The 54,627-nt window shown below is 43.4% G+C and overlaps 3 protein-coding genes across 5 annotated transcripts; 2 read left to right on the top strand and 1 right to left on the bottom strand.

Moving 5' to 3' along the window:
* Nucleotides 1–900: 900 nt before the first annotated feature.
* On the bottom strand, nucleotides 901–28,251 carry CDC45 (cell division cycle 45). Of its 3 annotated transcripts, XR_009152173.1 has the most exons (19): nucleotides 28,112–28,251; nucleotides 25,157–25,216; nucleotides 24,081–24,173; nucleotides 23,299–23,436; nucleotides 20,613–20,756; nucleotides 19,518–19,573; nucleotides 19,354–19,402; nucleotides 17,750–17,811; nucleotides 17,246–17,296; nucleotides 16,278–16,397; nucleotides 14,161–14,292; nucleotides 12,153–12,251; nucleotides 10,839–11,000; nucleotides 7,499–7,637; nucleotides 6,774–6,857; nucleotides 5,280–5,398; nucleotides 4,966–5,042; nucleotides 3,392–3,553; nucleotides 2,546–2,594 (listed from the first exon to the last, which is right to left on the bottom strand). XR_009152173.1 is itself a non-coding variant. In XM_058157977.1 (18 exons), exons 1-18 carry the CDS (start codon nucleotides 28,178–28,180, stop codon nucleotides 2,530–2,532), a joined length of 1,719 nt encoding a protein of 572 aa, XP_058013960.1. In that variant the 5' UTR covers nucleotides 28,181–28,251; the 3' UTR covers nucleotides 901–2,529. The 3 variants fall into 3 exon arrangements, 2 of the variants coding, with proteins under 2 accessions (XP_058013960.1, XP_058013961.1); XM_058157977.1 differs by lacking the exon at nucleotides 3,392–3,553 and having other exon boundaries at nucleotides 901–2,594; XM_058157978.1 differs by lacking the exons at nucleotides 3,392–3,553; nucleotides 28,112–28,251 and adding an exon at nucleotides 26,883–27,008 and having other exon boundaries at nucleotides 902–2,594.
* On the top strand, nucleotides 28,230–47,919 carry UFD1 (ubiquitin recognition factor in ER associated degradation 1). Its single transcript, XM_058157981.1, has 12 exons — nucleotides 28,230–28,490; nucleotides 30,775–30,907; nucleotides 33,974–34,006; nucleotides 35,035–35,156; nucleotides 36,842–36,972; nucleotides 38,224–38,296; nucleotides 38,494–38,562; nucleotides 41,020–41,085; nucleotides 42,689–42,736; nucleotides 44,368–44,456; nucleotides 46,711–46,792; nucleotides 47,803–47,919. The coding sequence occupies exons 1-12, from the start codon at nucleotides 28,488–28,490 to the stop codon at nucleotides 47,875–47,877; spliced, it is 924 nt and encodes a 307-aa protein (XP_058013964.1). The 5' UTR covers nucleotides 28,230–28,487; the 3' UTR covers nucleotides 47,878–47,919.
* A 2,195-nt stretch (nucleotides 47,920–50,114) lies between these two features.
* Nucleotides 50,115–54,124, top strand: C15H22orf39 (chromosome 15 C22orf39 homolog). Its single transcript, XM_058158387.1, has 3 exons — nucleotides 50,115–50,273; nucleotides 52,214–52,381; nucleotides 53,904–54,124. The coding sequence occupies exons 1-3, from the start codon at nucleotides 50,247–50,249 to the stop codon at nucleotides 54,027–54,029; spliced, it is 321 nt and encodes a 106-aa protein (XP_058014370.1). The 5' UTR covers nucleotides 50,115–50,246; the 3' UTR covers nucleotides 54,030–54,124.
* The last annotated feature ends 503 nt before the right edge of the window (nucleotides 54,125–54,627 follow it).

Consider the following 54,627-nt stretch of genomic DNA (forward strand, 5'->3'; position numbering starts at 1 on the left):
TAGTTCCACCTTAAATATGCAAGCCAGCTGGGTGATTTTCGACTAATCACCAGGAGATGGTGAGTTCTAGTCCTATCTTAGGCAACAGACATGTGGGTGACTTTGGGCTAATCACCAGGAGATGGTGAATTCTAGTCCTGCCTTAAATGTGAAAGCCAGCTGGGTGATTTTGCACTAATCACCAGGAGACAGTGAGTTCTAGTCCCATTTTAGGCAAGAAAGACATGTGAGTGACTTTGAGCTAATCACCAGGAGATAGTGAGTTCTAGTTCCACCTTAAACATGAAAGCCAGCTGGGTGATTTTCGACTAATCACCAGGAGATGGTGAGTTCTAGTCCTATCTTAGGCAAGAAAGACATGTAGGTGATTTTGGGCTAATCACCAGGAGACGGTGAATTCTAGTCCTGCCTTAAACGTGAAAGCCAGCTGGGTGATTTTGGACTAATCACCAGGAGACAGTGAGTTCTAGTCCCCCCCTTAGGCTTTGGACAAATCACTGTCTCAGCCAAATCCATCTCACAGGTTTGTTCTTGTGGGGAAAACAGGAGGAAAGAGTATTAGGTATGTTCGCTGCCTTGAGTTACTTAAAAAGTAATAAAGGTGGAGCAAGTTACAAAAAACATAGGGCTTGACAGGGATAGTCAGGAGAAGTTACTCTTCCGGGAGAATGGATTCTCCCAGTCTCTGAGCTCTGTCCAAGGTCCTGAAATATGTTTTTTAACTCATCCTTGTCTTTGAGTTCCCAGAAGATATCGGTATTGTTTTGTTGTGATACATAGGTACAACACACTAGCGCTGTGTTTCTCAACCTTGGCAACTTGAAGATGGCGGGAGGACTTCATCTCCCAGAATTCCCCAGCCAGCTTGCTAAAGATTGACAGAAAGCATATACAGGTAAGTCCTAACCCACCATCCATTTAATTTCATAATAACAGAGTTGGAAGGGACCTTAGAGGCCTTCTAATCCAACCCCCTGCCCAGGCAGGAAACCCTACACCACTTCAGACAAATGGTTATCCAACGTTTTCTTAAAAATTTCCAGTGTTGGAGCATTCACAACTTCTGGAGGCAAGTTGTTCCACTGATGAATTGTTCTCATTGTCAGGAAATTTCTCCTTCGTTCTAGGTTGCTTCTCTCCTTGGTTAGTTTCCACCCATTGCTTCTTGTCCTTCCCTCAGGTGCTTTGAATAATAGCTTGACTCCCTCTTTTTTGGGGGCAGCCCCTGAGATATTGAAACACTGCTATCATGTCTCCCCTGGTCCTTCTTTTTATTAAACTAGACATACCCAGTTCCTGCAATCGTTCTTCATATGTTTTAGCCTCCAGTCCCCTAACCATCTTTGTTGCTCTTCTCTGCACTCTTTCTAGAGTCTCAGCATCTTTTTTACATGTTGAAGAGTTCCTTTTCCCGTGGGCTTGAACTCCTGTGAATCCTGAAGAAATATTTTCCAGGTTGTTTCCCCCCCCCCACAAGATGGGGTAATAGTTCAAAAAAAAAGGGTGCCCAGAATGAGATGGATCTTTAAGAATGTTTTGAACTTTTCTTAAGGCAGCAGGAGCTATAAAGCTCTTCCAAAGAGGGTAGAGGGCAACCAATGACCCTCTGGGCAATGATGTTGACCCGCTGGAGTGCTGCCCTATCTGCCACTGTGCAACTGGCAAACCGTACACAGGTGCAGTAAGTTCAAATACTCTCTATGGTGCAGCAGTAGAAGATCACCAGCAGTTTTCCATTCACTTGTTGTTTCCTGAGAAGCCTCAGGTAGTATAATCTCCGCTGGGCCTTTTTTTTACCAGGGCTGCAATGTGAGCGCCCCAGGTCACGTCCTCTTTTAGGATAACACCCAGAAAAAAAGAGGAAGTTATAAGAATAGTAATAAGCCACTTCAGTTGATCAAACACTCATAAAAGTGGTTTGCACTCATGAAAGCCGTGGATTTTTTCCCAATATAACCCAACTAGCTGAGTTCACGCAATAAATTTGGCTGGAAACCCATGATTTACAAGCACAGAAATGCTAAGTTACAGATAATTTAAAAAAAAAAAAAAAAGTGGACATAGCACAATTGAGTAACAATTTTTTTTAACGTTTTATCATGTCTTTCAACTAATACCAATACATGTAGAAGCCACATTAAAAGGAAACTTTCCCCTTGTAATTATTTTTTAATGTATTAATGTATTATGATATGATGTTAATGTACAAACAAGATATAAAATGTAAAAATTTATTTCATTACATTTTTCCAAGCGCAAACTGCCATGGGTTACACACTAAAACTCTTAAAAGCGGTTTAAAACAGGCTTACATAAAATCTAGGCAAACTTTTGGTAGACACAAGGTATTTACAGATTCGTATGTACAATATAAAACACATGGATGATAATGCCTCCGTTCCCTTCTACCAAGAAGGGAATATTTTTCCAAATACAGCCAATGCCACAATGTGAAAAATGGTTTAAGTGGCTCTAAAAAATTTTCCCGTAGTGGGAGAGAAACAACCGACGTTCTTCAACAGCTTACCATTAGGATAAAAGAGCAATAAGGGCGTCGAGAAATTTACTCCTGTCTTCCATTTTCAATTCAATTACTAAAATAATAAAGGGAAATAAGTGTCAGAGGGATCATTCATTATCCTGAGTGCACCTTCTGAAGTAGGGGTCTCCAACCTTGGCAACTTTAAGACTTGTGGACTTCAACTCCCAGAGTTCCTCAGCCCAGAGGGGAGGGATATAATATAAATCAGGGGTCCCCAACCTTGGCAACTTTAAGCCTGGTGGACTTCACCCCCCAGCCAGCTTTGCTGGCTGGGGGATTCTGGGAGTTGAAGTCCACCAGGCTTAAAGTTGCCAAGGTTGGGGACCCCTGATATAAATCTTTCCATCCTTCACCGTTCAGTTCAGAACTGAAGAAGCTTCTTGGATGAGAAGTGAAACCTCTTCCAGGAAAAACAAGGTCCACCTGCCATGGATGACTGAAAATCTCCATAGACATTGGCAACGTCAGATCTCTAATAATCAGCAGCCAAATAGCCTTCTGTGTTCTTAAGAATCAATTCAGAATTTAAAGCAGCTTATGCAAATTCATCAAGCGTGGTTAAACACTAAGCTAAGTTGTTTTCCTGCCTGCAACTAAGCAATGGATGGTCTTCATTATGGCTTAGCCAGCAAGGTGAAGTAAAAGTCTCACTGGTCAAACATGAGCAGCTGATTTATAAATACAGGGAGGCACTGTATCAGGGATGGCGAACCTTTTCGCCACCGAATGCTGAAAAGGGAGGGCGCGCATGTGCAACACCAAGTTGCCAAAAAGGGAGCACTTCACGCGCGTCTGGGCCGAGACTAGCAATAGGAGTTGCCCGGGGCGTGCACACACCAGAGAACGTACTTGCAGTTTCTTCAGGTTACTGCTGCACCGCGTGTGCGCCGATCAGCAGATGAGCGCACACTGGAAAATGTACTTCCGCTTTCCGACGCGCGCATGTGTGATGGCCGGCAAGTCTTCAGGTTACTGCCATGCCTGATCAGCTGGCCAGCGCACATGCTCCTGCTGGAAAATGGAAGACCAGCTGTTCCGCTTTCCAGCACTGACGCAAGCCACAAAGGCCGGCTGATTGTCGTGCACACATGTGTGCCAGAAACCCGGAAGAGGAACAGGCGACACGGCTCCGCGTGCCACTTTGGGAACGCGTGCAATAGGTTTGCCATCACGGCACTATATGTTAGCCTCCAGTTTTATCATCGTGTGCTTCATGTACCATCCTATAGGGAAAAGTATACCGTATTTTTCAGAGTATAAGACGCACCTTCCCCCCTCCCAAAAAAAGAGGGTGAAAATCTCGGTGTGTCTTATACTCCGTATGTAGTCCCGCCCAGCTTCTCCAACTGAGGTTTCAGAGGCTGAAAAAAGCATCAGAAATGAAGCTTCAGTAAAGAAGCCTCCAAACAGAACTTCAGAAAAAAAGCCTCCAAATGGAGCTTCAGAAAAAAAGCCTCCAAATGGAGCTTCAGAAAAGAAGCCTCCAAACAGAACTTCAGAAAAAAAGCCTCCAAATGGAGCTTCAGAAAAAAAGCCTCCAAATGAAGCTTCAGAGGCTTTTTTTCTGAAACTGTTTCAGAGGCTTTCAGAGGCAGAAAAAAAAGCAAAAAAAAAAAAAGCAAGGCATAGAACTCACAACCAAGGAACCTGTTGCTAAAATTCACTTCTGGGAACAGCCGATTGGGAGGTGTTGATCCACCTGCCAATCAGCTTTTTTCTTATTTTCCTCCCCAAAAACTAAGGTGCGTCTTATACTCCAAAAAATACAGTCTGTATATATGTGCCTTATAGAAGAAAGCTCCAACGAAGTTTACTCACTAGACATGTCGAAGTGGTTGTGTAAAGTCCGAGAATTGGTGTTTTCGGCAGCTTTTTCAAACGCTCTCCAAAAAGAGGGTGAAAATCTGGGTGTGTCTTATACTCCGTATGTAGCCCCGCCCAGCTTCTCCAACTGAGGTTTCAGAGGCTGAAAAAAGCATCAGAAATGAAGCTTCAGTAAAGAAGCCTCCAAACAGAACTTCAGAAAAAAAGCCTCCAAATGGAGCTTCAGAAAAAAAGCCTCCAAATGGAGCTTCAGAAAAGAAGCCTCCAAACAGAACTTCAGAAAAAAAGCCTCCAAATGGAGCTTCAGAAAAAAAGCCTCCAAATGAAGCTTCAGAGGCTTTTTTTCTGAAACTGTTTCAGAGGCTTTCAGAGGCAGAAAAAAAAGCAAAAAAAAAAAAAGCAAGGCATAGAACTCACAACCAAGGAACCTGTTGCTAAAATTCACTTCTGGGAACAGCCGATTGGGAGGTGTTGATCCACCTGCCAATCAGCTTTTTTCTTATTTTCCTCCCCAAAAACTAAGGTGCGCCTTATACTCCAAAAAATACAGTCTGTATATATGTGCCTTATAGAAGAAAGCTCCAATGAAGTTTACTCACTAGACATATCGAAGTGGTTGTGTAAAGTCCGAGAATTGGTGTTTTCGGCAGCTTTTTCAAACGCTCTCCCAAAAAAGCTAGAAAGAGAGAGAAGAAGGTATCTTGGTGAGATACCTGCAAACTACACGTCCTACCTTTCTGATCTCGCTCGCCACTTATTACTGCTCCCTCCATGCTAGATCCCGTAACATTCCAGAAGTTCCATTCTGCCACGGAAACACTTGCTCTTAGCAGGCCTATCTTCAACACAGCCGAAGTATTTGAGATCAAAGAGACCCTCCCGGAGGTTAGGAATCATTTGGCAAAGCTCTTACTTTTTTTTGTCGGAGCTTTCTGTGTGAGGTGGGGTCCCCACCATGATCACTGTCCCTCGCTCAAGATTCATGGGGGCTGCCATAACCAAGGGCAGAAGTTTGCAGCGCTTGTTTCTGGTCTAAAAAAACAATAATAATAATAATCAGAAAAGGGGCTTAAAAGTCTAAAAGGATTAGAAGGAAGCTCAAAGGCGGAATCCTAAAACCAACGTCCTGGGTTTGGGGTGGCTGGTTTTGTTTGAAGTACAGACGAAGGACAAATTTGAGGATTAAAGCTATCTGAGGAAGATTGCAGATAGAAGAAAACGCTGGAGAAAGATGGGGCCCTTAAGCATCCTTAAACAGACTCCGCTTCCACTGATTGCCGTTGCGCTGTTAAGTCTGAGATATATATATATATATATTTTATCTCCCTTGCTTTTAAAACAAGAGATTGACATACCTCGCCACCATAAAAATAGTTTGGAGCAAGATTAAAATGCTTTAAAGATGCCACCCGCAATACTTATCCGAGTAAGGTTAGCACCAGATTATAGTGGATGGGTAGATGGATGGAAGGAGAATGAGACAGATAGCCTTCAATTTACAACAATTCATTTAGTGACCGTCTGAAGTTACGACAGCGCTGGAAAAAGGGACTTAGGACCATTTTTCACACTTACGACCGTTGCAGCATCCCCAAGGTCGTGCGATTTACGTTCAGGTGATTTGACAACTGGTTCATATTTATGACGGTTGCAGTCTCCTGGGGGGGGGGGCTATCATATGACCCCCTTTTACGACCTACTGACATGACAAGTCAATGGGGGAAACCAGATGCGCTTAACAATCGTGTTACTGATTTAACAACTGCAGGGATTCCTTAACAAACGTGGCAAGAAAAGTTGTAAGTCGGGCAAAACTCACTTTCACAAATTTCTCACTTAGCAAATTTTGGGCTGAATTATGGTCATTCTAATTAGTATACCTGAATACAGGTAAAGGGCTACCTGTATTCAGGTATACTAATTAGAATTTGTAACAACTACGACAACAGCAAAATGACATGCATTTGTAACTGCACAAATGGGGAAAACGTATACAGAAATGATGTTTGTTTCATGTTATTTGCTTGTCATGACAAACATTTGCATGTCATAAGAAAAAAAGAGGCAAGATGTTAAAACAGTTAATGTGCATATTTTTTCTTTCTTTTTAAAGGCATTTGTGGGGTGGATTACAGAAAGGAGATCCAGTAGGAAGCCTGTGATTTTTATCGTTTCACCCTATCCGTATGCAATCTCAAGGAAACTTCCTCTTTACAAAACACTGTGTGTGTGTGTGTGTGTGTTCAGAAAAGCACTGGTGCTGTTTTTTAAAACAAACTTTATGGTGTGTGAGTCGTATCTAGTTGGGGCATTGTTCAGAGTATTTTTGGTTCAGATGGCTTAAATGTCATGCTTCAAAAATAAAGCTCCTAATGGCGGATGCATGGTAAATTAATAGCTTACTTACAGAAGAAACAAAGGATTTAAGGAGGCACTTGGTGAGCAGACATAAGGATATCGGCCTGGAGAATAATTTCACATCTGGAGTACCCTGAAAAAGAAATATTTATAACTAGGTAAATGGATGGCTGGAGAGAAAATTAAGATACATGATGGAGGGAGGGGGAGAGAGAGAGAGATGTAAAGATATGTATGTATATAGGTAGATGATGTATGGATGGATAGAGGTAGATAGGTAGATGATAGCTAGGTAGGTAGGTAAAAAGATAGAGGTAGGTCGGTATAGATAGATGGATGATAGCTAAGTAGGTAGGTAGGTAAGTAGATAGACATGGATGGATATATAGGTAGAGTTAGAGACAGACAGACAAATGATAGATAGATAGATAGGGATGAATATAAAGGTAGAGATACTGTAGATAGATGGATGATAGGTAGGTAGGTAGATGAGAGAGAGAGAGAGAGAGAGAGAGAGAGAGAGAGAGAGAGAGAGAAAGAAAGATAGATATGGATGAATATATAGGTATACTGTGTAGATAGATGGATGATAGGTAGGTAGGTAGGTAGAGACAGACATAGATAGACTTAGAGAGAGAGAGAGAGACAGACAGACACAATAGCTAGCTAGTTAGCTAAATAGATGATAGATATAAATACAGTAGACAGACAGAAACACACAGAGAATAGTATAGAATTGAAAGGAGAAAGGAGTGAGCGCAAGGGGATGTTTACCTCCATGAGGTAGCAGTAGAGGAACGGTCCCTGGTTGATGACAAGGTTGGTGCAGATGCAGCTGGCCACCGTCTGCTGGATGGCGCACAGCTGCTTTTTGGCCAGCTCCAGGCCTTGAAGCAACTGGTCAAGATTACCCCTGCAAGGAGACGCAAAACAAAGGCATTGCTTTTACCCAGAAGGAAAGGCATTCATAAGATTCTTAGGAAACATTTCCCTACTATCCCCTTAGTGGAAAGGTTCATCAGGGGCCAATATTAACTGGACAATATCTACAGGATTAGGTTCAAACCCAACCCTTCTGGAGGAATTGGGAAGAAAACATCCGGAATTTTGCAGAACTCCTACCGTTGGTCAGCAGAGAATAACATACAGGGACGGTGATTTGAATCTCAGCAAAATAGTTTCCGATATTCAATAAACCTGTCCCATTTAGATCATCCCATGACCTTATCAAGGTTTGTTATTGTTGCTTAGATTGCATTTGCAAATGTCTAGCAATCATCAGCACATTTGCCCCTAATTCCCAGTAACAAGTAGCACAACATCCATACAGCAATTAGAACAGAACAGAACAGAACAGAACAGAATAGAATAGGAAATATGGAATGGAATTCTTTATTGGCCAAGTGTGAACCAAGGAATTTGTCTTGGTGCATACGCTCTCAGAGTACATAAAAAGAAAAGTTACCTTCGTCAAGAATTCTAAGGTTCAACACTTAATGATAGTCATAGGGTAGAAATAAGCAATCAGGAAACAATCAATATCAATATAAATCGTAAGGATACAAGCAACAAAGTTACAGTCATACAGTCATAAGTGGAAGGAGATGGGTGGTGGGAACAATGAGAAGATTAATAGTAGTGCAGATTTAGTAAATAGTTTGACAATGTTGAGGGAATTATTTGTTTAGCAGAGTGATGGCCTTCGGGAAAAAACTGTTCTTGTGTCTAGTTGTTCTGGTGTGCAGTGCTCTATAGCGTCATTTTGAGGGTAGGAGTTGAAACAGTTTATGTCCAGGATGTGAGGGGTCTGTAAATATTTTCACAGCCCTCTTTTTTATTCGTGCAGCATACAGGTCCTCAATGGAAGTCAGGTTAGTAGCAACTGCTTTTTTTGCAGTTCTAATTATCCTCTGAAGTCTGTGTCTGTCTTGTTGGGTTGCAGAACCAAACCAGATAGTTATGGAGGTGCAGATGACAGACTAAATAATTCCTCTATAAAATTAGTACACAACATCCCCAAAGTTCCTGTTTTCTCAAATCTTTGCCTTTGGCCTGTCTGCAAAGTTTATTTATATATATTTTAGCATGATGATCTGTTCCTTGTTCTTGTGAACCTCACGTTTCCTATGCACACAATTGCCTTGTTTCCACCCTGAGTAAGCAAGTTTTGAAGATTTTACTAGCTACGCTGGTTTCCCTTCCTTCTTACGCATTAGCAAACGTCTGCAAATAATAATTTTCTATAGAGGCTACAATTTTAGAGGAAGGGGTCTTTTGCCCTTTCCTTCAGTGGCAACCTGAAGATCTGTGAACTTCAAAAAAATCCAGGCTTGGATAAGCTAACACAGTGATGGTTAACCTTTTTTGGTGCAGAGTGCCCAAAGTGTGCGCGCAAACGCATACGCATGTGCCCAGACCCTCAAAATGCAATGCGAGCGTCCCCCCGTGCATGCGCCCTGCCCCCATGCATGTACATGCCCCGTTTTGGGCCTGGAAAGCTTCCTGCACCAACCTGCATCCCCCCCGCCTCTGCGCATGCACGGCAGAAAAACTGAAGACCAGCTGGTCAGCAGTGTTCTGTCTCCTTCCCCACTTCGGAGCCACGAGCTGGCCTTCAGCCAGTGGATTCACGGCTCTTATCAGTCCTGGCAGAGAAATCGCAGCTGCCTGCCAAAGTTCAAACAAATGATTCAAAGAGTAAGACTTCAGCTCTCTTTGAAATGGTTCAGCTAATCTTTTGCTCCCCGTGGAGGGAGAGCAGTCCCAAAGCTCCTTATATATCCTGTGGGGTGGGACTCCTGCCCCACCCTTCCCTTTGATGATGCCGCCTCTCTAATCTTCTGAAGCGCGGGTCAAGCCAAGCTTGATTATTATTATTGTCAGCTGGGTCTGAAGGCGTAGCCTGGGGAAGGGAGGAATCAGGGGATGACGGCCTCATTATGTCCTCCAACTGGTCTGGTTCTGGCTCCTGGAGCTGAACCAAAGGAATCGGTGCTCCCGAGGTAAGCCTTACCGGCCCTTCCCCCTCACTCTCGGAGACACTTTTGGGCATGGGGCCAGGTTCGGGGGCTGGAGTCACAACAGGCAGGAGGCATGCGTGCTAGACATGGGCTAGGGCAACAGCTGGCGTGCCTGCAGAGAGGGCTCTGCGTGCCACCTGTGACATCTGCATGCCACCTGCGTGCCATCATGGAGCTAACACAGTTAAGGAAAAGAAACTAAATAATTTTTGACTGGGGACTTATTTTATCAATGTCTAGCTGATCAGCGGAGCTAGAAACAGGGAAATATATGAAAGGATTAGTGATCCAAGGAAGATACGTTAACTTGGTTAAACAAATAGCATGACTATTACTGTTATTAATATTAATATAATTGATATTAATGTAATGAAGATTGTTGTAAACACTGCGATTGTTATTTCCTAAAATGATCTGCTCCCCGGACAACCCACTGTTCAATTTGAAATTGGAATTTTTTGTACGCTATAAAATAAAATAAAAACTTATTACAAAAAGAAAGAAAGAAAGAAAGAAAGAAAGAAAGAAAGAAAGAAAGAAAGAAAGAAAGAAAGAAAGAAAGAAACTAAATAATTTTTGACTGGGGACTTATTTTATCAATGGCTAGCTGATCAGCGGAGCTAGAAACAGGGAAATATATGAAAGGATTAGTGATCCAAGGAAGATACGTTAACTCGGTTAAACAAATAGCATGACTATTACTGTTATTAATATTAATATAATTGATATTAATGTAATGAATATTGTTGTAAACACTGTGATTGTTATTTCCTAAAATGATCTGCTCCCCGGACAACCCACTGTTCAATTTGAAATTGGAATTTTTTGTACGCTATAAAATAAAATAAAAACTTATTACAAAAAGAAAGAAAGAAAGAAAGAAAGAAAGAAAGAAAGAAAGAAAGAAAGAAAGAAAGAAAGAAAGAATGAATGAATGAATGAATGAATTCAGGCTTGCCTGGCTGGGGAATTCTGGGAATTGAAGTATGGACATCTTTCAAGTTTGCCAGAGTTGAGAATACTGTCCCATTTCCTAACCCAGCTTCTTCAATATACGCTAGGATTACAAGGAGAGGGAGAGGAATGTACATTACCTGGAAAGACTATCCAAAGCCTTGATAAAATTATCCGTTTGGCTCTCCTCCTTTTCCACGTTCTCCATCAACGCCGCCGTGGCATACACAATGTCACTGGCTAAAAACTTGTTTTTAAAACCAAAATGGACACTGAAGGTTTGCACTCTCAGATCCTTCATTCTGAAAAACAAAGGAGGGAGTCACTGGAGGTGTTCAAGCAACTTAACCGCACACTTTGGAAAGCTGTAGTGTTTGGCTTTTTGTATTAAATTACATCTTTTAACTTATAATTTATATCTTTTACAATTGTTAAGCAGCCCAAAGTTACCCCAAGGTAAGACGGCCTATACATTTTACCAATAAATACATACTGTATTTTTCGGTGTATAAGATGCTCTTTCCACCCCCCAAAAGTGGGTGGAAATGTCTGTGCGTCTTATACAGCGAATGTTATGGAAGCCCTGCCTGCCTGCCGGCCCCCACCCTTTGACCTGTCTCCCAGCAGTTTGCCTCCTTGCAGCAAACAGCCAATAGCCCGGTCAGGTTCAGCACCGCCTGATTTAGCATGAGCAGCTGATTGGCGGTTGGATCTGCCTCCCGGAATACTGCTTATCAGCTGTTCCAGGCGCCGGGGATCGCCGCTGCCCATCGCCACCTGGAACAGCCTTCTTGAAAGACAGTACTCAAGAAAAATATCTAAATGAATGGAAGAATTGGATTGATTATATTCAAAATAGATATCAGATTAAGAAATTTCAGATTGCCTTTGAATGAAGGACGTTGTTTTTGATTTTAATGGAAGAAGTCAGGATATGTGAGAGAAGGATTATAATTGTGTTAGATTTTAAAAATTTAATGTATGACTGTTTGTTTAATGAACTATACCTTGTGTTTGCTCCGGGAAGTCGGGGGGGGGGGTTGGAGGGGGGGAAGGAGGGGGAGGGGGGGAAATTTAATTGTTGTAAAACTTTTTCAATAAAAAGAAAAGAAAAAAAGAAAATGGGACACGCAGAAGCCAAAAATGGGGCATGCAGAGGCAGCAATGGGCGGCGACGATCCCTACAGCCTGGAACAGCTGATAGGCAGTATTCCGGGAGGCAGATCCAACCGCCAATCAGCTGGTCGCTGATTGCTGTCGCAGTCTGCCTGCTGCCAGGAGGCAAATTGCTGGTAGGCAGAGGCAGATTCCCACCCCCCCTTGTTTTCCTCCCCAAAAGCTAGGTGCATCTTATAGTCCGGAGCGTTTTATTGTCCGAAAACTATGGAATATGAGAAAATCAGTTCAGAATTCTGTATCGTTAAAAAAAAAGAAAAGAAAAGAGGTATCTTTACCCAAACTTATTTGCAGACTCCTCAATGATTTCCCGAAGATTCTCTTTCAAGGATATGTCCATGGAATTAAATTTCTGTTTGACTTGCTTTAAAGGCAAGCTTTAAAAAAACAAAAACAAAATCAGGAATTAAGTACCTGGGGAAGGATGGGAGGAGCACTTCCCAAAAGAGTCATCTGAATTAAGACACTGCCAATCTCTTCCTGCTTACCCGCTAAGTACAGCTGGTCCTCGATTTACAAGGTCATTTAGTGACCATTCTAAGTGACGGCATTGAAAAAAAAAATGACTCGTGACCCCTTTTCACACTTGCAATTGCAGCATCCTTACGGTCACATGACCAAAATTCAGACGCTAGGCAGCTGACTCGTATTTATGACGGTTGCAGTGTCCCAGGGTCACGTAACCACGTTTCGTAACCTTCTGACAAGCAAAGGCATTGGGGAAGCCAGATTCACTTAACAACCGGGTTACTAACTGCAAGGGATTCACTTTAACAAGTGGGGCAAGAAAGGTCGTAAAAGGGGTCAAAATTCACTTAACAAATGTTTCGCTCAGCAACAGAAATTTTGGGCTCAATTGTCGCCTTAAGTCAAGGACTACCTGCATTGCTAGTTTCTAAGAATGATGCCTTTTATTTGAATATTGGAAACTATTCTACTCATCCCTGTATTTTCTGCTGACCAATGGTAGGAATTTTGCAAAACTCTGGATATTTTCTTTCTAAATTACTAAGTCTGCACTACTATTAATCTTCTCATCGTTCCCATCACCAATCTCCTTCCATTTATGACTGCATGACTGTAACTTTGTTGCTTGTATCCTTACAATTTATATGGATATTGTTTCCTGATTGCTTATTTGTACCCTATGACTATCATTAAGTGTTGTATCATTGTTACATTTGTACCCTATGACTATCGTTAAGTGTGGTACTTTATGATTCTTGATGAAGGTATCTTTTCTTTTATGTACGCTGAGAGCATATGCACCAAAGACAAATTCCTTGAATGTCCAATCACACTTGGCTAATAAAATTCTATTCTATTCTATTCACTACAGAAATGTTGGATTTGAACCTAGAATCTCCTGCATGCAGAGGTTGTGAAAGAACAGAGGCTTTGGATAACCCAGTGATACCAAGCTGACTTTGCTTTCAACTCTGGTACATAAGTCTTGGCAACAAACTTGGCAGCTTTAAGACTTGTGCACTTCAACTTCCAACCATAAGGAGTTGAAGTCCACAAGTCTTAAAGTTGCCAAGGAGACCCCCTACTCTACAGTAGTGGCCAAAATTGTGGGGACCTTTTGGGAAAAGTGTATCTTTGAAGTTTGATGGCTAATAACACCACTTTTTTGGGGGGGGGGAGAGTTTCAAGATAATCCTATTCCAGTGCTGGAATGGCCTGGGAATAGCCCAGACATTCACCCAATTGAAAATCTAGGGAGCCGACTAAAGAAACTTGTTAGTCAGAAGCGACCCATCAATAAAACTAGTTAATCGAAGCCATCCTTCAATCTTGGATTCACATTAGAACAGCTGCAGAACTCAAAGACTTGGTTTACTCCATGGGAAGACGTTGTAAGGCCGTAATTCATGCTAAAGGTTACCCAACTAAGGATTAACTAAGGTGGTGATCATTTTTGTATATCTCGTTTTTTCTATGTGTTTCACTTTTCTTCCTTATATGATAACGGCTATTCTAATAGCAAATCCTTCCTAAAAGTTATTGCATTACATTCTTGATTAAATTATTTTTCCATGGGTATATAATTTTATGGTACTACTCCCACCCAAAAAAGTGGTATTATTAGCTAGTTTTAGAAAATACACTTTTCCCAAAAGGTTCCCACAATGTTGGCCACTACTGTAGTGTTACTACTACGCTACCCGTGCTCTTAATTCCTTCAGCAACACCACCCGTGGCCTTTTATAGAGATCTCCTGATCATCATGATTTAGACTTTTTTTCTTTCTTTTTCGGTATCCAACTCTCCCGATTAACTCACCCCATATCAGCCAAGAATTCTTGCAGCCTCTTCTGGCCTTGAACAGACCAAAGCTTGAAGCTGGCAGATGTGTAACAAGTATTGCAGAGACTTTCGTAGAGAGACCAGTGCTGATAAAGAGCAAGGCACAAGCTAAGGCCATCAAGGATTAAGGGTGAATAATTGGGATTGGAGCGCTACAGTGCGGTGGCCGAGAGGTGGAGCTCTCGCCTCACAATCAGGAGGCTGTGAGTTCGATCCTAGGTAGAGGGGGATCTTTTTCTCTCTCTGGGCACACTGAGAATATATCTGCTGAACAAAAACTCCGTATTGGCGACAGGAAGCGCATCCGGCCATTAAAATACTCCGCTTGCTCCATTCCGGTTGCCCAGACTCCACCCCGCAAGGGATGATGGGGCCGTTAAAAGATGACAATGGATTGGGATTGCAATGCTTATTTCCCCTCGTCTGTTATTTTCTTCCCCAGATATGCAACTAGGTTGGCTTATGCAGATTAAACAAGGTTTGATACTTCTAGAAAATATTGACAGCCTGTTATTGGAGTTTAGAATTCTTATAGCCTCACGAACAAAACTTAGGTCTGTTCCCCTCTAGTATTTCTGATGCGGAAATTAAAGCAGAAAAGCAAGGGGGAAGCCAGATATATTTCTCAACCGTTTTACTAATTTAACAACCATGGTAGGGAAGGCCGTGGGATGGGGCAAGATTCATTTAGTGGCTGTCTCGCTTAGCAACAGAAATTTTGGGATCAGTTGCGGTCATAAGTTGAGGACTATCTGTATTCTCTGCCCTTCGAAACCTGGAGTTGGCCTGCTTAATAAAGGCCGTATTCCAGTATTTGGGGGGCTGCCACAAAGAGGAGAGGGTCAATTTATTTTCCAAAGCACCAGAAGGCAAGACGAGAAACAATGGATGGAAACTAATGAAGGAGAGAAGCAACTGGGAATTAAGGAGAAACTTCCTAACAGCAAGGACAATTAACCAGTGGAACAGCTTGCCACCAGAAGTTATGGGTGCTCCATCACTGGACAGCCACTTGTCTGAAATGGCATATGGTTTCCTGCTTGAGCAGGGGGTTGGACTAGAAGACCTCCAAGGTCCCTTCCAGCCCTGTTCTGATTGGAATTGAAGGCCTGTCGGAAAGCATTGGAACATTTTTCCGGCCCCCCTTTAAAATATTCTGAACCACAATCCACTTTTGCTCATAATTTGCTGCTATACGGTATGATTAGTGATCCACTCCTATGTGCTTTCTCTCTGTCTCGTTTTTTTTGTGAAGACAGAAGCACCAAGAAGCGTTATCTTGGGTTTCCTAGGCCACAATTAGTAATGATAGCAATAGCCCTTAGACTTATATACCGCTTCATAGTGCTTTTACAGCCCTCTCTAAGCGGTTTACAGAGTAAAGAGTCAGCCTTTGGCCCACAACAATCTGGGTCCTCATTTTTACCAACCTCGGAAGGATGGAAGGCTGAATCAACCTGGAGCTTGTCAGGATCGAACTGCTGGCAGTGGGCAGAGTTAGCCTGCAATACTGCATTTTAATCACTGTGCCACCATGGCTCTTAGATAGATATATACGTATGATGGATAGATAGATAATAGACAGACAGACAGACAAATAGCAATAGCACTTAAACTTATATACCGCTTTGTAGTGCTTTTACAGCCCTCTCTAAGCTATTTACAGTCAGCCTCTTGCCCCCAATAATCTGGGTTCCTCATTTTACCGACCTCGGAAGGATGGAAGACTGAGTCAACCTCGAGCTGGTGAGATTTGAACTGCGGAACTGCAGCTAGCAGTCAGCTGAGGTAGCCTGCGGTGCTGCACTCTAATCACTGCACCACCTGGCTCATAACGAAGTTGGAACCAAGGGACTCTCAATCAAATACCGCTTAAAAACTAGGACTAGATTTGGAAACCGGAACGACAGAGAAAAGGTGGACCGAAAGAGAGAAGACGCCAAGGCCACACGCTCAGAAGCTGCAAGCTCGGGGGTGGGTGGGAGGCTTGGCCCCCATCACAATCTGGGCCAATGACTTCGCAGTGAAAATTCAATTTGTGTCAAGTTGCAGCTGAAGTCCTGGACAATTTCCATCACCCTTTGGAAGGATACTCATATTCGAAGGCGATTCTCATGCAGTCGATTGAAAGGGAGTTATCTTCATCCCCGTTGCGATGGTTATGCCGGGTGACGTGACGCTGGAGAGTTCCGACGTCTGTCACATACTTCATTCTTCCATTAAAGAAAAATAAAGGCAACATGTTATTGATCGATGGCGGTAATAGCTCCCTCGCCTCTTTTTCTACTGTTGTGGTCCTCCAGCAGCCCATAGAGCTAGCAGAGGAGTTGGCTGGGGAGGACAATGAGCCAGTCCTGGACTCTGGGGAAGGGCCAGACAAGGGCTCTGTGTCGGAGGCAAAGATGGGGCCAGGGCTATCTGGGAGCAATGTGCGGACTCCGGAGCCTCCAGAGACGAAGAGCAGAGAGGCAGAGGAACAAGAGGAGCCTATTCCTAGTGCAAGCATGCGAAGAGCTGCAAGAAGGCAAGAGCAGCTAAAGCAAAAGAAATGACTCAGGAGTAAGGCCAGGAGATGATTGGCCCCTCCCATAAGGCTTAAAAGAGCAGCAATGGCTCTTGGGCTCTTTGTAGGAAAACAATGTTGCTACAATTGTTTCTAGTTTGGGGTCTCTTGTTTCTGAACTTCATGGGGCTTTGCCAAGAAAAGCCTTCGGCAGGGTGCCAAAGAGGACAAAGGTTTGTGATAAGGCGGAAGGACTTTTTCTGAAGGACTTTGTTTTAGAATAAACTTGGACTAAGCTGAGAATGAAGTAATTCGCAGCTGTTCAAATAAAATACGTTTGTTTAGGACTGATTGTGTTTGGTAATAACTACTTGGGCCTAGGTCACAACATCTACCTCGAAGCTCAGGAAGTGAAAATGTTTTCTGGGAAAATGTTAAAGAAAGAGATTATTTTGGAAAGATTTCAGCCCCATACTGAACAAATTCTTGGCTCAAGAAACACCATGAAATTCATGGGAGGAGCAAACTGTTTAAAGGAGGTGTCAACTTTTCACTTACTGAGTGATTCTGTCTTGGATCCACTGGTCTGTTAGTCCAACAACAGCCCACCTTAAAAAAAGAAAAAGAATCGAGACTTGCACTTATTTCTTTTTCCTGCATAGGAAGTCCTCAACTTATTTAGTGACCATTCTCATTTAGTGACCATTCAAAGTTACAACGGTACTGGAAAAAGTGACTTAGGATCGTTTTTCAGTTATGACCTTTGCAGCATCTCCATGATCTCGAGATCAAAATTCAGATGCTTGGCAACTTATGACCCCTGCTGTGTTCTAAGGTCATGTGACCAACACCCACCCACCCACAGGAAGTGATCATATGACTCTGGGACACAATAGTGTTCTATATTCAAGAAAGATAAATCCTTCCCAATATCCAGTCGAAGAGCCGAAGAAGCTCCTTGGATGAGAAGCGAAACGTCTTCAAAGAAAATAAAACAAAAAATCCAGTTGAAAAAAAAGCACCTTTGGGACAATTAGCAACGTCACAAACAAGACTACCTACCACAGCATATCGTTCAAGTCTTTGGACATTATCCACGCCAAATCAAACATCACCATGGCAGACTGTAAAAGGGGAAATGATGAAGTGATCAGCGTAAAAAGAAACTGTTTGGAACCGCCAAGAAAGCAGATCTTCCACAGCCAGAAAAGTAAATTCGGCACCGTGCGTCGTCCGAGTCTCATCTTTTTCCATTGCTCATAATTAAGAATAGAACCTGAACCAACAGGTTAAAATTTTTAACTTAAAAGCTGGCAGGGTTTGGGGATGATAGGTAGTCCTCAGCTTACAACCACAATTGAGCTCAACGTTTATGATTCTAAACAAGAGGGTTATTACCGTATTTTTCAGAGTATAAGGTGAACCTTTCCCCCCCGCCCCAAAGAGGGTGAAAATCTGGATGCGTTTTATACTCCAAATGTAGCCCTGCCTAGCTTCTCAAACGGAGGTTTCAGAGGCTGAAAAAAGCATCAGAAACAGAGCTTCAGAAAAGAAGCCCCCAAACAGAGCTTCAGAAAAGAAGCCACCAAACAGAGCTTCAGAGGCTTTTTTTCTGAAGTTCTGTTTTGGAGGCTTTCAGGGGCAGAAAAAGGTTTTTGGAGTTTCAGAGGCAGAAAAAAACAAAGCAAAAAAAAAAGCAAGGCACAGAGCTCACAACCAAGGAACCTGTTGCTAAAATTCACCTCTGGGAACAGCTGATTGGGGGTATTCCGGGAGGCCGATCCCACCTGCCAATCAGCCTTTTTTCTTATTTTTCTCCTCCAAAACTAAGGTGCGTCTTATACTCCGAAAAATACAGTAAGTGAATTTTGCCCCATGTTAGGACCTTTCTTGCCACAGTTGTTAAATGAATCACTGTGGTCGTTAAGTTAGCCACTTGGTTACATGAATCCGGCTTTTCCATTAACTCTGCTTGTCGCAAAAGAGGGATCACGTGACAACACACTGCAACGGTCATAAACACGATTCCGTTGCCAGAGCTTCCCAATTTTGATCGCACGACCATGGGGATGCTACAATGGTCGGTCGTGTGCAAAATGGTTTTCACTGCTATTGCAACGTCGAACGGTGGCTAAATGAACTGTTTTACGTTGAGGACTATTCGTATAGGGAACTTCAAAAACCCAGGTGGATTTGCATAGAAGATACAAAACCTTTCAGTTAGCTTTCTAGAAATTAAGAAACCTTATCATGCAATCTGCTACGAGTCCCTTGGACTGCAAGGCGATCCAACCAGTCAGTCCTAGAGGAGATCAACCCTGACTGCTCTCTAGAAGGTTAGATCCTGAAGAGGAAACTCAAATACTTTGGCCACCTAATGAGAAGGAAGGATTCCCTGGTGAAGAGCCTAATGCTGGGAACGATGGAGGGCAAAAGAAGAAGGGTACAGCAGAGAACGAGGTGGCTGGATGGAGTCACCGAAGCAGTCGGCGTGAGCTTAAATGGTCTCCAGAGGATGGTAAAGGACAGGAAGGCCTGGAGGAACATTGTCCATGGGGTCACGATGGGTCGGACACGACTTCGCAACCAACAACAAAATCATGCAATAACCCATTTACTTAAAAAAAGCAAAGAATCGTACTGCGAAGAGGAGATTCAATACGTACTGATGTCCCGTGATATTCGTATTGTTCGTAGTCAAAAAGAATTTCTTGCCTAAATTTAATAAAATAAAATAAAAAAGGGGGGGGGGGAGAGAAATCAGCAACATTTTTTTCTGCTATGATCATAAACAGAAATATCCAGTAAGCAGATAGCTTGGGTCGCGTACCTGCGGGCCTCCCACTCTCTTCTTTCGCGTCTTTTCATTGTTCTTTCGACCACTTCCTATGGAGAGATTACAATAAACAATGATCAACGCCTAGGGAAAATATCCTAAAAATTAAATATAATTGATTCAATGTCGACAACAAGTGGAACATTTGACAATGAAACAATTAACTTAAAAAACAGCAATGACACATTCCTTTAAAGGTAAGGATTACAACTTGAGTTAGTTTCAAACGATACAAAATAGCCATGAACCAAAACAAGGGAGCAAATTTTTTAAAAAATCACTTTTACTTCCTGAAAGAGACTCGTATACTTTTTTGTGTCTTCCTTTTCTTAGTAGTCACTGTTAAATTACCTTAATCTAACTAAAATATGACTTTCCTTTAATTGCTACCAACCTGCCTTCCATTGAGGACCTGTATACTGCACAAGTCAAAAAGAGGGCTGTGAAAATATTTACACACCCCTCATATCCTGGACATAAACTGTTTCAACTCCTACCCTCAAAATGACGCTATAGAGCACTGCACACCAGAACAACTAGACACAAGGACAGTTTCTTCCCCGAATGCCATCACTCTGCTAAACAAATAATTCCCTCAACACTGTCAAACTATTCACTAAATCTGCACTACTATTAATCGTCTCATCGTTCCCACCACCTTCCACTTATAACTGTAACTTTGTTGCTTGTATCTTTACGATTTATATTGATACTGATTGTTTCCTGATTGCTTATTTGAACCCTATGACTATCATTAAGTGTTATACCTTATGATTCTTGATGAAGGTATCTTTTCTTTTATGTACACTGAGAGCACATGCACCAAGACAAATTCCTTGTGTGTCCAATCACATTTGGCTAATAAAAAATTCTATTCTATTCTATTCTATTCTATTCTATTCTATTCTATTGACTATCATTAAGTGTTGTACCTTATGATTCTTGATGAAGGTATCTTTTCTTTTATGTACACCGAGAGCATATGCACCAAGACAAATTCCTTGTGTGTCCAATCACATTTGGCTAATAAAAAATTCTATTCTATTCTATTCTACTCTAAAATGCCATTTTAACTTGCTCAAATCTAACCTCTTCAAATCGTCTACGTTTTCCTGCAGGCTCTGATCCAGCGCTTTCATTTCCAGAATCCTCCTCTTCCTCCTCTTCCTCCCTGAAAATATCATCATAGGCAGGGATCTCGAGGTCATCATCTTGCTTGACCAAGAGTTTGACCTAGAAACATTTAAATAAAACTGTAAAAACCCGGCAATGATCTTGGTGAAAGACAGGAATTACGTCACACGTCATGGACAATTTTAGACCACATAGTAAAATATTTTACATGATATTAAATTTAATATTTGCAAGGGGTCCTTGGTGCTCTCTGAGCTTGTTTGTTTGCTTGCAGACCTTTCATTGCCCTAATTTGGTAACGTCACCAAGTGCTACTTTAAAATTTGCAGTAAAAAATTTTCATCTCCACTTTTCCTCCAGTTGCATGATTGCCATTACAGTGGAAAACTGATCACTGGTATTTTTTTTTTAAATCCGACCTTTATCATTTTTAACCATTTGGAAGGTGGTGAACCTACCTAATGCTGGTAGTCCTCAACTTACAACGGTTCATTTTGTGACTGTTCAAAAGTTACAGCGGGACGGGAAAAAAGGGACTTGCGACCGTTTTTCACAGCTACGACCTTTGCGGCATCCCCACGATCACATGATCAAAGTTCAGATGCTTGGCAGCTGACTCATATTTAGAACTGTTGCTGTATCCCCAAAATCATGCGACCCCCTTTTTGTGACCTTCCGGCAAAATCAAGGGGGAAGCCAGATTCCCTTAACAACCGTGTTACTAACTTATCAACTGCCATGACTCATTTAACAACTGTGGCAAGAAAGGTCGTAAAATGGGGCAAAACTCTCTCAACAAATGTCTCACTTGGCAACATAAATTCTGGACTCAATTGTGGTCATAAGTTGAGGATGACCTGTAATCCCCAGACAAGAAAGTCTTGAGTTTTTATACCCTGTACTTTGTTCTGGGAAGTCTCGGGGGGTGGGAGGGGGGGAGATGAAGGATCAATGTAAAGGAATGATTGAAGATATGTAATTAAGAAATAGAAATAATTTGAAATGAAAGCGGGGCTGCTCAGCTGCCATTTCAGAAGGGAATGGAGAGGGAGAGGAGGGAGTGAAGGAAGAAAGTAGGTAGGAAAGAGAGAGGTAGAAAAAGGGGAAAGGAGAGGAAGAAGAAAGGGGAAAGAGAGAGGGTTAGAAAGGGTGGAAGAGAAGAGTAGGGAAAGAGGAGAGGACGTAGAAAAGTGAAGGAGAGGAAGGATGAAGAAAGTAGAAGAAAGTAGAGAAGGGAGGAGGAAAGGTTTGTTAAGGAAGGAAGTGGTAGCTGGGCAGGTCCGAATAAGTAACAAATGAAAGTTAATGATTAATGTTGAATAAGAGATTGTATATTGAATATGGAAAATGAAAATAAAACTTTTTACCAAAAAAAAAAAAAAGAAAGTCTTGAGTTTAAAAACAAAAGGGGCCTCTGTGACTCAGACTGGTAAGACAGTCTGTTATTAACAGCAGCTGCCTGCAATTACTGCAGGTTCAAGTCCCACCAGGCCCAAGGTTGACTCAGCCTTCCGTCCTTTATAAGGTAGGTAAAATGAGGACCCAGATTGTTGAGGGCAATAAGTTGACTTTGTATATAAATATACAAATATTTGTATATTTATATACAAATGTTATATATTGCTAACATAGTGTAAGTGTAAGCCGCCCTGAGTCTTCGGAGAAGGGCGGGATATAAATGCAAATAAATGCAAATAATAATAAAAAAAAACATAGACAAGGGGCGACTGTAAATTTCCAAAAACTGGTAATAAAGTCAGCATCCTCATTGCTCAGATAATAGCAGAGGATCCACAAATGAAAAATCCCCACAATCCTGTAGAGGACTTAACATTATAAGAACAAACCCCAGGAAACTGGGCCTCATTTATAACGTCAATGTTTTATTTTATTTTTGTCAAAGAGGAGAACTTACTTGCGTCTCATTGTAAATGTTCACTACATTGATAGGTCTATGAGTATCGCAGACAAAGAACAGGGTATCATCTTCGGGTTGAAGGATTTCCAGCAAGTCAGTGTTGGCCCCGCAGTTTAGGAGCACAAAATACTTGAACTGTAAATAAAAGCAAGGAGGTTGTGGAAATAAATCTGCATGAAAGGTTGATAATATAGCTAAATATTATCATGTAATATATCATATAAATATGCCTGCAGGAAAACAGAGGGGCCTCTGTGGCTCGGACTGCTAAGACAGTCTGTTATTAACATAGCTTCTTGCAATTACTACAGGTTCAAGTCCCACCAGGCCCAAGATTGACTCAGCCTTCCATCCTTTATAAGGTAGGTAAAATGAGGACCCAGATTGTTTGGGCAATAAGTTGACTTTGTATATAATATACAAATGGATGAAGACTATTGCTTGACATAGTGTAAGCCTGAGTCTTCAGAGAAGGGCGGGATATAAATGCAAATAAATGCAAATAATAATAAAAAAAAACATAGACAAGGGGCGACTGTAAATTTCCAAAAACTGGTAATAAAGTCAGCATCCTCATTGCTCAGATAATAGCAGAGGATCCACAAATGAAAAATCCCCACAATCTTGTAGAGGACTTAACATTATAAGAACAAACCCCAGGAAACTGGGCCTCATTTATAACGTCAATGTTTTATTTTATTTTTGTCAAAGAGGAGAACTTACTTGAGTCTCATTGTAAATGTTCACTACATTGATAGGTCTATGAGTATCGCAGACAAAGAACAGGGTATCATCTTCGGGTTGAAGGATTTCCAGCAAGTCAGTGTTGGCCCCGCAGTTTAGGAGCACAAAATACTTGAACTGTAAATAAAAGCAAGCAGGTTGTGGAAATAAATTTGCATGAAAGGTTGATAATATAGCTAAATATTATCATGTAATATATCATATAAATATGCCTGCAGGAAAACAGAGGGGCCTCTGTGGCTCAGACTGGTAAGACAGTCTGTTATTAACAGCAGCTGCTTGCAATTACTGCAGGTTCAAGCCCCACCAGGCCCAAGATTGACTCAGTCTTCCATCCTTTATAAGGTAGGTAAAATGAGGACCCAGATTGTTGGGGGCAATAAAAGTTGACTTTGTATATAATATATAAATGGATGAAGACTATTGCTTGACATAGTGTAAGCCGCCCTGAGTCTTCGGAGAAGGGCGGGATATAAATGCAAATATAAAAAAAAAATTAGCTGAGTAGCTAAACTCTTGGGAATAGATACAAACAATTGTCCTTCAAGAAAAGTTTAAAAATTGCTATTATTAAAAAAATATATCAGAATTTTAAAAAGATCTTATTTAAGCTCCACTTAGGATAATAGGAGTTTCTAAACAAAATGTAGATAATGTACAGTAGATGCAAGAGAAGATATTGTATTTCATTCCCTTTATTTGTTTATATATATATAAATATATACACACACATATCCCATTTATTATTATTTTTTCTTTACCTGATCCTTATGTTCTAGAAATGCTGTTTCCAGTTCTTGCCATCCAGATACTGGGACTAATGTATATTGCACATGATCACACTGGAATAAAGCCTGGAGAAAAAAGATTTAAAAGCAAAGGCTAATACTGTAGCTTCACTTTAGATGAGCATAGCAACAACAGCTTCCAAACAAGTTTTTTTTAAGCAACTGTACATTTAAACATTATATTTAAAAACCAACAAGGTAGAATTGTAGAGCTTTAGTAATCGCTCATGTTGTTTAACACACTAATTTTGTATTTTTACTATATTTAAGATAAATAATTTATAGGCTGGAGGGAAGTTGGCATTTTATCATGGAAATCATAATCATCAAAATCATGCAAGGATAATTTTCTTTTCCCGTCCTATAAAGTTGTTTCACTGACATAACTTTGATAGAATAGAATATAAACTGTTTCAACTCCTACCCTCCAAACGACGCTATAGAGCATTGCACACCAGAACTAGACACAAGAACAGTTTTTTCCCAAATGCCATCACTCTGCTAAACAAATAATTCCATCAACACTGTCAAACTATTTACTGAATCTGCATTACCATTACTATTAATCTTCTCATCGTTCCCATCACCCATCTCCTCCCACTTTTGACTGTACGACTGTAACTTTGTTGCTTGTATCCTTACGATTTATACTGATATTGTTTCCTAGTATGATTTGATTGCTTATTTGTATCCTAAGACTATCATTAAGTGTTGTACCTTATGATTCTTGATGAAAGTATCTTTTCTTTTATGTACACTGAGAGCATATGCACCAAAGAGAAATTCCTTGTGTGTCCAATCACACTTGGCCAATAAAAAATTCTATTCTATTCTATTCTGAAAACCATGTATTTTTTAGAAAATAAGGCAAACTCCCTCAATTACCTCACCCCCCAGCCATTGCCCCTAATTAACGTGCATGAAGGATACTGATAGTATATTCATTTATTTGGAAATAATATTCATTGCATGCTTATTTACAGTTCTTTTACCCGACTGCACAATATTTTGTCACTTGTACACTCAAAACACTTGAAGGGCAGACTTACTTGGAGGATTTTACAAGCACATAATGCATCTATGTCTGAAGCTACCAAAAGCAGCACCCGCTGTAAAAGAAAAAAATAGATGGTAATTACAGGGAGTCCTCAACCTACCACCACAACTAAGCCCAAAATTTATAGTTGCTAAGAGAGACACTTGTTAAGCGAGTTTTACAATTTTTCTTGCCACCTTCGTTGAGCGAATCATTGCAGTTGTTAAGTTAGTAAGTTAGTTAGACTCCCTGGAGAAGAGCCTAATGCTGGGAAAGATTGAGGGCAAAAGAAGAAGGGGATGGCAGAGAAGGAGGTGGCTGGATGGAGTCACTGAAACAGTAGGCATGCGCTTAAATGGACTCCAGAGGATGGTAGAGAACAGGAAGGCCAGGAGGACCATTGTCCATGGGGTCGCAATGGGTAGGACACGTCTTCGCAACTAACAACAACAAAAGTTAGTAATACGGCTGTTAAGTGAATCTGGTTTCCCCATTGACTTTGCTTGTCAGAAGGTCGCAAAAGTTGATCACATGATGATCCCAGGACACTGCAACCGTCATAAATGTGAGTCAGCTGTCAAGCATTCGAATGTCAATCATCTGACCAATCGAGATGCTGCAACGGTCATAAGCGTGAAAAAAAACGGTCGGTGCTGTTGTAACTTTGAATGGTCACTAAGTGGACTGTTGTAAAATGAGGACTACCTGTACCAGGTTGGTTTAGCTGCCTTCCCTAGTTGGGAGCAGCAGATCCCTTAATCCCTCTCCAATCTAGTCCAGGGGTCTCCAACCTTGGCAACTTAAGACCTGTGGACTTCAACTCCCAGAATTCTGGGAATTGAAGTCCACAGGTCTTAAAGTTGCCAAGGTTGGAGACCCCTTATCTAGTCAATTTCATCTTCACCTCCATAGTTTCAAGGGCTTTGCTTATACTTCCACAAAGCCAGTTCTGAAAAGTTTTCCCTCCATTTCAGACCTTTGGCTCCCCCAGTGGGATCCCGCTGGCCACTCTCTAACCCCAACGTACTACAATGCCTATCCTCCCCAGCCACCCTAAAACCCCGAAATGGAAAAACACACACACACACCAAGTCCATCTCCACCACCCACCCTGGCAGGAGGCCTATTCCACCGCCCTACCAGATAAGCCCGCAGTCATGGGTGGAATACAATACCCATCCTCCCCAGCCCCGAAAACCCTGAAGTGGGGGAAACCTTCTTCCCAGGCCCGGCTCCTCCCAGGCCTCAGCAGCTGAGTTCTGTATAACAGCCCAACCAGAGGAGCCCAAAGCTTGTTCATGGTGGATTACATGTCCCATCCTCCACAGCCACCAGTCCTTCCCCCCACCCCACACCCTCCATCCCCAAACAAATCCCTGTGCAGGTCCATCTGCCTCATCCCGACCCAGTAAACCCCTGAAACAACCCAGCCTGGGGGCAACAAAGGTGAACTACAACCCCCAGGCTGGACTACAACGTCCATCCTCCCCAGCCACGACTCTGGCTCTTCCCCTCTTTTAGCATTGGAAAGGGAAACACTCAGAATCTGCCCAGGCCCAACTTGTCTCGTCCCCCCACCCGTCGTCCCTGCAGCAGTGTTAGCTTGCACAACAGCCCGATCGGGTAGGCCCATGGGGGGGGGAAGCGAAGCTTTCTCAACGCCGCGGACTACAAGCCCCATGCTCCTCAGCCGCCGTCCTCAAGCCTCCTCCTCCCGACCCCGAAAGGCGCCCCCTCACCTGTCCCACGACCACCTCGTAAAACTCCTTCCGAAAGTCTGTCAGGAACATGACCGGCCGGAAAAGCAATAATGGCGGCGAAGAGCGAGAAGAAAGACCCGCTTCAAGGAAGGCGCCAAAGCAGCGCCTTTCCCACATTGGCCGGGACTCTCCGGAAACCGACCAATCGGAAGCCGAGGATATCGCTCTGACGTTATGGATGGGCGGGATCACACCTTTTTTTTTTAGTCCCGCCCTCTTCCCGCCCTTTGTCTCAAAGACGCCGAGCGGAGAGAAAGGGGGATACGGTCTTTATAGTTTCAGAGAGAGACTTCCGGCTCTCAAAAAAAAAAAAGCATCATTCCATACGTGCGGGGCGAAGAGGGTGGAAATACGGTAGGTGTTTATATAGAATCGCAGGAGTGGAGGAGGGGTCCCGTTTTCCCCCAAGGCTTGAAATAATTACATGAGAATACATAGAAAGAAATAGATTTTTTTTATTTTTATTTATTTATTTGTCAAGCATATATAAGATAACAGATAAAAGCATAATTTGAATACATGAAAAGGATACGAGTAAAAAGGGACACTAGGGAAAAAAGGGAATTTTTGGGGTGGACAGAGATCTGTTAGGTTAAGACTTTTGTCCTTAATAAATAAATAAAGATTTCTCTTTTTGTTTCTACACTTTTATGCCTTCTATTGTGCTCAAAATTATTTATATTCTGAGCGGCACAATGTACAATAACCCTCGACAGTACTCCTTGAAGAACGGTGGTAAGTCATATTTTTCAATAACTTTGGTCACTAAATGAAGCGCTGTAAACCAAGGACTATCTGTATAAAGAGGTTTCTGATGCATTGCCTCCTTTCACTAATCAATTATTATCCCCATCCATTTTCCTATTCCTACCCGCAGCGTCTAAACAGGACCCGTAGTAGATATTGCAACGCAAGACTTCTTAACTCTTGGGCCAGGAGGGTCACCCATCATTTTTTTTTCCCTTTTCAGAAGCAAAACAAAAAACAGAGCCAGCATAGTAAGGGCAAACTGATGGTCGCCATCTTTGATGAGGGCATTCCCTGCCTTATAACGTTCCCCGCTCTCTGTCTGAGTTGATAAAACCCCTAAAAACAACTTTAGAGTCGCCCTATGAGGAAAGCCGTAATACGGACGCTACTCTACTTCGAGCATCTCAAAGGAGACTCGGCTGCGTTAAGGTCGAGGGAAAACAAGTAGATTGTTTTACCGTTCCGCTTGAGTCGGTTTGCGCATAGCCGGAAAGAAAACATCGACGGACCGATGGCGCGAACTGCATTCTGGGAGCTGTAGTCTCCGCTTTTTTAAACTAAAGCTTCCTGCCCACTCTTCCCCGCAGAAGTGACTTATACTTCGAAGAGAGAAAAGGGGTTCGATCCCCGTTTGCTCCCCAGCCAGGAAGGCCGGATTTTTGGGGGAGACCCCGCGTGGCGAGGCCTGGGCCTAGGCCGAAGAGCGGCCCCTCCATCCGCCGCGAGAGGCTTCCTAGCCGGGCGAAGAGCGGAGAAGAGGCTCGGCGGCTGCCGGTTTTTTCGCGGGGGGACCTTGGCCGGCTGCGAGGGGAGGCAGGAGGAGACGTCGCCACCATGGTACAGGCCTCGGGATCCTCCCCCTCCCCGGAGTCGAGGGAGGGCCAGATGTTGGCAGGGAGGGAAAATGCAGACTCATCTGGCCGGGAAGGAGCTTGGCTGTCAGAAGCTGACAGGGAATGGACTACAAATCCCATGTGGGGGGGTGGACTACCTGCCTCATGGGCTACAAATCCCACCCAGGGTTTGTGGGGTACAGAAATCCCATCCTGGCAGGGTGGGTTTCAAACCACATCTGGATGGGTTGGACTACAAATCCCAGGCAGGTGTCATGGGCTAAAAATCCCACCAGGGTTTGTGGGGTACAGAAATCCCATCCTGGCAGGGTGGGTTTCAAACCACATCTGGATGGGGTGGACTACAAATCCCATGCGGGCGGGGTGGACTGCAAAACCCCCAGGCAGGTGCCATGGGCTACAAATCCCACCCAGGGTTTGTGGGGTAGAGAAATCCCATCCTGGCAGGGTGGGTTTCAAACCACATCTTGGTGGGATGGACTACAAACCCCATCCAGGGGTTGTGAGTACAAAACCCATTCCTGGCAGGCTGGGTTACAGGAGAGGTGGACTACAAAACCTAAGCAGGCAGGATGGACTATAAACCTAACCCAGAGGTTGTGAGCTAGGAAACCCCATTCAGAAAGGGCGACTACAAAGCCCATGCAGGCAGATTGGGCTACAAACCCCTTTGGGGTGGCTCAGTAGGTGAGTGAAGCTACAAAACCTATGCAGGCAAAGTGGACTACAAATCCCCCTAGAAGCAGAATGGATTGCAAATTCACTTGGGCATGGTGGATTACAAAATCCATGCAGCTGGTGTGGACTACAAACCCCATCCTGGGGCTATAGACCTGCAGGTGGGGCAGGCTATAAGCACATCTGTGGCAGAGACAAGATGGGATTTCTATTAAGGTTTCAACAGGAGGAATAAAATGGGTGTTGATCCCAGTTCTGTCCAATTTATTCTGATACAAGGAATCCTCGAGTTACAACAATTCATTTAGTGACTGTTCAAAGTTACAACAGCCCTGAAAAATGTGTCTTATAACCATTTTTCACAGTTACGACCTTTGCAGCATCCTTCTGATCATAGGATCCAATTTCAGCTGTTGGGCAACTGACTCATATTTATGACAGTTGCAGTGTCCCAGGGTCACGTGCTCCCCTATTGTGACCTCTTGACAAGCAAAGTCGATGGGGATTCACTTAACAACTAGGTTACTAACTTTATCAACTCCAGTGATTCATTTAACTGTGGCAAGAAAGGTGGTAAGATGGGTTAAAACTCACTTAACAAATGTCTTACTTAATAACAGAAATTTTGGGCTTGGCTACTATCTGTATTTGTTTGCTCGTTTGTAAAATTTATTGGCCGCCCATCTTACTTCAAGGTAACTCTGGGCGGCTTACAGTTGTAAAAGATTTAAAAAAAAAGATATAAATTAAAAACATAAATTAACGGTGGCAAGATTGGCATTTGCGCAATGTTGGAGACGCTCAAATACACCCTCTGAAGAGTTAATAATTAGAAAAATATTGTGTTGCGCCGAGATGGACAAAATGACACTTGAACTGAAAGGATGGACGGATTTGGATTTTTATGTAATATGGGAGAAATGATATAATTGGGTCGAAAATAGGGGAAATGGAATAATAACAGATAGTAGAATTAGTAAGAATTAGAAATTCCAATTAGAATTAGTAATATAATTTATTTAAATTATATAGAGTATAAAAGGTAAAGGTAAAGGTTCCCCTTGCACATACGTGCTTGTCGTTCCCGACTCTAGGGGGCGGTGCTCATCTCTGTTTCAAAGCCGAAGAGCCAGCGCTGTCCGAAGATGTCTTCGTGGTCATGTGGCCGGCATGACTCAATGACAAAGGCGCGCAGAACGCTGTTTCCTAATCACCAAAGGTGGTCCCTATTGTTCTACTTGCATTTTTTACCTGCTTTCGAACTGCTAGGTTGGCAGAAGCTGGGACAAGTCACGGGAGCTCACCCTGTTACGCGGCAGCACTAGGGATTCGAACCGCTGAGCTGCCGACCTTTCGATCGACAAGCTCAGCGTCTTACCCACTAAGCCACCTTTTATATAGAATATAGGAGAACACTAATGGGATGATATGTAAATGGTCACAGTCATGCACAAGAGTTGAATGAAAATTGTTTCATTGTTAAAATTTAATAAAATTTATAATAATAAAAACATAAATTAGTAGAATTGGTTATGGCCAATAGATTGTGCTCGTCTTAACGCCTCCTGTCTTTCTCTTTTTCCTTCCAGTTTTCTTTCAACATGTTTGACCACCCCATTCCCCGCGTCTTCCAGAACCGCTTCTCCACCCAATACCGCTGTTTCTCCGTCTCCATGCTTGCTGGCCCTAATGACCGATCCGATGTAGAGAAGGGCGGAAAAAGTATGTGTCGTTTGGCTTTGTTTTCAGTTTGATTTACCGTAACTTCCCTCTTTGGCAGGCTAAAATAGCAATGATTTTGGTCCATAGGTCAGCGGTCACCAACTGGTGGTCCATGGACCACTGGTGGTCCACGAGAAAATTTTGGGTGTCTGCAGAAAAAATATTTGCATTTTTTATCTTGCACTAAATCAGGGGTCCTCAAACTACGGCCCCTGGGCTGGATACGTGCAATGAACGTTTGTGTTGCTGCAGAGAGTCTCCCCCTTCAGGGTCTTCTTGTGGGTCAGAGGGGGGCAGGAATTTCGACTTGGGGTCTGCTTCAGCCTCTTGGTGTGGGGCTTTGGGCAAAAGCTGGAGGGAAGGATGCTCTTTGCTGGTAGCAAAGAGCCAGTTCCAGTCGGACTGCATCATGGCCTGGAACTGGCTGACCATCTCAGCCCGCTGAGCCTCCAGGCACCAGTACCTGGCCTTGCACTCCTGTAAGTCTTCCTTCTGCTTGGAAAACCTATGCTCATAGTCCTCAGTGAGGTGCTTCTGGTGAGCCTCCTTGATCAGATCCAATTTGAACTGAGCTGTTTTGCCAACTCTTTGTCATGGTGGCTGCTTAGCTCCAACAACTGCTTCCTGTTGGGGCCCTAAGGATCCTGGGCGAGGAGGCGAGGAGTGGCTGGGAGGGGAGGGTCGAGTAGTGGCTGGCGAGGTGCTCCTCGATGTGAGTGACATCGAGCTGGCCACGCCCACCCAGTCACATGATCACCTAGCCATGCTCACCCAGGTGGTCATTAGTCAGATCATATTAGTGGTCCGCGGGATTTAAAATTATGAATTTAGTGGTCCCTGAGGTCCGAAAGGTTGGTGACCCCTGCCATAGGTGATGGAGGGAGAGGAGGAGGAAGAAGAAGAGGATAAACCCACCTTTATTCTGGAACCATCTTTCACAAGAAACTTGCCCGATGAACTTAATAAATATAGCCATGCATTATTTATCGAGCTCGTCTTCGGCTTCTCTTAAAAAGCACTTTGTTTTCCAAGCCTCTCAAAAGTTTGGTTTCTAACTATTTTATTCACACCGAGTCTGTGGAAAGCCTCAGTGCTTCCAATCTTTTTTTAAAAAAAAATAACCTGGAGACAACATGGTTATGAATCATTAATAACTGTCTCTTCCCTTGTTTAATTTGCTTTTTTAAAAAAAATAAAAAATGGACCAGATCAGCTTGTACTCAATACAGCAGCCAAAGCTTGTAAATCTGTTTACAGGACAGTGTTTGCTAGAAAAATGTGATTTATCTCTTTCAACGTGTTTGGATAACCTGGTCTCGTGCTCTGGTTAAAAGAGTCATCGTTTCTTCACGAGTCTGTACCTGTTTGCCAGCTGGCTGGGCGGATCCCTTAGTTGTTGTCTTGTGGGAACATCCTGTTTTACCCGATCATCTTATAGGGAGCCTCATGTTTACATCATGACCTAAACCAGGGGTCACCAACCTTTCGGACCTCAGGGGCCACTAAATTCGTAATTTTAAATCCCGCGGACCGCTAATATGATCTGCCTAATGACTGCCTGGGTGGGCGTGGCTAGGTGGTCATGTGCCTGGGTGGGCGTGGCCAACTTGATGTCACTCATGTCAAGGGGCGCCTCGCCAGCATCTACTCACCCGTCCCCTCCCAGCCCCTCCTCTCCTGCCCGCCTGGGCTCCTTAGGGCCCCAACAGGAAGCAGTTGTTGGAGCTGAGCAGCCACCACGAGAAAGAGTTGGCAAAACAGCTCAGTTCAAATTGGATCTGACCCAGAAGGAGGCTCAGCAGAAACACCTCACTGAGGACTACGAGCATAGGCTTTCCAAGCAGAAGGAAGACCTGCGGGAGTGCAAAGCCAGGTACCGGCACCTGGAGGCTCAGTGGGCTGAAATGGTCAGCCAGTTCCAGGCCATGATGCAGTCCCACTGGAACGAGACCCTCCGGCTCTTCGCCACCAGTGGTACTTCCCTCCAGCCCCACACTACGAGGCTGAAGCAGACCACAAGTCGGAATCTCTTCCCCCCCTCCGACCCACACAAAAAGACCCCGAAGGGGGAGACTCTCTGCAGCAACACAAACGTTCATTGCACATATCCAGCCCAGGGGCCATAGTTTGAGGACCCCAGATTTAGTGCAATATTAAAAATGTAAATAATTTTTCTGGGGACCACCAAAATTTTCTCGTCGACCGCCAGCAGTCCACTGACCACCAGTTGGTGACCGCTGACCTAAACAATTCATAGCAGCTGATATCCCACATAATAGAAGATGGGCAGTTCATTTAGTGTCCTTTTGAAGTTACCATGACAATGAAAAAAGTGAATTGTGGACATTTTCCACACTTACAACCATCCCCGTGGTCACGTGATTAAAATTCAGATGCTTGACAATTGAACTCATATTTATGACGGTGGCAGTGTCCCGGGGGACAGGTGTGTTGTGACCTAGGCCCAAGTAGTCATTACCAGACACAATCAGTCCTAAACAAACGTATTTTATTAGAACAGCTGAGAATTACTTCATTCTCAGCTTAGCCCAAATTAATTCCCAAAAACAAAGTCCTTCAGAAAAAGTCCTTCGGCCTTATCACAAACCTTTGTCTTCTTTGGCACCTTGCTAAAAGCTTTTCTTTGCAAAGATGCAACATTGCTTTCCTACAAAGAGCCCAAGAGCCATTGCTGCTCTTTTAAGCCTTATGGGAGGGGCCAATCATCTCCTAGCCTTACTCCCGAGTCGTCCTTTTTGCTTCAGCTGCTCTTGCCTTCTGGCAGCTCTTCTCATGTGTGCACTAGGAACAGGCAGTGCCGTTGTAACTTTGAACAGTCGCTAAGTGAACTGTTGTAAGTAGAGGACTACCTGTACAATCATGACAATCATGGAAAAGACTTAAGCTGAAAAATGCTATCTTGATATCTTCAATATTGGGAGAATTGTTGAAGTCTGTGGTTTAAATGTCCTACAATAATTGTGGGTTTTTTTGTTTTTTTTTTAGCCAGCTGGTGTCTGTTTTTCCTGACATTTTTCACAAATATTTTTTGTCTTTTTTCTGCAGTAATTATGCCACCCTCTGCCTTGGATCAACTCAGTAAGTTGTGTATATTTAATGTGTTTTCACGCTTGATATTCTCTTATTGCACATCTATTTCTTTAAAGGACTTTTTGCCTACTCTTTGGCCAAAATGGTTGGTTTGGCAGCATTTATTTATTTATTTTTCATATTTTTATACCGCCCTATCTCCCTAGGGACTCAGGGCGGTTCACAACCAGATAAAAACATACATATAAATACAAATAAAACATCCATTAAAAAACTTATTATAATTGGTCGAATAATTAAAATAATTAAAATAAAAATAATAATAAAAATAATAAAATCCCCATTAAAACCAATTTGAATTTAAAATCTAGTCCAGTCCTGCGCAAATAAATAGATGTGTCTTAAGCTCGCGGTGAAAGGTTCGGAGGTCGGGAAGTTGGCGAAGTCCTGGGGGAAGCTCGTTCCAGAGGGTGGGAGCCCCCACAGAGAAGGCCCTTCCCCTGGGTGTCGCCAGCCGGTCAATAGTAGAAAGTTTTTGGATAAAACTTTTAGGATTATGGAAAGAGACCACAGAGTCAGGTAAAGTATTCCAAGCACTGATGATTCTGTTGCAGAAGTCATATTTTCTGCAATCTAGATTAAAGCGGTTAACATTAAGTTTAAATCTATTGGTTGCCCTTGTATTATTGCAATTAAAGCTGAAGTAGTCTTTGACAGGAAGGACATTACAATAGATGATTCTGTGAGTTAAACTTAGGTCTTGTCGAAGGCGACGGAGTTCCAAGTTTTCTAAACCTAGGATTTCAAGTCTGGTGGGATAAGGTATTTTGTTGTTTTCAGAGGAGTGGAGAACTCTTCTTGTAAAATATTTCTGGACACGCTCAATTGTATTGATGTCAGAAATGTGGTGAGGGTTCCAGACAGGCGAGCTGTATTCTAGAATTGGTCTAGCAAATGTTTTATATGCTCTGGTTAGCAGTGTAGTGTTTTTGGAAAAGACGTTTCCTGCAAGTTCAAGAATTGTCTCCTTGAATATAAAGTACTTTGTAGATTTCCTCTCTACTTGCTTCCATTAGGTCGGCTTAATATCACCTACCCGATGTTGTTTAAACTGACGAATAAAAATTCGGACCGGATGACCCATTGTGGCGTGCTGGAATTTGTGGCTGATGAAGGCATCTGTTACCTGCCACACTGGGTAAGTAGACGGTTTTGTTCCATGAAATTAGAGGCGCGGTGCTCAAATATGTGGCAAGATACATTTCATACAAGCAAAATCCATTTTAATCTCATCTACTGGGCATCTCATTTAGCAACCGTCCATGAAGCGTGCTCCAAATCTCTTTGGCAACGTCAAATTAATTTACGTGCTGTTTTCATGGCGTGTCCCAAATCTTTTCCCCATTTAGCGTAGCGATGAGAGCATCTGATACTTGGCCTATTTCTTGCTCCTGAACCATTGCTTAAAGTGGATTCCTTGCAATTTTGTTCGTTTATACACGCATGTACCACTTTCAGCTGGGAATCCCAAAACTTTACAATCAAATACTTATTTTCCGAAGATTCATTTGCGGGTTTTTAACCTTACAGAGCGCTAGGACAGACTCCATAAGGAATGTGTTGGATGTGTTCACCGGCTTGAGTTATTTGTAAAAATAATTATTATAATTTTTTTAAATTTTCTTTTAATACAAAACATTTCATTGTTCATTAAACAGTGTGTCGTTTGGGTACAAATTTTTTGTGTCATTAATAGTTAAAAGCTTTCCACCATATTCATTATTTATATCTACTCTTATTTTAATAGTAATACTTAATATTTGAGTTATTTATAAAAATAATAAAGGCCGGATACAAATGAACAAATAAAAGTTTGCCTTCACTCTGTTGAACATCTAATTCTCACAGTACTGCCTTAAGGTCTATGTATATTTACCCAATGTTGTAAGGCTGGAGTATTATCGTCATCCTTCTCGTCTTCTTTACTATTCCCCTTTTATTGGCATCAGATTATGATTATTATTATTACTCTGTTGCTTTGCATGTACACGGAGATCTTCTGCCCTAGATACAAATTCTTTGTGTGTCTGATCACACTTGGTCAAATAAAGTATGCCATGCTATGCCATGCCAGTCCCCTTCCTTCTCTGCTTTTCCTTGTACCTTTCTCTTTCTCCTTCTCTTCTTTTCTTCCTCCTTCCCCTCCATTCTTCCTCTCTTCCTATGTCTCTGTTTCTGTTTCTATTCTCCAGTAAAAGTGGTAGCTAAGTCAATTTCAATAGCCTCCTACCAATTCATGGTCAATTTCACCCATTTTTTTCCCGCTCTCAATTTTGAGACCTCTTTCTTTTTTTTTTTTTACTGTACTAAAATGATTTGATCTGGAATTGTAAATGGACCGGGTAAAAGTGGACCTACATGGGGAAAAGTTACCCTTCGTAATGGGAAAATTAAAGATGAATTTCATTCCTCTGGGTGTTGCAATCCCGTTTGTTATCTGTTCCTCCTGCTTCTATTCCTAATGTTTGCAAACTTTATAGAGAAACATATTGAGCTTCGGGCCTTGCACAAAATCAGTTTCACTTTTTTTTTCAATTTGCATTTATATCCCGCCCTTCTCCGAAGACTCAGGGCGGCTTACACTATGTCAAGCAAGTGTCTTCATCCATTTGTATATTATATACAAAGTCAACTTTTTATTGCCCCCAACAATCTGGGTCCTCATTTTACCTACCTTATAAAGGATGGAAGGCTGAATCAACCTTGGGCCTGGTGGGACTTGAACCTGCAGTAATTGCAAGCAGCTGCTGTTAATAACAGACTGCATTAGTCTGTTGAGCCACCAGAGGCCCTGTGTTTTTCACTTGTGTTTTTCTCCCCAAGATGATGCAGAATCTTCTCCTGGAGGAAGGAGGGCTGGTCCAGGTGGAAAGCGTCAACCTCCAAGTAGCCACCTACTCCAAATTTCAGCCGCAGAGTCCCGATTTTCTCGACATCACCAACCCCAAAGCTGTGTATCCTTTTTTTTGGGTGGTCCTTCAAGAGGCAAGGTCCTTCAAGAGACAAGGTGGCTCAGGGGCTAGGACGTTGAGCTTGTTGATGGAAAGATCGGCAGCTCAGCGGTTCGAATCCCCAGTGCTGCCTAACGGGGTGAGCTCCCGTGACTTGTCCCAGCTTCTGTCAACCTAGCAGTTTGAAAGCACGTAAAAAAAATGCAAGTAGAAAAATAGGGACCACTTTTGGTGGGAAGGGAACAGCGTTCCGTGTGCTTTTGGCGTTGAGTCATGCCGGCCACATGACCGCAAAGATGTCTTCGGACGGCGCTGGCTCTTTGGCTTTGCAACGGAGATGAGCACCGCCCCCTAGAGTCGGCAACGACTAGCACGTATGTGCGAGGGGAACCTTTACCTTTTACCTTCAAGAGGCAATCACCTTGATTCATTAAGAGATAGGAAGCTTTGCTTCTAAATGTGTACAGGTAGCCCTCGACCTAACAACGCTCCATTTAGTGACTGTTCAACGTTTACCCCAGCACTGACAAAAGTGACTTAGGACCGGTTTTTCACACTTAACGGGCGTTGCCGCATCCCCGTGGTCACGTGATCAAAATTCAGACGCTTGGCAACCGACTCGTATTTACGACGGTTGCAGTGTCCCCGGGGTGGTGGTGGTGTTGTCATGTGTTCCCCTTTTGTGACCTCCTGACAAGCAAAGTCAGTAGGGAAGACGGGTTCACTTTTAATAACCGTGTTCCCAATTTAACCACTGCAGCAGTTCCCTTAACCACCGTGGCAGGGAAGGTCATAAAATGGGGCAAAACTCCCTGAATGCCTGTCTTGCTTAGCGACAGAAATGCTGGGCTCGGCTGCGGTTGTAAGTTGAGGACTACCTGTATCATCATCATCTTTTAAGGACCCCATAATCCCCTTGCAGGGTGGAGTTCTGGGCAACTGAATGGAGCTGAGTGTCTGCTGGCCGGATGCCCTCCCTGTTGCCAAGGCGGAGTTTTGTTCAGCAGATTATATTCTCATTGTGCCCAGAGGGAGAAATATCCGCCTCTACCTAGGATCGAACTCACAGCCTCCTGATTGTGAGGCGAGAGCGCCACCTCTAGGCACCACCCCTTGAGGACTACCTGTATGTGTGTGGGGGGTGGTGGAATTCAGCGGTGTTCAGTAACTTGTATATTCATTTCCAAAGCTGCTTCTCATATTTTTACAATGTGATCGGGAGATTGCTGTATTTCCACTTAACGTTCCCCGAAGATTGGAAAACGCGCTCCGGAATTTTGCCTGCCTCACCACTGGAGACGTCATCGCCATCAACTACAACGAGAAGGTAGCATCAGCTATTTGCAGAGAAGGAGAGGCTACAACAGTGTTTCTCCACCTGGGCAACTTTTCAACTGAGTTGGACTTCAGGTCCCAGAATTCCTCAGCCGGCTAGTTTTTAAGGGATGGGAAAGACTTCCACACAACCTGTTCTTCATCCTTTCTTTCTTTCTTTCTTTTTTTCCCGCCCTTTCTTTCTTTCAGATCTATGAACTTCGAGTCATGGAGACCAAGCCAGACAAAGCTGTGTCCATCATTGAATGTGACATGAATGTAAGTCAGGGACGGACAGTCTCCATCTTGGCTTAGCCCAGGGGTCTCCAACCTTGGTCACTTTAAGACTCATGGACTTCAACTCCCAGAGTTCCTCAGCCAGCAAAGCAAGACAAAGCTGGCTGAGGAATTCTGGGAGTTGAAGTCCACAAGTCTTAAAGTGACCAAGGTTGGAGACCCCTGGCTTAGCCACTGGTGGAGCAGATGTACCCTGCGATATCAAAATGGAACAAAGCAGACGTCGCCCTGGTAGGGTTGTCGTCAGGGGTGGGCTCCTGCGGGTTCGGCACGGTTTGGGCAATCCTCTAGCCGAGGATCACCGGGGTTCGGTGAACCTTCAAATCCAAAGGTGGACTGGCCACGCCCATCCCTCCCCTCCCAGGAGTCTCCATGCGGCCCGTTCATCATTCAGTGCAAGGGCCAAGCGGAGGGTCTGGGTGGGTGAAAAACGGGCTCCAGACTCCGAGGGAAGCAAATTTCACCTTCCCGGAGGCAGAAGGAAAGCCTCCAGAGCCCAGGGAGGGCAAAAAATGCCACCACGACCCCCGCCATGGTGCATGTGACCGACTAGTCCAGGGGTCTCCAACCTGGGCAACTTTAAGCCTGGAGGACTTCAACTCCCAGAATGCCCCAGCCAGCTTTGCTGGCGGGGGAATTCTGGGAGTTGAAGTCCACCAGGCTTAAAGTTGCCCAGGTTGGAGACCCCTGGACTAGACTACACCCACCATGGCCACGTCCACCCAGCAACGGGGCAGTGCACCCGTTGCTAAAGGACCTGAAGCCCAGCCCTGGTTGTCGTGTCTGCTCACAACACTCTTTTAACACAACAAAACGTCATCTTGCAAAGTCTTCTAACAAGCAGACTTTAAATCAGCATTTTCTCATTATCGTATACTTTAAAATGTGCAGACTTCAACTTCCAGAATCCCCCAACCAGCGATGCAATGCTGGCGGGGAAATTCTGGGAGTTGAACTTTATTTTATTATTTTATTTTATTTTATTTTATTTTATTTTATTATATTATATTTTTATTTATTTTATTATTTTATTATTATTTTATTTTTATTTATTTTATTTTATATTATATTATATTTTATTTTATTTATATTGCCGCCTATTCGCCCAAGGTGATGCAAGGCGGCTTACAGAAAACCACATTTAAAACAATAAAACTGATTTAAGAATCAAATAAATTAATATGATAATAAAATCACTCCCCACCCCGTGCCTCGGCAACAGCACATCACGCGAGCCATTGAATGGGCTCCATCCCGCTCTGGGTTCCCCTGGCCCGCTGGCAGAACCAGGTCCTCAGCACCTTCCGGAAGAGAGTGCGGGCCATTCTAATCTCCATGGGAATGATGTTCCAGAGAGAGGGAACCAACATGGAGAAGGCCCTTCTTCTGGGTCCCACCAGGTGTATCTCCCTCGGGGATGGGACCCGCAGCATTCCCTGCCTCCTTTTAATTTCATGCATCTTAAAAGTCTCTGAGAGTGAAGAGATACTCTTTTAAATAAAGCTGTTGTGACCCAGGCCCAAGTAGGTAGTAAGAAACTTAGTCCGTGGAAAAACAAACTTTATTCAAACAGCTGGGAATTACTTCATTCCCAGCATCGTTCAACTCAAAATAACACAAATGCTCCCAACACAAATTCCTCAGTTATCTCACAAACCTTAGTCCAATTAGGCAAACTGCCAAAGGCCCTTCCTGGCAAACGTCCAGAAGCCACAAAAACAAAGACGTAGACGAAGCAGAAGACGCAGCTACAATGTTTTCCAGCAAAGGCCAAACGCCAGTGCTGGACTGTTTTAAGCCTTATGGGAGGGTCCAATCATCTCCTGGCCTTACTCCCGAGTTGTCCTCTCTGCTCGAACTGCTCTTGCCTTCTGGCAGCTCTTCTCATGCGTGCATTAGGAACAGGCTCCTCCTGTTCCTCTGCCTCACTACTATCAGTCTCTGGAGGCTTTGGAGTCCGTACCTTACTCCCCGATGGCCCTGGCCTCACCTCAGCCTCATCACTGTCCGACTCCGTTGCCAGCTCCGGAGGCTGCTGACGGACCACAACAAAACCAGGGTTTGTAAACAATCTGTAATAAAGATGTTGGAAAGCAACTAGCCCAGCTGGAAGGAGGGATCAAATAGGGAATTAGCCTGGACTCACTACCTCAGTACAAGGGCGCATGGTTCGACCCCTTCTCACACCCCTTGAATGCTTTTGAACCTTACGGTTTTTCCCAGGGGAAAATTTGCCCATCTTCGAAGATTCCTGTATTATAGGCATAGAACAATAAAGTAGCAACTTTAAACTCTACTTTAATGTGTCTGGTCATTTGTGCCTGACATAGGGTGGTTTTATGGGCACTGTGATGATTGTGAGTTGGGTGTAACTTTTGCGTTGCGTTGACTTAATTTGTGAGCTGGGTGTAACTTTTGCGTTGCGTTGACTTAATACAGGTGGACTTCGATGCACCTTTGGGTTACAAAGAACCCGAGAGACAAGCGCCTCACGAGGAGTCTGCTGTAAGTTGCTTCTTGTTGTGTTGTTGTTGGCTCTTGGCTTCCTTTCCCCCCCCCCCCCCCCCCGGCAAGAGAAACACACAACACACACACACTCTCTCCCTTTCTCTTGAGAGAAGTAGCGATCCGTCTTCAAAACATTTGGAGAGTTGAAAGCCGTTGGAAACGTGGAACCGGGACACGATATTTTCCTCCATTTGGATCAGCTGATCTTCAAACTCCTTTCTCTCTTCACATCACAGCCTATGGGATGCTGGTTTTTTTTTTTTTTTAAAAAGATTTCTTGGTGATGCGGCTCCTATCACCCCCAATCATTTCCAAAGACGAGGGGCCACCCTGATAAATTTTATGTCTGTTTTTCTTTAAGGGAGGCTGGCCTTACATCAATACAGTGATGGCTAAGCTTTTTGCCGTCGCGTGCCAAAAGCGGGGGGGGGGGGGGGCCACAGGGCGTCGCACGCACACATGCTCACACCCATAATTCAATGCACCCCACCCTCCCACGCATGCGCACGTGATCCCCCTGCGCTCCCCCTGCTTTTGGCACCTGATGGCCCAATAGGCCCATTTTTTTGCCCTCCTTAGGCTCCAGAGTCTTGCTGGGAGCCTGGGGAGAGCGAAAACGGACTTCCCAACCCCCTGGAGGCCAGAAACGGCCCGTTTGCTGACTTCTGATGGGACCAGAAGGCCCGAAAGTCAGCTGGCTGACATGCGTGCTGGAGCTGAGTTAGGGCAACGCTTACGTGCCCACAGATATGGCTCCGTGTGCCACAGGTTCACCATCACAGTACTAACATACCAGGGGGGTCAAATACCTTCACCAAGTTACGCAGCTGTGCAAAAGTTTTTAATTTAGATCGGTCATTTCATTGCTGATTTTTCCCCCCTCCCCTATAATGAATAGTTTGTGTCGAATTATTTCTCTTTTACTGTAAAGGCTGGTTAAAGATAATTGATTTAATCTGATTTGTGCCGCTGGGAACCGCAGGGTTATTCCAAGCATAAAACTCTGGTTCAGTAGAGGTTTTGTTCCTTTAGTCATTGCCCCGACAGCAGACAAGTTGGAGTTTGTGATAAGCCTAATAAGAGCTAAATTCTTCTTGAGGAATATTCCAATTTATCTGTGCTGCCTTCTGAAGCCATGATAAAATAACAGAATAACAGAAGAGTTGGAAGGGACCTTGGAGGTCTTCTAGTCCAACCCCCTACTTCAGACAAATGAGTTATCCAACATCTTCTTAAAAACTTCCAGTGTTGGAGCATTCACAACTTCTGGAGGCAAGTTGTTCCACTGATTAATTGTTCTCACTGTCAGGAAATTTCTCCTTAATTCTAAGTTGCTTCTCTCCTTGATTAGCTCCCACCCATTGCTTCTTGTCCTGCCCTCAGGTGCTTTGGAGAATAGCTTGACTCCTTCTTCTTTGTGGCAGCCCCTGAGATATTGGAAGGCTGCTGTCATGTCTCCCCTAGTCCTTCTTTTCATTAAACTAGGCATACCCAGTTCCTGCAACTGTCCTTCTTTCTATGTTTTAGCCTCCAGTCCCCTAATTATCTTTGCTGCTAAATGAAATAGCTTCATTCATCTTTTTTTCGGCTTGCTTTTCAGGATGTTGAAGCCGATCACAGCGGTTATGTGAGTGATCTGGGATTCCGTGTAAGTCTCTTTATTGAGATAAAAACCAGTAGTGGGATTCAGCCGGTTTGGGAGAACCGGTAGTTAAATTGCTGGCTGGCTCCTCCCCTCCCCGCCCCTTCCAGGAGTCCCCACGTGCCCCATTTTGGCACCCAGGTAAATGCAGGGAGGCCTCCTAGGGCCAAAACGGGGCACGGGGTGTGTGGCGCACCTCCCTGCGGCTCGGTTTTGCTCCCAGGAGGCTGCAGGCAGGTCTACTAGGCCCAAAACGGGGTGCGGGGGATGCGACGCATGTCATATGTCTTCCCCACTCCCCTTGGCTCGTTTTTGCTCCCAGGGTGTGTGTGTGCCGGAGGCCAAGTGCTGCACAATGAGGCCCACCCAGCCGGGCATTATTATTTTTCATTATTCTCTGCGATTCACTACGGATTTCATACGAGACCATCTGCTTTGCTTGTGTGTCTTGGCCAATGAAGAATTCCGTTCTATCTATCAAGGCAAAGAACCAGTTGTTAAATTATTTGAATCTCACCACTGGATAAAACTTATTTGGGTTAATCATTGGGATTTTAAGCTACCTCAGTCAGATTGCGAACTCCTGAGAGCTTGTAAAGAAAAGCAAAAAAACCAAAACAAAACCAAAGATCTTTGATGTTCCGGTTTTTGTTCCTTTGGGAGTTGGCTTTGGGGAACTTCGGGAAAAAAATCAGATTTAAATCTGTTCTGTCGAGGTTTTTTTTAAAAAAATACGATCTCAATCAATTTCGAAAACGGTAGAAAAGCCAGAAAATAGAGAAACAAGAAACAATCCAATGAAAAGCAAGATAAAAGTGCAAAAAAACCCCAATTATCTTCGACCTAGAACAGTTCATTTAGTAACCAGTTTCAATGGCACTGAAGAAAGTGACTTAATGACCTCTTTTCATATTTACGACCGTTGCAGCATCCCCATGGTCACGTGGCCAAAATTCAGACACTTGGCAACTGATTCTCATTTATGACGGTTGCCGGGGTAACATTTTGTGACATTCTGACAAGCAAAGTCAATGGGGAAGCTTAAGATTCACTTAATAATCGTGTTCCCAATTTAACCGCTGCAGGGAACCACCGTGGCAGGGAAATGGGACAAAACTCCCTTTTTTAAAAAAAATAATAATTATTTATTAACTTTCCAAACATTAAAATACACAGTAAAAAAAGAAACATAATACACGAAAAAAAATATAAACAAAGACAGACACATCAAAATTTCAATACTATTAACAGCTTTTCTACGTTGGAATCTCTCTCCTATTTAACCCCTTTACACAAATTCGCAAACTCCCTTAACGCCTGTCTTGCTTAGCGACAGAAATGTTGAGCGCAGCTGTGTTAACTCATTTAATCAACTGCAGTGATTCACTTAACAGCTGTGGCAAGGAAGGCCCGTAAAATGGGGCAGAATTCCCCTTAAGAAATTGTTGTCTGACTTAACGACGGAAATTTTGGACCCCCCCGTTGTGGCCGTAAGTCGAGGACTACCTGTAAAGGCAAAAAAAGGGGAAATGGCTCCCAACTTTCTTTGATACAAATATATTCGGTTAAGTTTCGATGGCACCCTTGTCAGTTACACACTGTAGTAAAGTGATGATTTTTCTCTGTTCTTTCCTTAGGCGTTTTCTGGATCGGGGAACAGGTTGGATGGAAAAAAGAAGGGAGTTGATCCAAGCCCGTCTCCAATTAAACCAGGAGATATTCGACGGTTAGTTGGGCCTTTCTTTCTTTTACTTCCCACAATTCCGTCAGATTGTTGCTGTTTTTTTTCTGGGGGTCCGGTTTGCTCATCGCTTGTTTAGCTTAGGCCTAGTTTAATATCTAAACCAGGGGTCCCCAACCTTTGGGACCTCAGGGACCGCTAAATTCATAATTTTAAATCCCGCGGACCACTAATATGATCTGCCTAATGCCTGGCTGGGTGGGTGTGGCAAGGTGGTCATGTGACTGGGTGGGAGTGGCCAACTCGATGTCACTCATGACATTGCCGGCCTTTACTCGCCCCTCCTCTCCCAGCCCCTCCTCGCCTGCCCGCCCGGGCTCCTTAGGGCCCCAACAGGAAGCAATTGTTAGAGCTAAGCAGCCACCACGAGAAAGAGTTGGCAAAACAGCTCAGTTCAAATTGGATCTGACCCAGAAGGAGGCTCAGCAGAAGCACTTCACTGAGGACTAGGAGCATAGGCTTTCCAAGCAGAGGGAAGACCTGCAGGAGTGCAAGGCCAGGTACCGGCGCCTGGAGGCTCAGCGGGCTAAGATGGTCAGCCAGTTCCAGGCCATGATGCAGTCCCACTGGAACTAGACCCTCCGGCTCTTTGCCACCAGCGGTGCTTCCCTCCAGCCTTTGCCCAAAGCCCAGCACCAGGAGGCTGAAGCAGACCCCAAGAATTCCTCCCCCTCCCCTCCGACCCACACAAAAAGACCCTGAAGGGGGGGGAGACTCTCTGCAGCAACATAAATGTTCATTGCACGTATCCATCCCATGGGTCATAGTTTGAGGACCCTTTTTGTCGCCAATGTGGAGTTTCGTTCAGCAGATATATTTTCAGTGTCCCCAGAGAGAAATATCTGCCTCTACGTAGGATCAAACTCACAGTCTCCTGATTGTGAAGCGAGAGCTCCACCTCTAGGCCACTGCACTGCTCCAATTGTCTTTTTGGATGAATGGGTTGATTGTTGTGACCCAGGCCCCAGTAGGTAGTAGGAAACTCAATCAATGTAAAAACAAACAAACTTTATTCGAACAGCTGGGAATTACTTCATTCCCAGCGTAGTCCAACTAAATTAAAGCAAATTCCTCAGTCCTATCACCAACCTTGGTCCAATTAGGCAAACTGCCAAAGGCCTTTCTTGGCAAACGTTCAGAAGACACCGATACAAAATAAATGCAAGAAGACGAAGCTATCAACATTGTTTTCCGGCAAAAAGCCCAAACGCTATTGCTGGTCTGTTTTAAGCCTTATGGGAGGGGCCAGTCATCTCTTGTCCCTACTCCCGAGTCGTCCTCTTGCCTTCTGGCAGCTCTTCCCTTGCGTGCATTAGGAACAGACTCCTCCTGTTTCTCTGCCTCACTACTGTCAGTCTATGGAGGCTCCGGAGTCCGCACCTCACTCCACGATGGCCCTGGCCCCACCTCAGCCTCTGACGCAGAGCTCTCATCCGGGACTTCCCCAGCCTCCAGGATTGGCCCATTGTTCTGTCTCCTTCCCCACTTCGGAGCGACGAGCTGGCCTTCAGCCAGTAGATTCACGGCTCTTATCAGTCCTGGCAGAGAAATCGCAACTGCTTGCCAAAGTTCAAACAAATGACTCGCAGAGTAAGACTTCAGCTCTCTTTGAAACGGTTCAGCTAATCTTTTGCTCCCCGTGGAATACGAGCAATCCCAAAGTTCCCTATATATCCTGTGGAGTGGGGCTCCTGTCCCACCCTTCCCTTTGATGACGCCGCCTCTCTAATCTTCTGAAGCGGGGGTCAAGCCAAGCTTGATTATTATTATTATTATTATCAGCTGGGTCTGAAGGCGTAGCCTGAGAGGGAGGAATCAGGGGATGACGTCCTCATTACGTCCTCCAAGTGGCCTGGTTCTGGCTCCTGGAGCAGGGCCAAAGGCATCGGTGCTCCCGAAGTAAGCCTTACCGGCCCTTCCCCCTCACTCTCGGAGTCACTTTCGGGCATGGGGCCAGGTTCGGGGGCTGGAGACACAATACCCATGTTCTTCCTCTGCCTCATCGCTGTCCGACTCCCTTGCCAGTTCTGCAGGCTGCTGGCGAACTACAACATTGATTTTGAAAAGTTTGTGCCGACCAGCATCCTTTTGACTTTTAGCGTCTTACAAAATACAGTAAAATTGTCAGTGTGTTAAATATCTAGGTCTAGAACCCGGAAATGCAAAAGTGACCGCAATAAAACTTTTTCCTCAATTCTGTCTTTTTAAAGGGGTTAACATTCTCCCTTCCTCTTGCCAGGGGCATTCCGAATTACGAGTTCAAAATTGGCAAGATCACATTCATTCGAAATTCCCGGCCGCTGGTCAAGAAAATAGAAGAGGTGAGAGGGAAGCTGGATAGGAATTTTTTGTTTTTTTTTTTAAAAAAAGCTGGATCTCAAGATTGTGAACTTCAACAAGTGCCGCCCAAACCAGCCAGAGAAGTTGCAGCCGGCTATTGTGATCTGTTATACGTCACATTCCAAACATTAGCAATATATGATTTTCTAGAGAAATGGAAAAAAAAAGATTGGGGGGCGGTGTTGGTGGGGAAGAAACAAATATATCAAAAAATGTGAATTTTTTGTTTGCTTTTTTTTAAAATCCAGTGACGTGCCTTGATAACAGAGAGAGATTAACACAGTTGGAAGGGATCTTGTAGATCATCTAGTCCAACCCCCCACCCAAGCATTTTTCTTTCTTTCTTTTTTAATAAAAGTTTTTTATTTTTTTTAAACAAACAAAGAAATAATACATCCTTAATCATTAAGTGTTTCATCTGAGTGCGTATTTTGTGTCTTTTAATCTCTCCTCCATCATTTTCATATTATATTTCTTATCATACCTTTATATTTTCATTTAGATTGTTGATCTTGCCAAATTTCTTATGTTTATATTAATTCATCAATTATCTAAATTTTTATATATGTCTCTTCTCTAACCATTGATATAATTGCTCCCATACTTTAAAATACTCCAATTCTTCCTTTTCTTTAATGTTAAATCTATTCATTTCTGCACTTTTTTTTTTCTTATTTGTTTGTTAATTGCGTTTGAATGCCTCTCCCATCTTAAAACTCTGGGCAGTCTTGATATATGGCATAAGAAAGAATAAATAATTCAACGCCCTTTAAAAAAAAATATGAACGGAAGTCTGATGTTGTGTTAAGTAGCTTGCGAGCCAAAATCCCCAGAAATTATTTATATAAGCTTTTCTGATGTCTCCTGCCAAAAAATGAAAATCGTTCGTCCGAATAGCATTGGAAGCAGAACCTGTTGACTTTGTGAGTCCAATTCCAGAAAATAATTAGGATCCAAAATCACCTCTCTTTCCTTTTCTCCGTTTGTTCAGGATGATGCTGGCACTCGCTTTATCGCGTTTTCCGGAGAAGGTCAGTCCCTTCGCAAGAAAGGCCGAAAACCCTGAACTCTTAACGCTGGGACGACAATAAAATAATCTTGTAGCCTTTCTGGCAAGACTGTTTGTATTCCTGCTTCTCCGCATTGATAATTTGAACAGAAAATGAAAATAGGCTTCTGAAGACATTGCAGTTTTGAGAGCAAAGCCCCCACTCCCTTCTAGCACTGATGATGTTACCTTATTGGGTAAAGAGATGTCTGCAGGAAAACAACCAAGTTCAGAGCACCAAGGATCCAACAGTCCTCCTTCTTCTGCTCCTTCTCCTCCCATCCCATCCCATCTAGCATTGATGTTCTTACCTAGTTGGGTAAGGAGATGTCTGTAGGAAAACAACCAAGTTCAGAGAGCACCAAGGACCCAACAGTCCTCCCCCTCCTCCTCCTCCTCCTAAGCACTGATGTTGTTACCTAGTTGGGTAATGAAATGTCCACAAAAACCCCCACCAAGCTCAGAGAGCACCAAAGATCCAACAGGTCAACCCGGAGCTACAGATACTTTCTTCTATTGGTATATTTCATTTAAAGAAAGGGAAGCAATGATAATTAAGCATTTGGCTCTAACTCAAGGGCCTGCTTGCCTTAACCTTCCTAGGAGGCAGAGTGATTCCACTGCTGGGTGTGTGTGTGGATGGATACAGACGACCTAGAGCAGGGGTCTCTAACCTTGGCAACTTTAAGACTTGTGGACTTCAACTCCCAAAGCTTTGCTTTAAAGTTGCCAAGGTTGGAGACCCCTGACCTAAGAGGACAAGCTATCACAACCCATTTCCCCTGCCAACATCAGAACCACTGATAATATGATGATGAAGGTATTTTTTTTCTTTTTCTTTTCTTTTATGTACACTGAGAGCATATGCACCAAAACAAATTCCTTGTGTGTCCAATCACACTTGGCCAATAAAAAAATTCTATTCTGTTCTGTTCTATTCTAATCTATTGGTACCTTACCCAAGTTTCATTGTTTGGGGTTTTCAAGTTGAGAAACACTGCTTTTTCCAAAGGCCACGTTACATTCTCGTCAAATTGCTTTGCTTTAAAGAGAGCGAGGGTGTGAATTGTGAATAACGCACTGGCCCAAACCATTAAAAAATGCAATATATTTTTTTAATATTTGAGTTCCAATGAGAGCCTCCTGCCCTCGCCCTACAACTACAATTCCCCAAAAATTCACATGGCTTTATACTACTCCAATACGATAGACTGGTGAAATTACTTTACTGATTTGTATTCCGCCTTTCATTGTTTTAAACTCCATATATATATTTGTGTGTGTGTGTGTGTGTAAATATAAAATAAATATATATAAAATAAAAATGGGTTTTTTTCCTATCGAAGCAACCTGGTCTACCCAAATATGGGAGGGAGCATACTGCTTCCCTTTCGCCTTTCAGCCCCAATCCAGGAGTCCTCAAAGGTAGTTGTTTACATGACAAACTACAACTAGACACAAGAACAGTTTTTTCCCGAAGGCCATCACTCTGCTAAACAAATAATTCCATCAACACTGTCAAACTATTTACTGAATCTGCACTACTATTAATCTTCTCATAGTTCCCATCACCAATCTCTTTCCATTTATGACTGTATGACTATAACTTGTTGCTGGCAATCCTTAAGATTTATATTGATATATTGACCATCAATTGTGTTGTAAATGTACCTTGATGAACATATCTTTTCTTTTATGTACACTAAGAGCATATGCACCAAGACAAATTCCTTGTGTGTCCAATCACACTTGGCCAATAAAAATTCTATTCTATTCTATTCTATACACACACATACATGTACACACATTTACACACATATATGTACACATATATGTATACACAAAGTATATACACACACACATATATATATGTCGTTTAAAGCAGTGGTCACCAACTGGTCACCACCAGTTGTCCATGAGAACATTTTGGTGGTCTGCAGAAAAATTATTTGCATTTTCTATATTGCACTAAATACTATTTATCTTTTTTAAAAATGCACATTAGTGGTCCGCGGGATTTAAAATTAGAAATTTAGTGTATGACTACTATGTACATACATACATGCATAGATACACACATCCCATCCCGCACATGGAGGAACTTTTCCTTTACACCTGGGAACCGGACGTGATGTGTGTTCGCCACGGACTGTAGCTCTTTGAGTTTTCCCTCCGAGCCTCGACCCCGCCTATCGGCTTTTTCAATTACGCAAGAGAACCGGAAGATACGGCTGCGGCGCGCTATTGACTGTAGCCCTTTAGGAGGTCCCTGGTAAAAGTTCCGAACGGCGCTTTGCCCCGCCCATTGGGACAGAGGTGGGCGGGGACAGTGGGCCAGAAGCTCCGCCCCTCCCAGGTCGTTCTTCCCGCGGAGAGGAGACCACGCGATGGCCGCTGAAGGGGCGTCTTGGCGGGTGAGCTTTCCCGGGTCACTATTAATCCCATAATTCTGGCTAATAATTGAAAAACTGACCCCTCAGGGGGTCATCCCTTGAGCCAGCAGGAAGGAAAAGCCTTTCTTTGGTGGGTTTTCGTGTCTCTCTGCGTGCCTGGAGCTCGCAGGTTGTGCGAATGCAGGACACGGGTGTTTGCGGGTCGTGTGAAGGCATCCCCGGATGTTGACTTTCTCCAGGATTGAGCAGTTTTTCCAACCCTTGAAGCGCCTCCCCCCCCCCCATGCTCTTAAAGGACCCCAGAGCTCGGAGGTGGCTTTTTTTTATTTTTTTAAAGACATACAAATATAAAAACATCTTTCATTCAAATTTCAATACAACGTGTGGGTGCGTAGGTTACATTTTTTGTGCAAAAACAATTATCTATCATTAGCTTAGTTAACCATCCATTTTATCATCTTAACTATAATCAAATAATTCAATCAATTAATTTCTGGAACAATATTTCTCAGCCTTCCTATTTTATCCGTCATTTCAAAAGATTACTCATTCGTATCAGTTCATTATCATCAATAATTTTTAACTTATTAAAGGAGGTGGCGTTTTCCTGAGAGCAACAAATTATTTTGCACAATAATCATGAATTATGAATATTATCATGGTTGGCTGCTTGTTTTTTTGAAAGTTTTTTTTTATTTTTTAGACAAACAAACATAAAAACATCTTCAATGCAAATACAGTGTGTCGGTTGGTTGATTACAAATCTTTTTACAAAAAGCATCATGGTTTTTATATGTTTTTGTATCCAGCATTTAAAATAAAATCATATGTCACCCAGGGTTGCATCAGGTGTGGCGGATGGCATATAAGTTTAATTAAGTAAATATTTTTTTTAAAAATAGTTTTTATTAAGCTTTTTACTTTAAAAAAAAAACAGAAAAAAAGAAAAAGGACAAAAACAGAGTAAAAAAACATGACAGACGTAACAATACATTATTACATGCTGTAATAATTGCTACCAACCTGCCTTCCATTGAGGACCTGTATACTGCACGAATCAAGAAGAGGGCCGTGAAAATATTTGCAGATCCCTCGCATCCTGGACATAAACTGTTTCAACTCCTACCCTCAAAACGACGCTATAGAGCACTGCACACCAGAACAACTAGACACAAGAATAGTTTTTTCCTGAAGGCCATCACTCTGCTAAACAAATAATTCCCTCAACACTGTCAGACTATTTACTGAATCTGCACTACTATTAATCATTTCATAGTTCCCATCACTAATCTCTTTCCACTTATGACTGTATGACTATAACTTGTTGCTGGCAATCCTTATGATTTATATTGATATATTGACCATCAATTGTGTTGTAAATGTTGTACCTTGATGAACGTATCTTTTCTTTTATGTACACTGAGAACATATGCACCAAGACAAATTCCTTCGTGTCCAATCACACTTGGCCAATAAAATTCTATTCTATTCTAGAGAATAGAGAATATGCATGTCGATACAGGAGGCTGTAAAATAGCATATAATGTTTTGTTAAGTAAATATTAATTTATATTTACTTATATTAATATGTACATTACGTATTGTATGTAATATAGAGCAGGGGTCTCCAACCTTGGCAACTTGAAGCCTGGCGGAGTTCAACTCCCAGAATTCCCAAGGAACTCTGGGAGTTGAAGTCCACAAGTCTTAAAGTTACCAAGGTTGGAGACCCCTGCCTTATCTGACCGTTCCCTTGGCAGCATCTCTTCCTTCTGTCTCCCAACGTCTTTCCCACCTGCCATTATAGCCGCCTCCTTTACAGCCTGAGAATCTAGGGAGGGTCCCTTCTTGAGTCTCTTTCTCCACCCATTAGGAAGCTGAGGGCTATGCTGTCCATTATCTAATCATTCCCTAGGCAGCATCTCATCTCATCTGGTATATTTGTGCTTTGTGTCCGACAGCCACCCCGAGCCTGCACAGATTACTGGTCTGAATGGAAGCTGTGCCGGAGTATCCGTAATCTATACCATCATTATTACACTTATGGGGAGACGCCATCTTGCGCGCAGTGGAAAAAGGATTACAAGAATTGCAAAGAATGGGAGAGAAACAAAAGCGCGGTGGCCAAGGTACGGTATGGGATCCGGCAAGGGATCTGGAAGATGGAAGTTATTGAAATATAATTTCACTCCTACGTTTATTCATCGTTTCCTACAGTGGTGTTTTTAAAATAATTTCACTGCTCTGGGGTTTTACATTTCGATAGGTGCTTTAGGTGGTGTTTCTGTGAACTTTATACAGTAGGCTGTGTTTTGCTAGTGTTGTGGATCAGGGCCAAGTAGGTAGTAAGAAACTCAGTCCGTGAAAAAACAAACTTTATTCGAACAGCTGAGAATGACTTCATTCCTAGCGTCATTCAACTCAAAGTAAAACAAATGCCTCCCAACACAAATTCCTCAGTTATCTCCCAAATCTTGGTCCAATTAGGCAAACTGCCAAAGGCCTTTCTTGGCAAACATTCACAAGTCACAAAAATAAAGGCAAGACGTAGACGAAGCAGAAGACGAAGCTACCAACGTCGTTTTCTGGCAAAGCTCAAAAGCCGATGCTGGTCTGTTTTAAACCTTATGGGAGGGGCCAATCATCTCTTGGCCTTACTCCTGGGTTGTCCCTTTTGCTTGAACTGCTCTTGCCTTCTGGCAGCTCTTCTCATGCGTGCATTAGGAATAGGCTCTATAGTCCGCACCTCACTCCCTGATGGTCCTGCCCCACCTCAGCCTCTGACACAGAGCTCTCATCCAGGACTTCCCCAGCCTTCAGGATTGGCCCATGTTCTTCCTCTGCCTCATCGCTGTCCGATTCCGTTGCCAGTTCCACAGGCTGCTGGCGGACCACAACATGTTCCTTTGGCTCAGCCGTCAGAGCAGGAAGCCAGCCAGGTGGTAGAATTACCCGGGCCTACTCCCTCTGACCCCTCCCTTTCCCAGACACTGACAGCAGATCCAGCTGAAGATAATTCAGCGTGGGAGGACCCTCGCTTCCGGAGATCTGAGAGGCGACGCCAGCAGAAGGAAGGGTGGGGCAGGCCTGGATAAATGCTGAGTCATGGAGCCACACCCCACAGCCTATATAAAGGACCTGCTTTTGGCATTCCAACCTTGAGTCAAGCAAAGTCTTATCTAGTTTGCTGATATCGGACCCTATCGCTGAAGTCACAACTTGGACTCCTGCCTGCCCTGATAAACCTCAAAGGAACTTGGCAAGCTGCAGAGGCTTCGTTGCCAAGTTTGTTACAGAACATTGACTCGTTCATCGGAGTCGGGGTGGGACACGACAGGAAGGAAGGAAGGGAGGAGGAGGGAGGGAGGGAGGAAGCAAGCAAGCTTATGTTTGTCATGAGTAGTCTTCAGTGCTTCCTGAACTTGGTTGTTGTCTGGCAGACGTTTCATTACCAAACTAGGTAACATCATCAGTGCTAGCAGAGAGTGGGGTTTGCTACTGATGCTGCTGCCCAGTTTGGGTCACGAAAACGTCTGCAAGACAACCAAGCTCGGAGAGCACCGAGGACCCTAACAGATTTATTTCACTCTGAAAAGCACGGTGTGTACCAAGTGTTGGGATATTATTAATAACGGCTTTGATTTGTTGCAGGAACAGTTGTGTAACAGCGAGCGTGAACGGATGGCCAAGAAACAGAAACATTCACCGGTATGGAAAATGAGAAAAAGTCCTCCACCTGAATGGAATTCACCCATTGAGGAAGAAAACTTCAAATGAGGCAGCTCTCCACGTATCTTAGTGGGACCTCATAAACTCTTAATCCTGAATATAGGGATTTTCCGGCCATAAATCTGCGCTCCCACCTGGCAATACCTTGGGTTTAAGTGTGTCAGCTTTATTTTTTCTGTGAATACCTGCTCTGAATTCTTTCTCCTAAGTCAGTGCAAAGTTTCAAAGGATGTTCACAAAATATCGTTGCAGAGGATCTATTTTGCTGCTTACAAGTTCTGTCTTTGTTGGATGTTAGCTATAAAAATACCGCTGCCGGGTGATAAAAGGGACAACTGAAGAATTCTTTTATTTGTACGCAACATTCAGGTCTGGCTTAAGAGGAGTGTGGTGGCCTAGAGGTGGAGCTCCCGCCTCACAATCGGGAGGCTGTGAGTTCGATCCTAGGTAAAGGCAGCTATTTCTCTGTCTAAGCACAATGAGAATCTATCTGCTGAAATATAACTCTGCATTGGAGACAGGAAGGGCATCTGGCCAGTAAACACTCAGCTTAATTCAGTTACCCAGACTATATCCCGCAAGGGGTTGTTAAAAGAGGATCCAGGTCCGGCTTAAAACATCCTTTACAAACCACAGCGTTGTGTTT

Source organism: Ahaetulla prasina, chromosome 15, assembly GCF_028640845.1.
Source record: "Ahaetulla prasina isolate Xishuangbanna chromosome 15, ASM2864084v1, whole genome shotgun sequence".
Taxonomy (NCBI): Eukaryota; Metazoa; Chordata; class Lepidosauria; order Squamata; family Colubridae; genus Ahaetulla; species Ahaetulla prasina.

Excerpts from the sequence above, each read along its gene's own strand:
- CDC45 (XM_058157977.1), bottom strand. The coding sequence starts at position 28,180 with ATGCAGTTCGCGCCATCGGTCCGTCGATGTTTTCTTTCCGGCTATGCG. Across the intron at positions 19,574-20,612 it reads AACGTAGACGATTTGAAGAG|GAAGTGGTCGAAAGAACAAT; the intron begins GTTAGATTTGAG and ends ATCTCTCCATAG. Across the intron at positions 5,399-6,773 it reads TTAAATCCTTTGTTTCTTCT|ACCAGAAACAAGCGCTGCAA; the intron begins GTAAGTAAGCTA and ends TTGTTTTTTTAG.
- UFD1 (XM_058157981.1), top strand. Across the intron at positions 34,007-35,034 it reads CTCTGCCTTGGATCAACTCA|GTCGGCTTAATATCACCTAC; the intron begins GTAAGTTGTGTA and ends TGCTTCCATTAG. Across the intron at positions 38,563-41,019 it reads TCATTGAATGTGACATGAAT|GTGGACTTCGATGCACCTTT; the intron begins GTAAGTCAGGGA and ends GACTTAATACAG.
- C15H22orf39 (XM_058158387.1), top strand. The coding sequence starts at position 50,247 with ATGGCCGCTGAAGGGGCGTCTTGGCGG. Across the intron at positions 50,274-52,213 it reads CTGAAGGGGCGTCTTGGCGG|CCACCCCGAGCCTGCACAGA; the intron begins GTGAGCTTTCCC and ends TGTGTCCGACAG. Across the intron at positions 52,382-53,903 it reads ACAAAAGCGCGGTGGCCAAG|GAACAGTTGTGTAACAGCGA; the intron begins GTACGGTATGGG and ends GATTTGTTGCAG.